We start from the raw sequence: 71,611 nt of genomic DNA on the forward strand, positions 1-71,611 counted from the left end.
CGTACCGTGCCTTCGATGCTAAAGTTACCACTTCGAAATACATAAGGGAGCGACTTCCTGACCTTATAATTCGAATGAAAATGTTTGTACCCCATAAATTTTCTCACCAGTTTGGGGGCGCACTCGAACCTCTCTGGAGATAACACTTCAAAAATGAAATTAAGTATAATTTTCATCTTTGATGACATCTTCGAGAATTTACACCTGTTCAAAAGCATAATCAATATATTAACAGACTGTAATGGCATACTAGATACCGTTTATTTGAATAAACGGTATCGGACACGACCTGATCTGAGACTTAACAGAATCCTCAACGGGAAGCGCTTGGCAGGTACGCATTATAAATGACAAGTTGTTAATAAACACGAATAGAATTTACCCAGCAACGCAATACCGTTACGGCACGGACTACACCAATAAACTTTCTTAAGCAGCGGAGAGGGCAAGACCGGGTCCCATTAGCTTGCTCGTCCAGCATCTGCGAAGATCGGGCTGACAACATACGGCCGGTGAGACTAAATGTGATGCCCTTCTAACGCATTAACTTTGAGTAATGTTAGATTGCTTTGAAAATTTCTGTAGTTTTCAAGATAAACGTTATTATTAACTGGAATGAAAGCAATGGAGGAAATGCTCTTCGTCTCTTATCTAAATCCATGAACACGAACACGCACAAGTCATGAATACTCCTATTAGCATAAGTATTTTCTCTGTAACGACTTTAGGGCTTTAAACAGATGAGAGATTCTGAGGCTAGGTTTCTATTTATTTATAGTTGCATTGATCGACCTTTTGCATTTTCCTTTCCTACTATAAGTTCTTTTTGAAAACAATTCATGTTAACTGAAATGTATTATGAACTAAAATATGGCATGGATGGGTCTTCAGTCGAAAAAAATGCACTTATGATGTAGGGCAAGCTTTAATACAGCAGTATATTACGAAATGAAAAAAATGATGCCACGGCGGTAATTCAAAAGTATAATAAACAGCTAAAAGTAAATGTTGAAGTAGTCATTAATAGCACATGCATGTATACGCTTGTTTCTTGAATGACTGTGTATATCCGTACAGAATAAAAACGCACACAGAGTATGCACAAACCGTGATGACAGAGGCAAACAGAGAGCAAACTAGGAGAAACGACGAAGCTTAACGTCATTATGTACTAGAATGATTCTGCCAACGAAAGCCATTGATGTTATACAGATAAATTTGCAGTGACCCACCCATTCGCAAATTGAACACTTCTTACAAATGATTCTAATATCTTCTAAACGTACACGCCTATATATTTTGTAGTACTTCTATTACTACTATACCTGCGTCATACTTGTTGATACTTTTAGGGACTGCTTTTCAGACAGACCGACATAAGCGGCCCGCAGACATGCGACTACACTTACACATATTCGTTCGTATGCAGACGAACATATACGCAAGGCTAGAGAGCTTTTTCTAGTTAAATTAAAGAACGGCGAAGGTTGGTATACATTCTGATCCTCTAGCTGAGTGCTTGCCAGTTCGGTTCTCACAACTTTCACCAGCGGCAAAAAGCCGTTTTTCAAAAACAGCCACAAGAGCCCCCATTAAGAAAGAGCCCTGCAAAGAGGGGTAGCATTGTCAACAGTATTTAGGAGGCAACAGTGCCAACAGGGCAATTCAGTTGCACAAGTTGGGCAGAGTTAGACCGGCTGCGAAAGTGGGAAGTGACGGAGTGTAAGCTGAACGCTGGACAAATCAGGTAGCGCTGTAGCAGCCACGCTAAGGCAAACAAGCTAAAAAAGGCAAACGCAGCTTTACGTAAATGTGGAACCTTCCTAAGCGCCTTTAGTGGGACTGGTCAGGGAAAAGAAGAAAAAGGGGACAGTGCTTTGAAATTAAGGCTGGGGTGGAGGGACTCGGAACTAAAAGGGAACAGAGGAGCAAGAGGAAAAAAAATAAGAAGGCAGCGATCCACGTGGCACCATAGTAACGCAGATAAACAGACAGGCACAGTCTGATTCTCAGACCGAACTCTTATACAGCTGGGTGGAAAAGAATACAGAGACCCTATCCCCTATCAATTCCACTTGGCCCTTGCGTGTAAGAAAGATCTGTATGTCCTTTAGATTGCGCGTCTTCATTTTCTTCCGTCTTTACGACTTGTTCCCATGAGCGGTCGCACGGTGCCACGGCCGTTCGTTGGAGCTTCTACTGTTGATTCTGGTACCGGTAGCGAAGCTGAGGTCGCCGCTAGACGGAAAGGTAAGGCCTCCAACTTCCCTAGTGTTCTGGAGACGCAAAAGTCCTTATATCTGAATTTGAGGTTTGCGTGTGTTTCCCCTCAGAAGCAGCCCTTTACGGCACAGTTATGAAAGAATGCAAGAGCGGCCTTGATGGCCATCATTAACAAGAGACTATGAATGAACAAAAAAATGGAAAGCCACGAAAACCGACACAGGAACGTTTTAGCAGAGAATTCTGACAGAGTCCAAGAACAGCCAGGCCGCCTAGGAACGACGGACAAGATAAGTGCATCTCCATTTAGAAAGACGAGGACTTCGTTTCCTTATTTCGCTCGTGTTGACTTCGCATCACATCCATAAAGACACATAGGCGTACAAACGGGCACTTTTGTAACCAAGCGCCCATGGCTCTCATGTTGAATAAGTCACAGGCGAAGTCTGTCGATCGGTTAGCGAAAGTGATAGTAGAATTTGAGACAGGCTTCAGAGTACAGGCGTCAGGAGAAGATCATGAAAAGATACTTAAAGAGGGTGTCACTAGTGCGGTTATATTCGTATTCAACTAGAAAGAAGACAGGTCAGCTAAGCGACAAAGGTAATCGGAGGTTATTAAAAGGCACAAAAGGCCATTCATACGCTGGATGAGTGATCAGCGATGCATATGACTTTAGAGATACAGGCTTTAAGGTATCTGAGGTGCCCCAATTGAGCCTTCTCGAATCGATAATCCAATATTCGAGTTTGAAATTCTCAACTATATTCATCAGCAAATTATAGTACAATCGGTTGCCTTATGGGAACTGAAAAACAGCCCCTCGTGACATAAGCTAATTGCGACCTTTGCTTATCCATTAGTGACGTCTGCACCCTTTGAAGAAAGATCAGAAGGTTTTGCAATTAAAATTCATATAGTTTATCAAAGTTAAGTTATTATTAAGTTAAATATTAAGTTGTTATTAGGTATTATTATTATTATTATTAAGGTTAAGTATTTGGTACTAAATAGCATTATTATGCGAACGTGAGATAACGAGCAGTTCGCAAAGCTAAACGCTGTTGAGGTACAATGTTCGCCATCAACAGATGAGATAATTTCGTTCATTCCCTTTACACCTAAGTATAGTCAGGTCGTTTTTCAATTTTATTGAACTCGAGGAACATAAGTTTGGTTTTGTTGCTATAGGCCAATTCCTACAGCGTCTATCCCATAAAATGGACCAAAGTTCCCAAAAAGCACCATAATCACATCGCTTCGCTGCGTTGTGCTACCATGTTTTAAATCTTCGATGTGCCGATTTAATGAAGAAGACGCTAATGGGCGGCACCACCAATAGCAATGAGAGCGTCAACCGACCATAATGGTTGTGTATAGGGCGTATGACGCGTTGGTGGCCCACGCCGTGATACACGATTGTATGCTTAAATAAAATAAATAAGCGGTGAAAACTCTTTGAAAAATAACTAATGGTTTTGCATTGTGCCCTTAGACAATCCCTACAATCATAATTGCAATGAATCCATGTATCTATTCATTGCACAGAGTTAACTGTACATACAGAATTATTTCACTAAAAGGGTGAACTCTTTTGTCATGTTTTTTTTTTGTAATAAAAAAAATTCTAAGAACTATTTCCACACCTCCGATACTTACATCTAGACTTTAATTGTTATCGCTTTAATTATGAAGTAATCCATAAAATCTAACTGTAACAGATTGTCCACGCCAAGTAAAGTTAGTTTTTTCAATGTCAAAAAAGAGTCTTCTGTTGTGCCGAAGGCGTAGTGATCGCTTATCCAAACAAGCTAACTTATCAATAGTAAAGTAAACGTAGTCTGAGAAAGCTAAGCTAAATTTGTAAGTTCACGCACTAGCCCTGCCTTTATTTAAGTTTCAAATACAAACAGCAAAAACTTCACACGGGGTCATTATACGTATACCATTGTTCATTATATTAACGAATAAAACAGTGATTTTTGTGCCTAAAATGTGGAAGGAACCACTATAAAAATTATGTTAATTTGCCAGTGTCATAGCTAAGACTCACTAGAGTAATTCGTTTTTGTAGGAAATTACCGATACTCAAGGTATAGATGTTATAATGCAGATAACGTCGTTAATATATCTGTGCTTGAAGTTCTATTTCCCGTTTTGTATCATTTACTATATCGCGACTCCCAAACTTTGCTTCAAACCAAGGTTCATACATAAGCTGTTTTGAAGACGCAAATTACTATCCATGCGATAGAATATAATTATTATTTATAGCGTGTGTATAGCTTCCGTGACTTCCGCGGCGTGTATGTCATGCAGACGCTCCCGGGTGTGACGGAGTGTGCTAAAAGATAGCAGCGCAGAGCCTAAATATAACGACGACACCTTATTACAAGCTCCTTTAAAGCAAGTTAACGCTTATCTTCACGGCAAATTTACCCTCTATGGAGCAGTCATCGCTCCGAGACAGTTAAAAAAAAAGTCGATTCCCAAGCGCAGTCACGCAAACGGGGTTACTATTTTCACGATACCCGTTAATTTAGACACGCATGATTAAGAAAGTCACGATGAATCTATTCACACCTGGATTTTACGCGAAATCACTGCTTCTGTAATTACATTATAGCCCCCTATATGCGCAAAGTTTTGATGCTTAGACTTTACATAAACGAGCGGATATTATTGTATGCATATTTGTCTTTCTTGGGTAAATTTCTTAGACGAGGCATCTATACAGATGTTCGTACACAACGAGCTCCTAGCTGTTATTAGAAAATAGTCGTTAGTTTCAAAATCATATTTGGATCCGTATATCCTTTTATGTTGATCCGCATCTATTTAGAAAAATAAGGCTATAATTCATTTTGCATTATCCAGACAGCCTTGCTGTGACGAATTGAAATCTGCATAGAGACCCTGTGTTTTCACCAAAAATAGACTAATTATCGAAATAATCATGAATCTTGAAGAAAGTATTTGTCGGCTATCAGATCGTAGGGGTTAGGGTCCGACAGGACGAAATTTGCTTTAGTTTCGTGCTGGTTCAATACAGAACCAACGAACCCCGCCAGGTCATCGCCAATCAGTGCAGAGAGCACTGATGGCCTGAAAGTGGTTTCAGGCTTCTTGCCTTTGTCCCTCCGCGTTTACCCTGTCGCGACCAAAGCCCAAATTCCTTTTAGCCCTCACCCCTCCAGTTGATTATACGGCTACGCTTATAACCCCTCTCCATCGAAAAGCCTGACTTCCCCTCGACAAGCGGCCACCTCTGCTGCGGCGGTCTAGGTCTTGTCGTTAGCGCTAATGAAGCGTACTATCATCAGAGCATTACAATGTGCTGCTGCTGCTGCTGCGACAGGCGCTGGAAAAAACCTACACTGCTCTGGCCAAATCCTCTCAGTGCCATCCTGTCGTCCTGTGCCGTACCCTAACGGCCTGCCAACTCGCGCCAATGATCGGACCTGTGCGATAGAGCAGGAGAGTCTCTTTTTCTCTTGGTAGTACAAAGCGCACCGCGCTTCAAATAGTGCGCCTAACTATTTTCGTTTGAAAGAGACCGCATAATGGTCGATAATAAAGCACCTCCGTAAAGCAGTTCACATTGTAACGTGACGCGATAACGCAAAGAATTTAAGTTCTATCGTTTGCCGCTGCGTTCGATAACACGGAGCGACTGACGAATAGCAACGCAGAACAAATTGAAAGAGGCAAGCGTTTCTTCCGCTTCAATGCATCATGAGGCCACGCCATGAAACAAGTACACACGTGGAGAATATAGTACACATTGTATATTGGTTGGGGGCATGCATGCTAACGAGACTAGATCGAGAGCAAGTTCCGGTTTCGCTTTAGGGTAAACAACACGTGCGGGGGTTGCGTCGATCTAGTCAAAATCAAGAGGAGCAAGCACCGGCTGGGGCCCAACTGCTTTAATTTCTACTGGCGCCTGAAATGGAAGAGGTCTGTTCATAGCAAAGTGCGTATAGTCAATATAGTGCAATGTCAGATATAACTTTACCTGTCAGGATTATCGAAACGCAAAAGGATACTTTGCTTAAATACGGATAATAAACACGGATACTTTGGATAAATGAATGAAAATATGATAGATAATTATTATACACTCGGCACGGACTATGCGACGGTGGCATTTTATATTACGCTTTGAGCTCAGGCAGAATTGTGGGCCTTAAGACAGCGATGGCAAAAGACTTTTTCAAATTGTTTATATAATTTACATTTTTTTATTGATATACTTTGGTCTATGCTATGTTTATTACGTAAACATTTTATAATAATACATAGAGTTATAGGAGTCATTTTTGTTGCGGTTGATACATCGTTTTTGTTAATACAGCCATATTCGTATTAATATTATTCATAATGGCGACATTTTTACTGCTAAGAAGCTAAATTGAGTGTCTTTTATTTGCTGCTAGACATTTTTTGATATACTGATCCAACCTACATTTACCTAATAATTCTGATACCAATACTTGTTGAGCGAGTCATCATATATCTTGCCACTCAACTAGAAATCTGTCGACCATTCACACACACGGTCAGCTGACGTCTTGAAGGGGTGCGATTTTATAACTTTACGGTATCACTCTGCTCACGATAGTTAAGGTCCCACGGTAAGGGGATTGCATAGTGACGTTCATATCACGGTTGACCTATCAAAGCTGTGCCTTGTTTTGAAAGCAAGCATCTTCCAGTTTATGGTTGCACTTCATTGTGGTGAGTCTATGTTTGTTAATAATAAAACAGAATTGCTTCAGACCTCAATATTTGATGCATTTTCATACAACACAAACATTGTACTATGGCAGTAATTGCAAAAAAATAATAATTCGAATACTCAGAATACGGAGCACGAGTAATAAGTAATGGTAACACTTATTTAACCACTGCATCCCGTAAAAAATATTTAAGCATAGGGGAACATTAGTTGTGCACCCTCTGTGGTTCGCTTCATCAAGCTTCGACGTGTATTAGAAATCGAGTGTTTTTCTTGTTTATACAGGCGTCTCGATCAATTTTCGCGTGTATAGTCTGATATCTCTTTATACAACCCTGGGCCACACCCCACGTTTATTTTGGCATACCTATACGGAGAAAAGCCAAAGCATATACGTGTATCAATCTGTTCTTCGCACGACGTAGGGTCTCACAAGACACTGCCGGTTCTGTGCAACGTTTAGTACTTCTAGCGAAAGTAGTATTATTTGAATCCGCTTGATTTGACCCGCCTGCTGATCCACTCTCATTTTATCATTCCCCTGTCTTGTCCTATAACGAAAAAAAACAGCATTAGCGGCCACTACTGCTTCCGCCACAACAAACGCTACCGAGACGGTTCGGAAGGCCATGTCGCCGTGCGGCCGCGATATGGTAACTGGACACGCTACCAGGCACGCTAGTCTATCTTTTGGCTCACCCCTTTTTCTACTTCGCTGTCATCATCGCCGTGATCTTCGCCATCACGACGCCGCCGCTGCTGTTGTGCCCGTGGTCATCTGTACAGGCTTGGTCGTCCACATAGTGGCAGCAATGGAAAGTGCAGGGTTGACTTCTGTTTTTCGTTGGCTTTACTCCAACTTTTTTACTTGTCTAAGAAGGCTGGCAGATTGGAATTAGCATCTGCGTTCTGTTCTCCCACTTACGAGTAGTGACCATCTTCCCACTCGAAGACTGCACTCCACTAAAGCGCCTTCTTTTTACATCGATAGACAGACGCAGGCTAGCCAACTCAACGAAGTTGGCGGCTGTGGTCTTCCTGGTCAGTCGCCTGCCTTCTAGCCATGCTCAAGCCGATGAAGCTCTTTTCAACTCTGGCCTCACTTTGCGCAGAACAGTCTTAGTCGTCGCATTAGACCTGTCGGGTATCATCTATAGGAGAACTCGCGAGTGATAAGAGTGAAAAAAGGCGGACACTCACATACAACACGCATAACACTGGCCTCACACGGACAGACTTTCATGAATTACCTAACTAACTTCAACAGAGAAAACGCGGAAGGGTATCGAAGGGTGCAATGCAAGTGAACGGGGGTAAATTGTAAGGTCGCATCGTCCTTTATTAAGCCTTAACCTGGCACGGGCAGATGGCTGGAGGTTCATATAAAGACTATAGTAGGTTGCATGCGGCCTGTTAGCCCATTGAATGAATTCATGCAATCCATTAGAACAAAGAAAATCATCATTTATTAAGTCACTGGCCCTAGTTAACGTATAACTTCTTTGATGCCGTCAACAGCACCAGTGTACCTACTTAATCATTCTGATCGCCTTATAGCTTAAGGAAGAGTCGCTTCCGAGATAACCTTCAAATACGTATCATTTGTATATTATCACCGATAGTGGCGGTAGTAGGTGCAACAGGGGAAGCTATAGCGAGGGGCACGCGAATTGCATGATTATGCAGACGAGTCGTTTTAGCAGTGAGGACGGCTCAATGAAAAAATCATGTTTAATAACCAAAAAAACAATAAATATTGGATATTGCAGGTGGAACTATTCACTGAAGTGTGTATGTACAGAAGTGAGGTCTGTGTTTCAAGCTTTTAGGATTTTCAAATGTAAGTTTTTTTTTTTCTAATATTAGACTAATTCATAGTGGATTACAATACAACGATGTGCCCTTTCAAACACGCTTCTTCATAAAAAAAGAATTGGAGCTTTCAAGAAGCTCATAGAGACAGCTTCATCATTGTTACTCTTTATATATATGCCAGCTTAAGCATCAGCTTTTTCTCCGGTTTTAGTCGGCGTTGGCTTCGCTCTCATCGAGGCGGATCGTCTGCACCTGACCCTTTGCCTCATATTTTTTGAGCCTTCTCACGTTCCAGGGCAGCGGAAGAGTACCTGAACATAACGTGTTACGTGCCAAGGGAAACGCGTCAAGTGCAACCGCCCAAAAAAAGACGTAAATAACCTACTACAGAAAATGCTAGTGATATCTTTCTTCAGCAAATAAAAGTACGAAACTAATAGGATCGTACTAAACAAAAAAGAAGGAGTACCTAACCGTGCCATCGATCTGTCAAGTGCATTACGCAATGACAACGTAGTGCTGGTAGCTATACAACAGCACACAGTCTACAATATACGGAAGGATTATATATCTCCTATATTTAAAAAATCTACCAAAGGATATTACAACAGTTCATTTTAATTTGTTTATTCATAGAACATAAAAGCACCATTATATATAGGCCGCTTATATAGTCCGGCGCATAGATACATACATACGTATATATATGCCCTCATTCATTTGGGTCGAGTTGTCAACACATCGTATTGGGTATTTGATCTTGCAATATGACAACTTTGCATCTGTTTTACTTTACAACTCTGTTTTCTCGTCAGTGCTTTAAATTTTGTGCTTCTACACAATGTGAAGGCTGTTTTTGAAATTATTTTGATGTTATAAGAATTTCATTTATCATTGTTTTTTCAATTAAATTACTAATTCGATGCTGATTTAACGAACTTAGTGGGCACAATGTAACGAATATAGTGTTGTCCTGGCTGGAACTGCGGGCTTGAGTAACCCATCTTTCGAACGCCATAAATCCACGTTCAACCCCACGACATCTACACAGCGTGGTCTGTGTGGCAAAATTCGCGTCTAATTAAAGCCATTATTATTAATTATATAATGACTTTAATTAGATAATTAATAAAATAGTGTACGAAAGACAGGAAAATGTACAGCTTCGAAATATTTCGTTTCGCGACATCGGCACCGATGCTGATGACCACACATCTTGTTGTCAGACGATGTTTCTATGCATTTCACGACAGAGTCGCTCAGGCAGTTAACATCGACAAGATATTAACTAGAACTACAGCTGTGAAGCCTTATAATCGCTTTGTCTTTCCTTCCTAATGTACGAGTCATAGTCTGTTACCGTTGCAGCCGCTGCAGACGCAACACCCTCCCGGATACACCCATTCATACTTTCATCGTAGTTCTCTTCGTCTGCTTCATTCGGAAACTGACTTCTACACGCCAACTTGCAAGTGTAAGGGCGTCCAGCTTGAATACAGAATGCCTGCTCACAATAATGCATCTTTGTCTGGATGAACGTGACCGTGTGTGTATGATCATTGTTCAGTCTGCCTAACGGCCACACTGCGTCTGGCTGTGTCCATGGGTGGAAGTAGCTGGGTCTGTTCAATATATGTCGTTCTCAGCTGGTGACATTGTCTTCTACTTCCTCTTCTCAAGATCACAATGTACGTCACAATACAATAAGATGGTCTAATCTTTACTAGCGAGCAAGAACCCAGAAAGCAAAAGATCCAGTTCACCCGAAGTTCGCTGTGGGTTTCATCTTTCCTGGCGGGGACCTTATGGAATCAAGAAGATTACACTATACCCCCAAACCACCGCCGCCGCTACAGCCATTACCGCCGTTCCTATTTCCAGACTTCATCCTTAAGCCGCGTTCTGCGTCTCCGTGCAGGGCTAACGTCATGCGACCGGTGGCCGGTCAACAATATGAGCTAGCTATGTGTCAGTACGCTGGATGTTTCAAAACAAAAGTAGCGGAATCAGAGTCGACGATATCAACCAGAAAGGCGAATTTGCGTTAACCGTTAGCAAAAGGTGGCGCGGCCACTTAGCTAACAAAGACCCCCGCGACACCCGACCCGCAATGGACCATGATGGCTCGCTTGACTTCGCATGCTACTAACTTCGCTTGTTGGTTTTCCGCCTGATGTCGGACAGTTCCAGTCGACGGCTGCCTAACTGGTTTGCTGTCGTGATGGCGAAGGCACAACGTGGCTCGACCAGATGACGCCCTCTGCTTGTCTTTCGGCAACAATAGTAGAAAAAGCAGCACTACTCTACCAGCTGGACCATTGCCACAGAAGCAGCAGCAGCAGCAAAGTTTCAACGACCATTCTCAACTACTATTCGTTTCCCTTCGTTTTGTTCCTACATTTGTCCTAATGGTTACATCCAACATCGACTCTAAAAGGCAACAGACAAGGCACCAGCTAACGACGCTTTCGACGCGAATAGTAGAGGGTCAGTTGGCAAAAGAATAGCCGTTTTACTACGACTATCGCTAAACCGTCGTCGTCCCCGTTTGCCATGGCCTTCTCCATATAGATACATATATTCCTTCGATGTCAACTGGCAGTCGAAGAGAATCTGAGATCTTCTGATACCGTTCGTCTCTACGAATACGCTCCCTGTCCTCTAACCCTTAAAAGTTTATCGTATTATTAGTCTTTCGTCTCAATAGCTAAGAACACGATTTTCTGTCGGAATATTATGTTAAAGTGGTCTCTGCCTAACCTTAGACACTATCCATTAGTAAACTCAGAAGGAGCAGAATGAGAGATCTATCTGTCTATTTGATAAAAAGTTCTGAATAGTAAAGATACTGTAGCAAGGGCAGGCTGCGGAAAATTTTATTTGACTGTCAACCAAGAATATTTTGTTAAAATGCTGGCTTAAACTCTAATAAATTTGTGCCTATTCGACAATTTGCTTATTTGTACTCTGGACAATAGCTAGAACGCAATCCTGATTTTCACGTGTTTTTCCACTTTGCATAACACGATATTAGTAATAATACCATGGAAAAAACATTAAAACCAATCTAAACATATTTGGCGACTTCTTTATAATTAGTCACCATTTTTATTGCAGCAACAACCAATATATGGAAATAATTACATATCTTCCTAGAATCATAAGGTAAGTTCACGTACATATCTGCCTGTCAAGTGTTCGAGCAAAACCTCTTTTCTGGGTCTCTCACTTAAAAACTAATGTACAAGTATACTTACTTACTCTTCGAAGAACATTCAAATATACAAAGTGCTCAATAGATACAAAAACATACTTAATTTTCGTTTCCTGAAAATTCAAACCTCAATAACGAACTACACGCCTGCTTGCTTTTGATGAAATATCGCATGATAACAGTTCTATGGCGCTATTCTCGCTATGTGTCCTTATCCCTATGTCAAAACACTCGCGCGTTCTCGAGTGGAGTGCATTACAGCCATGTACTGTCGAGTATCACCGGGTGCTTCTCTAGCTGCTACTGGTCCTTCCATTCATTTGATCCGTCGCAATCACATCTAAAACAGGATTCTGGAACGGATGTTGCGATGGTGGTGACAAACGATGCCAATGCCGACGGTGGCATCGTAAATGGGCAACGTTTAAGATTTCGAAAAATGAAGAAGGCAAACGAAGTAATATAAAAGGGAGAGAAAAAGCCGAAGGGCCCTTTTCATGTGAGTGACAAGTTCTCAAATTGCAGCCTTTGAAAAACCCCAACTACAAAGCAAGTGGTGAAACACCCGATAAAACCAGGTACAACAACTGTCCTGCAACTGGCGATTTCCTGGCGGCGCGGCCTACGCTACGAGCAGCAATAACGGCAGCCAGGAGGATTGCCTATCTTTTCGATTAAGATATCGTCTTTTCGGGCTTAGCTTGAGGGCGTCCTTCAACTCGTCTTGTCGTTTGTCAGAGCTGCAATAGCAGCAGCTGGTAAAGCTGTTCCAAGAATAAGTGTCTGGTCGTGACACCGATGCCTCAGTTTGGTCAGCTACGGCAGTCACAAAATGGCTTGGGCGCCGCTACAGGATGGCCTAGATGGTCCATCCGTCTGTCCGTTTCACCACCTCGCCCTGCTCCGATCGCACGCTCAGTACTCTAGTTGGCTCGTGCGTTCTCTGTTTCTTCCATGTGACGCCGTTAGAAGGCTGCACAGAAGACCCAACAATGCACACGGTTGCACGCGCATACGTACCGAGACTCATACATCGACAGTTTGTCATTACTATATCAGCAAAATATAAGCCGGATGAATGAGACATATAGAAGGCTAAGCTGCGGGCCACCAAGTGTCAGACCAGTTGAAGACATTTTCTGCTTCAAATGTGCATGAAGAGGAAGTAGAGGCGAAACGCCATAAATATTCAGATGTAAAGTAGGTAATGGACCGTTAAGAAGATTGATTATACAAGTTATTATTCATTAAAACTTTTGTAATTGCCCAAATTGGCATGGCACTAAGCAGCCTCGTAGCATATATTTACACCTCATTAAATCGTACCTGTGTAAACAAACTCCAATACGCAATAACAAGCAGATGATGACGTCACAGTTATGCTTGTCTAACGAGTATGGCAATATTATATATATATATATATATATATATATATTAAGAATAATAAACATGCAATACTTTTTTGGTTGTATTGCGTCGGATACTTCAGACCGTTCCCGAAAACTCCTGTGAGTGCAATCGTCTCCTTTCTTTGAAATTATCAAAGCTGACAACGGAAAAACGTGTACATAACTAAAAAGGTTAGCAAAAGTGCGGCGGTAATGAAAAAGTGTTCACAGGTAAATAATTCACGTATCTATGGTATCTCTATGCATACCAGGGCACGATGTTAAAAATAATACGTTTTTGATTTTTTAACAATGATAAACGGATTGTGACTAGTAATACCAGGTTAATATTGAAACCCAAATCGTCATTAGATGAAGTCAATGAATTTGAAACGAAATAGATCCTAGTTTTAATAACACTCATTCGGCCTGAACTCTGCGGGGTATGGCAGTGCTACGATACAATATGAAGGAGTCAAAAGACCGATCTTCTATGCAAAATATGTTTAGAGACATGAGTGGCGAAAAATGTTTGTGATAAGGTTAAACTGGACATGCTGGCAAAATATAATAGATTTCCCTTAACTTTATATAACTTTTTTTTTATATAAACTTTTTATAAAACGCCAAAATATCTTCTGCGGCATTACTTATATGACTCAATACTAAGAGGCCTGTAAATGACATGATCCCACGTTTGCTGCTTTGGTATAATCGAGCGAAGCAGCTTCCTCATAGAACCGAAGCATTACAAACCTACTTCACCGTGTTTCACACGCAATGAACATACTCCAGTCACAGAGGAGCCTACTCAAAAGTACCTCACTTAAGTTATCAATCTTTAGTAATCCGGACGGTATAAGCTGCTACGTCAACAGACCAAAGAAATAATGCATTCATGCGAGCCATGAAAAGAATACATGTAAAATAATAGACCTGCAATTCTCTGGGCGACGATTCCTAGGCTATTATAAAAAAAAAAAACAGTTCTCACAGATGCTGCCATAATCGCTCTCCTCTGAAGCCGACCCTTGATATTGTCCAACGCTTGACTTTTGAGCGCGTTAATAACCTTCGTTCTTTACACTACTAGTCCTTACACATACTAGTCGTAGCTAAAAATTCTGTATTTTGCAAACGAATTTGTCATGATATTTATTTCATTGGGTCTAGCAGACGCCTTGCCTTAGTGTCCCACAACGCCGTTCAAAGTAATATAGCTGATAAATACAGTATAATTCTTGGAATGTGTGCTAAGGTCATTCATAGGGGATAAGACGTCTAAGAGGTATGTTCCGAATCTCTTGGAACATAATATAAATGATAAATACGGTTTAGCTGTTGGAATGTACACTGGGATCCTTCATCACAAATAAAGCATTCAGAGGCGTCTGATTCATGTCATTAGTCTTTCAAACAAACCATGTCCATGACGTACACAATACGCGTCGTATCCTATCCGTTGACTTGTTGTGATTTTTGGCACATGAATATTAGAGGTCAATCGTAATCTTCAAGTGATTTTAGAAGGTTTATCAATTTAAATTTTTTTAGACCGTTAACATTTAGGGAAATACATATTATTTACTTATTGGAAAAATTGCTGTGCATCTGTGATGTCAGATGTGCTTGAAGTACTATGATTTTTGAACATTTTAACATTGGGATTGATTTTTTTTATGAAGAAGGAGAGAAATAAACGAAACTTCTTCTCAGGACTACTTTTTTTTTTAATCAGTGGCTTGCGAGCTGCTTTGGGATCTTTTGCGTTTTGTCCATTGCTTGGCTAGAATTATCTGTAAATGTATTCACCTCGCGATAGTTTTTTTTTGCGATAGATAGATAGATAGAACCTTTTCATGCCTAATAAGAAAAGCTGTACCAATGCATTTCTAAATTATCTGAAGTCATATTTCTTTAAAGGTGCAATAAATACTTGTTATAATCTCGTTCAGCCATGAACATTGAGTAATAACAAAATATTAATTTTATGAAAACTATATGTAGCTGTTATTTATTTATTTATTCTATGTAACTATGCTTTATAAATTTGTATAACGTAAATCACAGTAGTTATTAAAATGAGATGATCGCTTAATGGTGCTTTCGTGGGTTCAAAAGATGCTCAAAGTATTGCGTCCACATATCAGTCTTCGTCAATCTTTTGTTAAGCTTAGCTTAAAAAATAAGCTAGCGAAAGAGAAAAAGATAGCGGGAGGTTGGTTCGTGTACGTAGATCGAATAAAATGAGAGCGCAAAGTTTATTCCAATTTAGGTCATAGCTGTAGTGTTGTACTTGAAACGTGAAAAACAAAAACAAGATTCTCGGCATATAATACTTCTTGTTTTTTATTGAAAAACGAACGTCGGAAGGTAATCAATGACGGCCGATAAAGTAGCCAAGTATTCGAGTTTTAGGATTGTTATCAAACAGCTCAGGAGCGTGCGTTTCACTTTATAAAAAATCTTCCAAGTTCTACGCCATATTACGTAACCATTTCATCGATATTCTAACGGCGCTTACAAATACAAAGCCACAATTTTCGTTGAAGAGGCAGGGGACTCACGTACTGAAAAAAATTAGGTGGATTCATCTGTATGCTAGAAATAAGCCAAGTCTCGGAGTTTAGGCGCCTGCTAACCTACCCATTGCAACCTAGATCGACGTAGTAAAAAAAAGCAAATCGGCGTGTTCTGTCTACAACCGCTACCTAATATATAAGATAAATATATCTCACAGAAATGGTTCAAAAAGTTTATAGTTAGCATGCGTCAAGCAGCTTGACAGTGAGGGTTCTCACCTGACGCATACTTGTGTTCTGACGTAAATTACTTGCGCCTAACGAGACTGTCGATGCGATGACGGCTGTGAAGAATAAAATGAACAACCTTAGAACACGACGGACTTAAACTAGAACTACTATATGTATCACAGGCACTATTGGTTATCGCGTGGGTACTGGCACTAAGAGGTGTGTGTGGTCTTTATAAAAAGTATTTCTGGCCAAATATTTGATGCAAGAAGCTGCTATATGCCCTTCGTGCCTGTGAGACGCGCGGACAAATGATGTTTAAATTTCCCCGGGCACAACATGTTGCCTTTAGTGACTATATATGTCGATTTAATCGGATTTTATTATGAAATAACTTTAAAGAGGTTATGCATCTTTAAGGCAATTCAAATTTTAACCTGAGTTTAGCTGGCAGATCTTTTGTTAGCTGAAGTCATATTGTGAATTCTTGGTGCTACTCATTTCACATACACCTGTATCACCTCGGAGCAGCCAAATCAGTTTGTAGCTATGGGTGTGATGTGACCTTCTTGATATTCTAAGACTTGACGGTAAAAAGGTATCATTTAGAATAACCTGGTCATACTCGATGATGATGTAGAGGGAAGAGCGGTAACAAATGAAGTTCACTCGCGCAACAACTTAAGCCGGTTGTTTCATTCAAAACCTATTAACGGTCTCCGTTCACGTATGTAGCAGCGACATTCGGCGATGATACGCTGATAACCTCGTAATGCATAGTACGAGAAGATTCCATTTCAAGCGCTTGTAACTCTGTACAGCTGTGTCGTAGATGTCGGCCTTCAAATGAACAAAGCCAAAACAGAAACCATGAAGGGAGAAAGGCTCAAAAAAGATATCAGTGTTGACTAGGTGGCGTTCAGTTAAAACGGTCAATAGAATCACGTACTTAGATTTGAGAGTGATCAGGACCGAATAATTCTTTTCATACCTTATAGAGGAAAGGCGTCAAAGGTTGCGATCAACAAATGATTTCATTTCGAGATCGCGTCAACTGCCGCTTATGAAATTTATATAATTTTCTAAAATTTGAGATCATACAGTACTAGGCGCAATTACACTAGCATTTCTAAAATTCGTGCTAAGCACGCACGTATCGACTTAGAGTATCCAGAGTATACAGACTCGGTAGACACTGCAGCGTTCATCGAAAAATTTCATAAGATGATTTGTTTTCTATTCATAAAAGATAACCGAAGCTATTTAGTATCTTACGTAACCGACACAATTCGTACAGAAGATCAACTGATCGTTACGCCATTATAAGTGCTTAGTTTACCATAATATATGTTTTATACCAGTTGATCTTTATAGTACTGGACCTAAACAAACAAACGGTATTTACTGATATAATTCTTATGAACTAATAGACAACAAGGTATACTTTACTGGCACTTTTGATTCTATACATGTTGATACAGCGTTTGATACCGTATCGGTACAACCCGAGCAGTTTTTCCGTGAATTCTGAAGTATCTAGTATTCGCTTCCATTTTCTAAGCCGTAGCGGGTGAGAAGCGCAGGAAGAGTGGGAGTTGTGTTGCAGTTCGGGAGGCCTTTTACGATAATAAAATTGACGCGGTCTATCGGCATCATACGCGTCAAGTATCGTTTCCTCAAGGCTTACGGTTTTTTAAAGAAGCGTTGCACTTCCGTGCAACCAAACTGCTTCTTAACTTTCTTTCTCTCATGTGATCAGGCTACTTATGAGATTAAAAATATAGTAATCACTTTTGTGATCTGCGAGGCAGTCCATGGCGCGTTGCTTATGAGTTTACTAATGAAAATGTGCAATTCTCGTAGCGCATATTTAAACGAAACAAGTCGATTGTGGGTTCGCTTAGTACTATTCGCTTCATCTATGAGCGTGTTGCGCCCAAACAGTGTCCTTTGTAATGAACCAAGCGTATAATTCGTGTCCATCATATAGCATTTATTTAATAAAGGTTGCCTATGATTTCTACGGTAACGGCTAATAGAACGAAGCGTTGCTCTTGCGCAGCGATTGTTGAGCGGTTTTATGCGCCCCATACATATATATTCATCATCAAAGTATTGCTGTCGAAAATTCTGACGAAACCATCTTGCATACTGGGTCTTCGTGCATGGGCAGTTGCCATTTTGCAAAAATACTTATAGTGATAGAAGCATAGGTTCAATTACATCGAATTCAGCCTGCGTCGCACCCCATGATTTCTCCAGTTGGGGTGCGTGGACCGGTAATTTTGTTGTAGTGATCAGTTGATTCGTGACAGAAAATGTTTATTGCCGGATACAGTGTGGGATGGATGTTTTGTAGCGTGCATGTTTACGGAAAGCAAAGCGCATATGCCACGTAGTCTACTGGTTGACCCGTAAATACTAGAGGTTAAAGTTCTTGGTAGGGTTAGCCTAGTGCCAAGGGGTTGACTATGCCTTTGTTACATAAAATTACCAGTCAATATAAACTATAACAATGAATGCTCGAACGAGCCAGTAGATGGCAAGAACCTTGCGTATGGAGGCATGTGTTGCTGATCTATGTTAGGGTAATACGACTTAGAGTAACTTACGCTATAGCATGAACTAGCAGATAATTCAAATTCTAGGTTTTGAAAGCAGTTTCGATTTTGCTTACCAGAAGCGAACGTCAGCGCTAAGGACCGCACTAGTGAACGTATGGTCGTCCATTTATTGCGCACATACAATACATTGAAAACACTTAGGTACAATGCTTCTCTAATGGATTAACTATTTTTTACGAATTATCATGTATAGTGGCCTCGTATGTATGGTATCAACGAAGTAGTTTGAAAAGGCCATTTTTTTTGAGGATAAAGAAACAAAACACAAACAATGAATCACTTATACTAGATGTGGACCCACCCGAGATAGTCTAAATGTAAAAGGTATACCTTTTGCTGTCTTAAAAGGATTGTAACAGTGATTTCGGAAAACCAGCTCTTAATTAAGAAGAATGTCTTTCATTACAACAATCAATAACAGTGGCTATAATAGCTTTTATGAAGTGTTTGTATTTTTTTAAATCAGATTTAGATTCTTCTACGTGGCAGTTTTCATTCATGTACAGCTGTTGAACAAATATTTGAATAAGTTTAAGTGGAGCTTTATTCTATGGCCAATAGTAATAATAATGATGGCATTCGATCTCTTCAACGCATCGTCATATATATCCGCTCTTAAAACTTTGAGAGCATCAAATCTCAAATAAGTTTTTTCATTAAAATAGCGCAAAAAAGGAAATTCTTAATTTACGAAGAGACTTACTTTCTCGCAGAAATTTAAATAAATAGCTTTCGAGTGCAAGGATATTGACTAACTGTAACCATTGATATGCTTTCAACTTAAGAAATATTTAGAGTCAATCAAACTTGAAATTTGGATGTCTAATAAACGTTTCAAGTTTTATATCGAGTACTACTGCCATTAGGCATTGGTTCAGACGTCTAGCCCCCAGCGTAAGACGAAGTATGTCTCCACTAGATTTCGAACCTGAAGCACTGGTGAAGTAATAATAAGCTGTCAGATCGATCTGCTAATATGTAAAACAATAGTGACAAAACGTTGTTGTGTTGCTTAGTTTCAAAATATTCGATTCCAAAATTTTCGGAGAAAGTAATATAATCCATAACGAAAAAATAATCGTACCGCGTGTCACTTGGAAAAAGGGTAATTTTGACCTCCACACTAAGTTTTGGCTCAATGCTAACTACTCGCAGTGAAAACTGACAACAATTTTAGATCACAACATCGTAAACAATATATCGATTTTTCTGTTAACAATGTATCGTAAACAATAAGAGCATCCACTTTGGGCCTAGCCCCCTCCCCCCCCCCCGCCGTTTTTTCAAACAAGCCATCAATTACATGCTTCGATGGGTTTTACGTTAAAAATCTGCGTTACCCATTATCGCATAAGACGGCTTTAATTCGATGAAACAGCTAAAGCAGTGTTTCTCAGGTTTTGGAAAACTGCGCTAATTTTTTTGCCATCGTATTTCCTTGAGAGGAGCTGTCCACATAATTTATCTGATTTGAATAACTAAAAAGCCATTATCTTTCCTCGCCATGATACTACTTAAAACTTGTCGTATAGTGTATTTTAGACTTACATAGAATATCTTAGTACAATGTTTAGTTTAACCGCTAACCGGGTAAGAAGCCCAGTTGGCAACGCCACACATGTTCGAACCACGACGCATACGAAAGTAGCCGTTCTCGCCCCACGAGGTGCCCCATGAGTTCTTGAGGATCCAGTAGTCCACGCCACGCTCGGTACCGTAGCCAACAAGGAGGACAGCGTGGGTCGGTCTGGTTCCGCAATCAGGCACGTCGAGGATGCCCTGTCGGTAGTAGGCGTGTTGCTTGGTAACCGCGTTGTAGGCAACTGGGATGGTTCCGATGAATGTGACGGCATCGAGAAGAGCCTTCTCGTCACCAGCAGGTATACGGGCATATCGTGCGACTCTGCCGATTTTAAGCGTACTTTCGTCCCTGCACTTGCCTACATGAGCAGCATATGGGTACTCTGTGCTGGCGAGATATCCACCATGATCTTGAAGCCACTTGAACGCAGTGTGCATCCAGCCACCTTGGCACCCTCTATTACCGTACTGACGGGTACAGTCGACTATGTGCTGAACCGAAACATTGGGAAGGATACCATACCTACGCCAGTGAGCAGTTTCAAGGGCGCCGCCCTAAAATACGAAAGTAGCATTATTTAATAATATACTCTATGTGATCGTAACTATGTCAATGTAGGGAATGCACTTGGATTGATGTAGTAGATAGATAAATGCGTCAGGTTCTGTATAGTAAGACTAACCGACGAGAAAGCGTAACAAGATGCGCAATGTTGCTGATTCTTGACAGGTCCAACAGCGTTTTGATCCCTCCAGTCAAGCCTTGTGGGATACGGGTAATCCTCGGATGTCACGTGCAGCGAAGCGTTGGCATGATGCTCCTCGATGTCAGAAGGCATTGCCAGACCCATACGAGTAGCCTGGATCTCCTCAAGGGTAAAGTCGGACAGTGCGTTGTGTCCCATTTGGAAGCTTTCGAGACCCTGGTGGAATCGTAAATTATGCTCCTCAATGGTACGAGTATTTTCCAAAAATACAACTTTCTTAACATTGTCTACATGAGAGGCATACTCTTTACCGTGCTGGGCTTTATACGAGGACCATTTGGCATGGAGGGCAGCTTGAAGCAAGGATGGAGAGACGTTCGGGACGGTAGAGCTGCCACAAACGCTAACAGCAACCATAAAAGCACCAACCGCATCGAATACGTTCATATTCGTCAATGTTGAATGTACCTGACCAATAATATTTTGGCTTGCAGATTCACTGAGTGTTTAAATAGCATGATCGAGCGATATGGTGACGTCTACAACCAGCTGACAATGCGGTCATCGAAAGCCTCTTAGTAATGCACAATACACTTTTACACAAGATAAAATAACTCCGATCGGTCGTCTAAAACTCGAAAACATTTAACGTTATCAATCATTGCTCGCACAATACGAAGACGAACCCTGCGTGGACCTGGCATTGCACATGTGTTCAATTCCATAGAGCCCGTGTGTGTGTAGGACAAGCCAATTGACCGTATATCGAATATAAAGAAATTTATACTACCGTATGTAATAGTTTAACTGTAATTTATTTTACCTGTTGAAGGCGCTGAGTGTTATTATCATATGTATTCCTATACGCGGCTATCATGTCTAGGAAATATCATTTTTATGTTGCAGAAATAACGATCAGTTCTAAGCTATCTTTCGTGCTTTGCCGATGTATCAACCACATACAGCCATGCATAAAGTAGTATTAAAATGAGAAACTGTCTATATGTATTGTTGTATATAGAACTCGACGGCATATGGCCGAATGTCACAGCGCGGCGTACGGTCTGGCTTTATCTAAACGTACCGTAAAACCTAACAGGTTAAAAATCACGGCACATGTGGTGTTTTCTAACTAAATTTATTGGAATGGAACGAAGGTTACTGACGATTAGTCGTAAAAGAAAAAAATCAATAAAATGTTTCATTGGCTCGAGAATAATTATGGCTAGCGTTCAGTAAAAAGGCGTCCACCTCAGTATTTTTAAACAAAGTAAAGTTTGTTCTCATTATGAAAAATTAGACATAAACGACGTCTAGCGCATTCAGTGAGAATTAGGTTGAGAGTATTAAATTATATGTTTCCACCAATTAATAAGCTTCGTTTTCTGGCTCGTGCTTTTTCTCGATTTTATCTGCTTAAAAAACCTTTGCATTCAAATGTCCGTTTAGCATAGACAATTTAAATTAAGTCATATAGCAAAGGAGAATTAAAGCTGTTTTTGTTTACTGTTATTATACTACCACTTGAGTTATTTTAAAATTATAATTATAAAGTTACTTTATAGGCTGCATGATTGTTTCAAAACATGAGTTCATGATCTATGCTATTTTAAACGTACTTGCACAAGAAAACGTTTATCGCCATTGCTGATTTCTTTGGGGTTATACATAACATACACATAGTTAATAGAAAATTTTATTGTATACCTTTTCCGTAGTTCGTCTTCTGTGATGTTCCACACCGTTTCTTATTACCGATCGCGGACTCGAATTAAAAGAGAACTTACTCTCAAATAATGAAGTAATAGTTTTTACAGTTTTTCCTTACAAAATAATAATAATAACCAATTCTTGATGATATAAGCAACAATATTTTATTTGTGCATTTAATGCGTTTCCACTAAAATTGGTTAACTTTTCGAACTACTCTGCAAATACTACATCAGGTAAGTAGCAAGCTGCCATATGCCTTACAGTTTGTAGGACAATAAACGGAATCACAAAGACTTAAATCACTTGGTTATCTTGTCATCTAAGCCATTAAATTCAATTGAATGTTGATCACTCATAAAACGGAAGGCCACGTTCATACAACACCCTCAACAAAACGTGGAATACAGTGCGTTACTTGCACCCAGTTCCGATATAGAAATAATATAAGTACTCGGTATCTTTGACTTACTCTTAAGAGTTCAACTCTTAAGAGTAAGTCTCTCTTAAGAGTTGAGAAGAATCGCAATGCAGGATTTTACCAGGTAGGTTTGGAAGATCAAAAGAGATTGTAGAAAACAGGAAATACTGGCCAGGCATATCCGAATTATATAGCGCAATAAATATAAGATTAGATGAGTTATTTTATATTGTTTTCATATAACTTTATTTACGATCAAATTGATTACTAGATCACATCTAAAAATGCTCGTGCCTGAATTAAGAAAAATTTAAACCCTGCAGAGACACTTTGGAGCAACAGAGAGAAACGAGTCCTCCGTCCCTGTGATGGCTTCGTGGGAAACGTATGTGCATGCTAATATTAGGGACACGTTGTGGTCTAGGTTCGAAGCCGAGCACACACACACACACACACACACACACACACACACACACACACACACACACACACACACACACACCACCCGTTTCGTGCTGGAAGCAAGCCAGCCAGCCAGCCAGCTGTCTGACAGAACGTCTAACAGCAATACCGGACGTAGATAAGCATCAACGGTCGTGCATTGCGTTATTCAAGTTCAATGCGTACTCTCATATAGCTATTTGATGCAAACATGAGAACATTCAATAAATGTTTCCCTTCATTTCGAAGCCCCTAAATCTGAAAGGCCCAGTTTCCTCTTCGTCTTTCGCAAGCTTGAAAAAATACAGGTCCTCATGCCACCATCTGCCACACGTATACAAACTACAGCTGTTATGACTCTATGTAGTTATTGTGAGCTATGCGGTGTCTGTGAAAAACAAAACTGTTTTATTTCTGCTGTCGCTCCACGTATCTGCGGCTAGCTTAAAACGTCATAAAGTCAACAATAGCTGTTTTTTTTTTTACTTTTTATCCCACCTGTGCTATAGACCTGGTTCTACGTTGCTACAATATTTTCCTACAATATTCCTGCGAATGTCATTCAACAAAGAGATATTCCATCCGTTTTATTTAGGATAAAAATATGGAGTAGGCCAATACAGGGCCGCCGTTGTTTGGAGGCATGGCATGATGAATTCGCTAAAATGCTTACAAAAGGTGATCGAGATAAGTGAACAATGCGCTATTTGGTGCATGTTCCGTTGGGAAAGTTTCGCAGAAATGCCAAACATGTTTATGTTGTCGGAAAAAAAAACGTATATTTTTACTACAAGTTTTTCGTTCAACAAACAAATCAAAAGTTTGTTGACACGGGTCAAGAAACTTGCTTAGGGTAATTTTTGACTGATGGAACGGCGCAAATGTCCGACCTGATTAAAGGTAGTTAAGCTAAGTTGCAAGAATGTTTGCCATTCATATTGATGTATGAAATTGTCCATCATATAACAAAGAATCCTTTTATATCACTGTGATAAGCTAAACTGCGATAGTTCTGCCGGTGGTAAGAAATATCGCGAGAATCTAGTGCAAAGATCTTCGAAACCACTTTCATGGGTCCATTTGCACACGAACTTGACGAAAAGCGAAATACTTTCCTACTCGAAGATACGATAGCAAAGACCTTCGTGATGCTTTAAGACACGATTCGGTGCAAGGTAGCCGTACTATGAAGTTTTACTTTCTACATTATCTCACATAGACAATCAAGTGAAGGTAAGACTAAAGGCTATTCAACTGTAAATGAAAACTGTTAAGTAATCATGTTCCAATGTTGAGCTCGTTTGTTTACTGGCAGCCAAATATTCGGGTGATCTTGTGAACGGTTGATTAAAGCTATGGTTAAGCTCATCTCTATTGCGACAAACAACAGAAACAACAGAATGATGAGGTTTGGTGTTTCATCGCCCTTATTGCGTTAGAGTCATTGAGTAAATTTTTTTAACGGTACAGGGGCAACGTGTATGCTTACTGACGGTCGAGGAGATATGAGGCGGTCCGGATTGAAGACTTGGCCTAGATAGGACTTGATTCCTGCTGGGGGTCAGTGGTCTCAAGAATTATATTACAGTACGGGACGTAGAGCTTGAGATACTTAAACCCTTTGACTGGATCAAAAAAAAAAACTCCACTGATTTTATAGCTAATTTCATCCCTATATCACCTATTCGGTATATTTTCGTATATCAGACACATTTAATGATTCACTAATGTTATTATTTTACCTTCAAAGTATCCAAACAGCTTATTGTAATTGTTTGGTTATACATCTTAGCATATTTGGTGCTTCCAAAAAACCTGGACCATTTTGAAAACAAATTTGCAAGGTATCCGTAGATAATTTAATGAACATCGTGCCAAAATGCTTCTAATATAGCTCGTGTAGACCAAATTTTGCTACGGGAAAAAAATGTACGTGATATGAAGCTAAAAAATACGTTCAAAAATTTATTTTCAGTTAGACACTACATCTTTGTAGACACCCATCGCGTTGAAACGCGATTAAGGCTACTACATCGTAACGATTATTTTGCCGTCTGATCTAATTACTGGGAAGCAAGCAGGCAGCTTAGATAAATTGATAATTTAAAAAATACTAAGATGATTGACACATTTATTTTAAAAACGCAAAGTTAGAAAACGTAACTAGGTTTCGAGCTTTGCAAAAGGACATGCTGACCACCCAACTTTAAAAAGCAACGTCTAGTTACCAAACGGCGGTGATAGTCAATCTGGAATAGTCACCACGTGCTGGCATTTCTCTGAATATTGCTTCTGAATACTTTGAACTAAAATGAGGATCAAATCTATCACGAATATTCACAGATATTGAAAGGAACACCGCTAGTTAAGTAAGAAAGCAGAGATTCATATCGATTTCATGTGTTCATTATAGGGGCGTTAAAGTCTTCAATTGAACGGTAGCCTAACTGTATAGTAGGTGCGGAGCTTCGGAAAATATATTGGATGACTGCGGTGAAAGGGACCTGAATGCGATCGTTCGCGAGCTATGTCGAGTAACTTAGGCGGTCACCATGATCTCCTATTAGATTCGAACAGATTTAAAACAGTTTGAAGGTTTCCCTTGCCAAGTTACTGCCTTAGTTGTTTGATAGATTTTCGGTTCCGGAGGCATTTAGACACTAGCACAGGTGTAGGCAACAAGGTGTACGCGCTTGACTCTTTTTCGGCAATAATCATCGCGTGAATATCCAGATTCGAATTATGGACTTGTACCAAACCAGCTCTAAACTGGCCTCACTACTGCCTCAGCGGTCAGTGAGACTAGCACTTCGGTGCAGCATTCATTACCAACGGTAAGCGATGAAATCCCTATTTAGTGAGCAAGAAGGTTTCTAAATTCGCGAAGGCTATCAATAGGGTTACAGACGACTACATCAAATGTTCACCAATATTCACTCGAAGAGCTCATTACAGCATTTAAACATTCCAATGTAAGGTAAGTCTGCACATTCCCCGGCAGATGTAACAAGTAAGTAAGGCGCAAATGATAAACCCTCGTTGAAAAGATTCTATAACGACGAGTGCTCCGTACAATAAGCCGTCGACCCTGCTATCGTTATTCGCACCATCGGCAAGTCTCGAAAGTAATTTATATGATAGGTATCAGCCTAATTTGTTTCAGCTTAAACAGGGCCAAGCAGTCCCTAATATACCTAAATAATCTGCCTGCGATGCAGAAAAATCTTTTTTTAGTGACATTGTCCCATAGAAACGTAACAGATTTCTTTCTGTTTCGAATTCTAAACGACAGATATGTACAGACCAACTTGCTCTAGTCTAGCACATTTACCATGTAGGAAAAAAATTAAGTTAATTTGGCGATCATTATTCTATATCTGGTACAAGTGTGATATGGCTTGCTACTATTTAGTAGCCACACAATAGCCATATTAGGCAATGAAGTGCCGGGCTTAATACTGCTGTTTTGGGGTGCGCATGTGCCCGTGATAACAATATATACAATGGCAACGTGTTTTTTAGCCAAATTTAGAGACATGTGAAATAGATGAAGTTCAAAGTGAACGTACACACACTTCGCCTGACACAGTACGGAACGTTAAACTTGAAACCTTGGTTTAGGATGCGCATGCATATCTCGTAGCTTATTTTTGATATTATGCGACAAACCAGGCTGTTCTATAGTAATTTTCAGCGAGCAAGATATTTTATGTTGGGCGCAACGCCGTCGTTATTTCCCAACGTTTCTCAAGTACCAGCTTCTTTCAGTTCATTGTACATTTCGGATGCTTCCAGCTTTGTTTTGACAGTTGGACCTTTGACACATCAACATCGCATTACTTACTGTCGTTACTAAAAAACCTTTTGGATCTATTGAATAGGATGTATGCACGGTTTTGGGCGCGAATAAAATCAACTGTCGACACAAGCATCAGCTATATCGACTACAGATATCATAAAACGAAAACTATAAACCCTCCATAAATTTATTCTACCAGGACACCTGTATACCGCAGAAAAACATTCTGATAGGAGATTGCACAGATATGGGTCTGTGTCAGTTGTGCTTTATATTATTCTAACGGAAAAGCAACATTTATTAGGCAAGTTTTTCACAATACTTTTATAGCAAAAAAAGTTCAGCTATCTAGAAAAAATATCATGGACTGTTTAGTTAGAAATGATCTGCTTAAATACTGAGACAAAGCAAACATTTATAAAGACCAGTATAGCCTTCTGATATATAAACTTAACAAGCCATTCTACTTACCTAAATCATGGCGTGTTTTTCTCTCTTTCAAAAGTATACTAAACGCCCGCGATGACACATAAGGTGAGCCGTTGCTTCGTTAACGTTTATACGAGCTTGCTGAAGTAGACATTCATTACGTTCTTTCAGTAGGTCTAGGCTAATGGACACAACGGCCTTTGCCGACAGCGTGCGTCACAATTGCATGCTAATTATTTCAGTGCACTAAATTGAGGCGAATCGCTCAAACAATTTTACATTTATTACAAACTCACTATTTTTCAATAGGTCTTCACAGCACTTCGAGTAAAAAGTTATTGAAAATCTGAGGTAAGGCCAAGCGGCGTAAGCAAAACTTGGAAGCTATCCGATTATCGTCCTTCACTTAGCTCGGTGTATGGACAGCATTGCCGGTCTAACAAGAATAACCCGGATTTTTTTATTATAAATAAATACATAAGTATAAATTTATACTCATGGTAAACATGTGGGATGCTCGAGAGGCATGCCAAGTTTAGTAAGTAGTTCCTATTAGTAAGAGCGGACGAATCTTCAACAGCGTAGCGACAGGTTTATCTACGCTATTTTATCTAAAGCTAGGTGCTTTAACGTAGATTGCTGAAACTCGAGTTATCATGGAGATTTCTTTGAAAGAAGTGCGATTCTATACTTCGATCGCTGTAAATAATAATTAATATTAAATTAGACATGACGAATTTGATTGAATTTACAAACAATGATTGATCGAAACATTTAGCGGGCGATAAGGACCTACCACTACTTGTACAACCGATTTTTTTAAAGCCATAAACACAGTTGGTGTGTAACTCTCTCCAGATGAACTTGTCAATAAACGTTAAACCGTTCCCAACACCGGCATTTTTTGATGCGAGTAAAAACGATTACCACAAGCATATCATTTGAACCAGACAAAACCACGGCTTTCCGTGCGTTTATTACGAGTTTTTATACACGAAAATGTGACACAGCACGTCCTGTCAAGAGGTACGTCAAGTTAAAACGTGTTTCTTCGATCTGTCCAAACACCGCGAGAAATTTTCTCGCAATTCGATTGCGATACCGTAGAATTATTTATATATTTTAGACCATACAATGGCGTGCTCTCTGCAGTGGGCATTTGCATAGCGAGTTCGTTTCCGCTCAAGGTGAGCCATATTTAGCGGGCCCGTATTGTCTGCACAAGTTCTGCTTTTCGAAGTTTTTCCCATGTCTCATATTTTTTCGTTGAAAGGGAGAAAACTTACTCGCGTCCTATATTCCTCTCACGCGGCTGTATAATTTTCGCATGTTGCAAAAACCCTGGTCCATGTTCGAAGGCGCGCTGTACAATGAGGCAGGCAAAAAGTAAACATGAACACCAATACATAAAGCAATATATTTGATAATAAACACTCAGGAGACCACGAAATGATACACGGTTTACGCATTTTTTCCAACGGTCACATCGAAAGTGGTTACGAGCTTCAGGGTACCGGATGATTCCAAGAAGAGAAAAGTGATCGTGAGTGGCCAGTGCATTGACTTCTGCGTTACCGCTTATCGCGAAGTGGGGCTCGCACCTACCGACGAAACTGAAATGGATTTGTCCGTCGAATTTGTCCGCGTCCGTTGGACGTTGCAAAGCCGATGCGAAAAGTAATGAGCCGAATATTGGTAGGGCCGTTGGGAAGTCAGAAGGGTCCATAGCGTAGCACGCCAATCAGCAAATAGCTTGCAAGAACTAAATGGTGACGGTATATGGGTTTTATGCTAAAGGTTATCGATGGTTTATCATTCATAATGACTTGTCTGGCACTAGTAGATCTTGATAGTTTCATAGCGCCTTTTAGTATATCGTATTTAGTTCACGGCTAAAACATCATACAGCATATAGTTCGCAGACCATTTAGTAGGCGTCTCAGACTATTAATTATTGATCAGTATATTGTATAATACATATAAGTTTAATAGGTACATTCTAATCCAGCTTGAATAAACAATATCGCAATGCCATTTAAGCACAGTGGTTACTCGTGCATATAAACACAGTCACGAACCATTAGAAAGCTGTAACCCATTAAACAATGTACACATTTTTTTTTTTGTATATAAGCGAGTAACCCCCTGTGCTCAAGTAGCCTTCCGATCTTGTTTATTCGGACTATGTTTTTATTTTTAGGCTCTGCAATATGCCAATTCTATTACTCTTCAACTCAAATGCTTGGGAAATACGGAAGTGAATCGAGAATGAGTAGGCCCGTACCAGTTCTCCTGCGACGTATCGGTGACGGTTACTGCTGAAGCAGCTGCAGTTACCCTTTCATCTCCTTTGCCACAAATAACTAGTCATTATTCAATAAAAACAAATAGCAACATTGATATAAAAATAATCTTTTTTTCTAAATAACGATGTTAATATACGATTTTGTATGTGGTGATCTGCAGAAGCGAATGCTAGCACCTGCAGTGCAACGGTTCATTGGGTTATTGATATCGGGAGATCCGAACTTTCGCGCATGTAAGCTCTTTCACACCTGTCTACACCTCGTGATGCTCTACAAAGTCTTCCAAGTGACTGTATGAACTTCAAGAGCTTCATCCTTTACAGAACCATTCATCTAAGTACAAGTTAACTCTTTATATAGCTACAGCAATATCTATGTAGATTGTAGTAGTCCATCGATAACTATATACAGCCTGGAGAGGTACGTGTTTCTGGTTTCTTCTTTGTTTTACACTCAAGTATTATCATGTAGTCGATATATGTTATCATTAGCCTGGCATATTCTCAAAGCATTCCTATTACGAATCAAATTAACTCTCTTATGTAGAAAAGCGTTATAATTTTGGAAAATTGAAAAATATACAGTGTTCTAATTGGATGTATATTTGTATGCATCTATATTCTTTTGACGTCCAATTCAGACAAGACAGATCGTGGACGAAGTATCGTTTTATCAATGGGCGGAAGTCTCGCCATTACATCACTATCAAACCACATGTCTTGCATTCGGTGCATTGTTTTGTTTTAGCACTCACTGTTTGGCAATCGTAGGCCTTCCAGGATTCAAGTTGGACCTCCTCTATCACGAATGTTGGTTTGCGGTCATTTTTGCCAAGGTGAATATTTTAAACAGGCTATTAATTGAATCAAATGAAATGCTATGTTTAATCAACTACCAGTTAAGTATCGAACAGCTCTGTGTTTGTACATTGAATTGTAGAATGACTTTCACGTTAATTTGGCTGCCTCTCCCTTCTAGGTTGTGTACTACACATGCGCAATAGTTTACGATGCTGTCAACGCCACCTGGGAGCTGCTCCTTCTCAGCTGGGCTCTCCTGTTGCTGACGCCCGAGGCGTTTGCCCATTTCCTTTCATTGGTCTATCTTAACTCAAAGATATTAGAATTACATTTTTAACTAATAATTTCATTAAATAATAACCTGCAATGGACTAGATCCGAGTCGTTCCGGTCTTTTTCACGACAGTTTTCATAGTACCTCATATCGACTTATTACGACTAGATTGATTTTTCAGGTGACGATTAAACATCACAAAGTCGTGGAAAGTGGTGTCGATTTGTACCGTGGAACGATTTTTTTTTGCTTAATTCAGTATATTTAGACTAGTATACAATTGTACAGCAGCGAAAAAGTCAATTATTCTATAAATAAAAATCTCACAAATGATCTCTGAAAAAAATTCTCGGTCTTACTCAGTCCCAATGAAAGTGCTTCCGGGTATCGGGGTTTCTACTCTAGAAGGCTAAAGGGAAGCGAACTGCTCAGAACCCCTGCCTTTACAGGATTAGAACATAACTACCGTATCGTAGCATATCGACGCGATATGATTAGCTATGCAAAGAAGATCGGTTTGCGGAAAATAAAAGCCTGCTTTCAGAACCGCTTGAGTTTTATTTCACGAAAAGTGAGAGGCACTTGTCTATGGAAATAATATGAATTAACACATTATGAGCATGGGTATGAACGGGAGGCTGATGGCAAATTGAATGTTTCGCGAGTCGCGTATTGGAAACACCTGTAAAATCGTCGTCTCAGGTACCTAACTAAGCGAATCTGCAATGGCTGACAAAAATTTATGTCCGAGGATTGTAGATATCATACCTGGAACGTTGATGAAACTTCAGTGGTAATATCCTTAAGCAGTCGAAAATAATAAACATATCCAAGTTGGCCGTGAAATCGAGCGATAGAAGGAATCATCAGCCTAATAGCCAGAGAAAGAAAACTATTCTCACCACCTGAATCTCTAACGCGCTTGAAATGTATATTGTAAATGTGAGGTAGTTTTTTTCTTTCCCAAATAAATTTCTCAGCGCAACCATTATCGATCGCACACCGTCTTTTCTTGGTTTGATCAAACGTTACGTGGGGTGGCCACTGCGTATGATACGCAGTAACAGCTATACGTACTTAGCGCGATATTTAGTCGCCATTCAGCGCCTTATTTTAATAATATTAACATTGTCTCAAGCAATCAAAGAAATTGAGCCATGTTTTTTTCGAAATCTTTGTCTCGACCTTGTTACATACCGAATTTAGTCATTAAACAGTAGATTTAAAAATAGTATATCTATGGGCGGGATGCAATCGTTACCCATCGATTCGACTTCTGCCGTTGCACTCTGACGTCAAAGAAAACCACGCTTCGATATGACCATAGCAACACAGCTTATAATTGTTACTGGCTCACTTCGAACTGGCCGAGTTTTGTCAGCTTATGTCAAATCCCAGAATGGATGCGGGGTTCTAGATATGGTATAGGTTTTTTGAGACTGGAGCTGCTATTGATGAATGAACTCAATGACGAAAGTAGATAAATTTCCACTTGATCGATTAAGTCTGTTATAGATCAGGTAGGAAAAATAAACTTAGGTCGATGGTCTAAAAAATTAGCCACTAAAACAAACGAAACGAAACGTGTCCTTTATCCTGTGGTTGCTTTACTTGGACTTATAATTCCTACCTTCGACTGTCTGAAATAATCGGCCGGAACAGCTCCAGGCCAAATGAAACAACGAAGCGTTATCAAATTAGGCCGACATCTAATACTGTCCCCTGTCGAAGTTTTAGCTATAGACTACGGCTAACTGTATTGAACCTCTCGCTAAGCGTGTAGTACATTTAAAAGGAAGAATTATCCCGTTAAGTTAAAAATGAACATCATATCTCTCATAAAGAAGGTAATTTTCTCAAAAAGCCATAATATTGTGTCTATCAAGACAAAAGTATTCCAGGTTCAGCTTTCAAAAGGTAATTCTGAATAATTAGGCTATAATTTTCAATAGCACAGACACTTCGTATGCGCATCACCACATATGAAGTGTGTATTAAGGAAGTGAACTTTGCATTTGCTATCATTAAGTTACTTTGTGGCTATGTGTTTAAGTGAACAAACTGGAAAATGAACAAAGATGAAGATCAGGGCTCTAATTCGAACGTATATGTCAAACTACATTGTTACTGCCTTAATGTAGTGTCTTTCGATGTACAGTTAAGATTTCATAATTACAACAACTAATGGAAATTATCTTATCTACTATTAGTCAATCCTCATCTAGCGAATGACACCTTATTATAAAGGGTCCCTAGAACGGGTCCTAAGATAGTACACACACACTGGAAGGTAACAACTATTTTGCAAAAATGAAAGCCTTAAACACGTTAAAGGCTTGCCGTTTACGTTACGGTAGAAAGCAACTCGAATAGACGCGTAAAAAGTGCACGTGAATCAACGCTGCTTGAAGTCCGATTCACCACGATCGAATACTCAAAAACAGTTGAAAAGAATTGCGAAGTCGCTGTTATCCATTGAACTCTATGGTTACGAGCCTAGTTATATTACTCTACGGACCAGCTTAGTTTTTTTTTCTTTTTTTTTTTTATTAAGGAATAGTAAATCATAATAGGATATCAACTCAAGTATGCAAAGAACTTGTTTGGAATAGTAATAGACCTCTTTATAGGTAACAGTTGTTCTACGACGCGCTAATGTTAACGATTAGGAAGAGTTGACTTCTTTGACTCCCTTTATAGTTCTTTTTTTTTGCAAAGCAGTTATACAAAAAAAAAACATTTTTCAATTTTTCCGTTAGCTCTCTGGTTTCGCCTTTAAGCTCAAGTACTCTTTTTTTTTTTTGAAAAACGTACTTTTCAGTAAACATTTACGTTGTTATAGGCATTGAAAGATAGAGAAACGTTTGCATTCGAACGATTCTCGTTAATTTCAACGGGTGAAGATATGTTCGTCGCGAAATTTGAAGCTTTAAATTAATGATATGAATTACCGAAGTCGATGTATTAACCAATCAGTTATAGGGAATAGACCCAATCCAAAACTGATTATATATTAAAATACACCTAAAAAATTAACTACCTTATTTACAAAAATAGAGGATGGTATTATATAACTATTTTGACCTAATGCTACAAAACAACATGCCCCAACGATTCAATGACAAAAAGAATTGCGTATAAAAAATAATAATTACACGGAAGTTCCTTTTGGTCCAAATGGTAGTGATCTGTTCGGGTTGGCATTGCTTATTTATTAAGAAGCAATGTTAGGACGCAGCCTTTAATATTGATTATATTCATAAAGCATAGAATATGCAGCAGTTCTGAACGAAGAACGATGTACCTCTTAATATCTGAGACGATTTCGTTAGGAAAATTGGGAGCTGGTGCCACAGTTCAGTCTATATACAAGGTACACGTTATATGAAAATTATTTTCTGAAAAAATGCGTTACTAACATGGTTGTGTTCGCGTCATTATTATAGAGATTACGAAGTATCTTTGACGAAATTATGTTTATTTATCAACAATAATAATTTTGTGACGATATATATTTCTCTTCTCATTTCTAGCCCTTTATTATTTTTCTTGTCCAATAAATATTTGTATTTATTTTCTTTTAATATGTGCCGCCGCAAAATGACATAACTTTATGTTATTGGTGATAAGTTTATAACTGTCACAAAGTTAAAAAGTTATATAATTCGCTAGTTAACCATATTCACTCTCCCCTATACAGATTCCTTTCGCATACACTAACATTTAGTCCAATAGATCTAAAAGTGGCTGTTTTGGCAACTCGGCCGGGTGTGGACCCATTGTAGTTGTGGGGTGCGCAATATTAGAACCATTGGTCTGTGTAGGAGCTATCGACATTCCACTCTGGAGGACCGAGAAAAGGTCTAGCTTATGCTGATTATCCAGGCCAACTTCGCTGCCGAGAGCAGTGAGGTCTCCGAGTGTGGAGCTCATGCCGGCATTAGCACCAAGTTCGACCCGTCCGAGCTCGGCGAACTCCTGATTAAGTGACGCTAGCGTATCAATAATCTGGTCACCTGATGTAGGTGGATTGAACGACTGGACACTATGTGAGTTGCATGATGGTGTCCGTGATTGCCCATCACTGGTTTCAATGGACAATGAAGCGTCTCGTGGTATATCGACGTCGTTATCATCGGCTAATTTCTCATCAACACTTTCGCTGCCTTCTTCTCCATCCTGTAACACGAATGAACGAGATAAGTAGGGTTTCCCCCTAATTTGCTTCAACTGCTTTTCGCTGGATGACGAAAAAAAACTTGCGACTGCCTCTGATTTTACCGATTTTTTTGAAAAAACTTTTACATTGTAACTTCCTTTTGGCCTACGCGTTTTGGATTTCTCAATGAAATCTGTTATCAAGCGACCTGCACAATAACACAGTTCAAGCATACTCCACATCGCGTAGACACACCACTTTCTGTTCACCTAATATAGATTTATATTCGTTTTTTTGTTGCTTCACTATGATATTCAATATCGAGCTGAAGGTTTTCTCTGAGTGCAGTTGCACTTGAGCTATGAGCTTCACTATTACGTTCCCAACAGCAACCAGCCAAATATATTCCAATAATAGATTATAGATGTCATATGTGATTACTCGCAGAGCATTTTGGGAAGCTTTGGTCCATATGACAATTTTGCACGATACGCATAAATTCATCTACTTTCTCAACTGTGCAGAAGAGAAAAGAAATTAATAGGTAAATGGGTATAATATCTGAAACAACATGAAGAGCTGAGTATGTACCGTCCGTGGCTAAGAAATAAAGTGTATTTGTTTCGAAAAGGATATCTTCGCTTGATTAGTGCACAACATAGCGTGCGTCTGAGTACTGTGCGTCATAGAGAGGCATGAATAGTATGTATTTCTTCGTTTCTAGTTTGGTTTTCCCGTGGGTTTATAATATCGCATTCGAAAATCTGACCGCTCTTAATTGCTGACTTATTTTCAGACATGAATTCAAGTTCACTTTAACGTCATCTTTGGAACATGTTGACAATAACTAGAAAGCTAATTGAAGCTTGAACGTAGAGGTCTTCCCATGTTTGGGAGCTAGACAAACTTGTCTTGCTGAAGTCAGTAACTTTTCAACTACAGAATAAACTACAAACAAAAGCTACGGAAATGAAGTGGGTTTACCTGATAGGGACTGGGTTGGCTGGAGTCCTGATAGTGGAAGGTGCTCTTACTAAGATCAACCTCTATGGGAAATATCGTCGTGCCGTTCAGAGCGTCACAGCAATCTGTGTGATACTGGGCTAATGCAGACACTAATCTTTGTAGCTGGAAGACAATATCTTGCACGTGTTTTTGGTCGAGAAGTTCCAACTTTACAAGAACGTCAGCTCGCAATTTGGCAAACTGAACTCTTGCCTCTTGTCGACACCGCAAGATTAACCGGTATTCATAATTACCCGTCTCCACACGATAAAGCGGTTCCTGCAGTGCCTGCGATCCGACGAAGATTTTTTTCAAAATAATTTTTATATTTATTTATTTCTCTTCATATATATTTAAAGGTTACATTATATATTTATATGAAAATAAAAATAATTTTTAACAAGACTAACTTCAGTAAGCTGGCCTGCACACGCCAGCGTGAATAGACGATGGACGTATGTCGTGAGAATAATATTGGCAACGTTGGTGTATGGAAGGCGTCCTCTGTAGATAGCTGTTAGTTGAACTAGGTATTTTTTGATTTATAGAAGTATTTTAGCACTTAATATTAGTCGGTTCGTTTTAAAAATTTAATTTAATCTTTATTTAAGATTAAATTTGCTTTCTCTAATAGAATATTTTAGTTTCATAAAACTATATATTGTAACAATTACCTGATATGCGTACTCCTCATCGTCCATCTCTTTAACTTTAAGGCAGTACGATAAATACTCGAATTTAGCATCGGCGTACTTTTTCACCGTAAGTTTGGTGTCTGGTACAGCTTTATGCAAATACGTGTGTAGATCAGAAAGCATTGGTCGTACCGTTTTCAACAACCTTATTCCGTGCTTTTCAATGGAGCGATGCGCCTCGCCAAACTCGGTAAATGCTTCTGACGCACGCGGTTGGGGCTCTCGAACACCAATTTCTGCGAACACATCGCCGAACTGCTTGTACACATGACAGAGTTCAAAAAACGCTTTTAACGTTCGATGTGTATGTTCCATTAGACCTCGATAAATACATTCGTTACGGGAAAGCTCATCCATTTTCTTCACTAGGCTATCTGCAAGTGATCGAAATATATACAACGCTTACTTAATGCCTAGTAGTATTTTTAATTAGTAGCTATTGAGCGTACAATTCAATCCGTGAACAAATAATAAATGTATAGCGTTCATACGTTCTAGTATTCGTACTAAAACGGTATTATCAGAAGGTAGAATACCGTTACAGAGGATCGCCCTGCTTAAGCCGAGAGCATCCGCTGTGGATGAATTCATATTATCAACAATCCGATGTTTGACTTTCTTCAGGACAATATCAAGCGTTTTCCCTTGCTTTGGATCAGCGTGCAGTTTATTGTAGTTGATTGTGACCTCTGACTTTACCGACTGGATCATCTTGGCGACCTCCACCTACCGGTAAAATTCATTGTCGTTAGTGAAACAACGAATTGTTAATCAACGTGTTCGGTTTTGCTGCCTGATCAGGTACGCTTCCCTTGACAGGTAACTAGACCACTGAAGCTGCCGTCAGTTGATTTTCTCAAATCAATTACAATGCTCCTATTCATTCAGCAGTGTTCTCTCTGTCCAGACCAGACGGTTGGCCTGTGTGTGAACGCAAAGGCCCAAGTAGAGCGATGTATCTAAGATAGATAGTTACCTTCGTCTTGCTTTTCGTACTCTTCCCCGATACAGCAACGATTTCATCGCCACTTTGCAAAGTGCCTTCCTTGGCAGCAGGCGTATTATCAAATACTTGCACAACATAGATACAGGGGCAAAGAGGAGCTCCGCCTCCAATTGAGATCCCGATGAGATTGTTGTCATCTTTTTTCAACGTCACCGATCCTGACGTTACTGTCATCCCCCTGTAATAAGACGAGAAGCAGCCAAAGTAGAGCTAACCGAAATACTAATTTTCTGTCGTTGTAAAGTTAATTGCCAATAGTCCTAACTGTACATAGAAATACTTTATACATGTTTTTTCAATTTAAGCTTTTACACTTGTTTTAGTATAATACGCAATACGTTAACTTATTTAACCTGAGGCCCACTAAAAAGCCCGCTGGGCAGTATCGCATGTCTATAAAATTGCAACTACACAATCAACTGATCGCTATAAACCAAGCAAACACAAAGCCTACTACGTTTAGACGATGTGGAAACACCATCCACTCGAATAATCCACTAAGGCGTGCACTATGAAGTCCTTACGATAAAACCAATGTAAGTATGTTGCAATAATAATTACGGTACATCATATGAATAGTGGAACAAGAAGGCCCCAGCTTTTTTTCTGGTAGCAAAATGCCTGAAAACAACTTTATTACAGATGTTTCATAAATTCTCCCACTTTCAACGAAACAACAAATCTTTCCAACAACATTGAACATTTTATCGCCTTCATGTTGCCTTGAGTTAGGCCCATTTGGTTTCTTTCGACCGTTAATTGACCCACTGACGTGAACCGCAGCCTTCACTTACTTGAACGCATACTGCTGGTTTTGTATTTATGGGTCTTTGAAGAGAACTAGTCTTTGACTTTATGGAAAGTCAAAGACTAGTTCTCCTGGGCTTAACCGATATGTTCTTATGCTCTTCTATTGTTATCGCGATTGCGCCCTAGTTCATGACCTAGGCTTTTCCGCACGCAGACAAAATCTTTTATATGATTCACTAGACAATTTCTTCGCCCTTTGGGGTTTTCATGTGAGCCAAAAAACACTTTGTAATACTTGGCCTCGTGAAATACATTAGCCGTTGTTTTCATATTCAGCTATCTTATACAACTAAAACCAATATGCAGAAGCGTTTCACAAAAGCATCTAACATCAGCCTGCAATAGAATATAATGGCCATTAAATACCAAGTATTCCGGCGCAGACTTCGTAAATTTCGCATGGAATTTAAAATCTCGTAAACTCAAACATGTCCGGCACCGCCGCTCTAACGTAAGAGCTGCGTACCCACAAGTTACCCACAAAATTTCATCTAAAACCCATTATTTTTTATAAACTAAAAACACAATATTTTTTTAGATATTTAAGAGAAAAAATTAAAAAAGAAAAAAACAAAGCTAAATACCGAACTAGTCTATATGAAAATACATATTTCAGGCTACAGTAGTTCTAGCCTAGTGTCTAGATTAGCATGCGAAACAGCACGTTAATAGATCGTATGTCTAAAGAGAAGGAAAGTGCAGTTATTAATAGTGTATACATTGGGTCTTCAAACATAATCGTCCTCTGAGGTCCGCTATCGACGGGCGGCAGCAACTGGAATCGGTAGGTTGACGTAATCATCGTTCAGCTCCTTAACTTAACTCCTTATGAAGACGAGGGCTGCCCGCGAGATCATAGAATACCAAATATACAGGCATATTTCAAACACAGGAAACAAGCAAACAAATAATACAAAATCAAAGGTCAGCAATGATGAAAATAAATACAAAAACAGAACAATTCATATGAATATAAGCAAACATAATTCATACGAGAGAAAGGAGATACGAGAGAAGCATCATGAGGCAAACACACAATGTGAAACCAAGCAGTACATTGGCACTCAGGACAACACACGTAGTTGCAACCCTATTAACCCTACATGTACCATATACATGTCGAAAAACTCAAGAACTGCGTGTAGAAAGCAATATGAACGGCGTATGAAAACACTGCTTGGCTTTGTCGAGAACACAATCTATTTATGTAAACTTTTTAGTAGATATAGCCGTAAAATCTATCAGCAGGTTGATGTCTTGTGATCAGTACAGTGGCTTAACATATAAAATACTTGAAAACAAAAGTCATTCTTTGACGTTCGCCAAAAACAGAATATTCTCAGCAAAAGTAAGTGAGTAAATGGCAGTACGATAAACATTGTCTAGGCTAGAAACGGCGGCGCCAAAGATTCGTAAGGCTTCTCTTCGATTATAATCTACGTGTATTCAACGCAACGAAAAAAACATCTGCTAGTTCGTGCTACTATGTTACAAACTGAAAGGCGTCTATAATAGTTGCCAACGAACATGAAGCGAGATATGAGGTCGCTCGTCCTTAGAACACTTCAATCGACAGAAACGTCGCACTTAATCTGCTGATCGTAACTAAGCTTTCTTAGATTATAGTTGTTTGTCACAAATACTCAAAATAGTAAAGATACAAATAGAAATACTGCGAGAGATTCTGCAGCCATCTGCATATACTTCCCTCGTTGATTTTATGACATTGCTATGATTGCAATGACATTGCTAACATAATGTCGAGCTAATCTCCCTGACAACCCAGCAATCGGCAGGAGGTTTGTGTCGAAGTGAATTAACGCCGTATTTTTAGATAAAAGCGAATTAAGTGAAAGCTAATATTTAAAACACAATCACGAATACTGACAAATTTCTTATTTAGAGAAACGAAAAGATCTATTTCATACGGCCGCACACCATTGGATTTAATGCTGAAGGCCCATAGGCCACCATTTCCCGCATAAACACTGCCGTAATGATGGCCTATTTGCAGCAGATTAGCTTGAAAAAATCAGCAAGATTTGCGACGTGTAATAATAATAAAATGTTAAATAAATAAATAGAATCGAATAAATATAATGAACGCGCCTCAAAGATGGGTCAGTCATCTAAAGAGAGCGGTAACATAAACATTAGGTTTGCATAGCTGTGAGACCCCCCAGCTCTAACACAATCGTTGCTGGGGTGACTACATAAATGGATGCTTAAATGCAGCGTTTCCGCTACTCTTTCATATGAGATTAATTGCTTGCCGCTGATAGGTAACTAGAAGAGACTTTCATGGTAATTGATAATTAATATATTATAGATAATTAGCAAACTTAGGCCCACCATTGTAGCGTTGTGAGCATGTGTAAGCCACTAACTCTGGCAAGCATAATGAGAGCAAGCACGCGTTCTTCCTAATACTTGTTGGTAATGACCACTTACCAATCGGTACTGTGCCAAAATAGCAGTAGCATTCAAATCTTAAGATTAAGTATCTTAGAATTATCGATTTACCATAGCAGTTCCTTTAGCGTTACATAGAAGGAACCGGGCGAAGCGGTAAATATTGCATGAAATATATTGGCCTTCTCGCGTTAAAAGAATTCCATACTTGTGAAGTCATATATAATAATATAAAAACATAACACATCTTGTACAAGTTGCACGCTTCCATACCACAGTTTACTGACCTTATATACATATATAAGGTTAGTGAACTAGATTGGGTGCATGCACTCTATAAATACAAAACAAGGCTATAACAGACTCCCTAACTTTTCACATTCTCAAATGGCACTCCACTTCAGATGCAATTATTCGTTCACGGTTCGAGGTCATGGAAGGCCTGCGTGTAACTTTTCAGGAAAACAACAGCTGGAAAAAATTCTTGTTAGTCTAACTTTGCAAAGAAGCACTAATCCTTGAATGGTAGCACAAGCACATCTGATTTTTCTAGGTAGGGAAATTCAACGGTCCGGCAAGACTAAATGAAATTATATCGCATTTGCGCATGTATGTTATAACTCACTTAAAAAACTTGTAACTCACAGACAGTAACATAGACACACAGGATCCAGAAGGTGACTAGGTCAGACAAATGCGTCTCTGAATTTAGGCGCAATTTTCCAAGTTAGAGAAAAAGTTAGTTGGCTTGTAAATACACAAACACGAGGTAATACAGCTACGAGGGATACAAAACTAGAGGTGATAAAACGAAGTGCAAGATGAAGGCACTTACATTTTGTCCTCCTCGTAGAAACAGTTCTCATCGTAATCGAGCATCATTGTTCTTCAGAATTTAGAATAAGTCAAGACCGAATGTAAGATTTCCACCCGCTCGATGCTGGAACTTATTTTCACGGCCTGTCCGAACGAGGTCGGCCGCAAATTCTAAGCAAAAAAACAAAGTATAACATCATGATTCTGATTATATTATTACAATGAACGGTAATGGTTAGTTTTTATGGCATAGATTACGTAGGAAAGGCAAGTTCGCTATTCGAGTAGGAACGAATATGCCTTTGTGCTCATCCGTACAGTTTAAAAGTACTGAATAAAGAGATAATAAATATTATTTCGGCATCGAATTATATTTCACGACACGACAGTATCTCCCACGTATATACCATATGTAATATAATATGAACGATTAGATCTCCGTATCCACTAATTAGAGGGTAGCATATGACTCTAATGTATCATCAGATTCGTCCCTACAGGCAGCAAATTAGGTTGATCAGATAGCGCAACCCAAAAACGTTCTATCCGAGTTAACTCTTGCGAAAAACACAATCAACCGTTTCCTTCGAATATGAGGGAGTCACAATTAGAATGGGACCAAAAAAGCAAAATGCTGGTTACTGGTACGCTGCTTGATGGAAGTTCACAGCAAACACGTATTAACAACAAGCTATTTCCATAGCCCACTGTACACATATGTACGTATGCTATCGGCGAGCCTACCTATCCATAGACGGCTTTGGAACAAAAGGCGTGATCCAGCAGATGATAGAAAAAGGCTCTCCTCCTCTCGGCCTCCGACGAACATGAAGCATCCGTCGTAGCAGCATGCAACAGAGAGGCTGAGCAAAAACCTAGCAGAATTTGCTCCACTCCAGCCGCCAGGCTCCGCATGGAAGGCGAGAAGGGAACGAAAGGACGGGCCTGTTTAGGAAAACCCACACAGGTGCTATTTGTAAGCAGTTCGGCCACTGTCGACTCCTTTTCGTTGTAGAGAAATTGCAACGTTAGTTACAGGTACGTTTAGCTGTCTCACTACGAAAGCGATATTAGGCTGAAATTCGAGGCTGTATAATTTATGCTGTGATAATGGCGGTTCTAATATGCCGACGTTGTTTCGGGTTACGGGACGTTCTTTGCCGCGGAACTCGGGAAACTCAATTGGTAGCTTCTGCATTTCAAATATGATTGGATGGGATCAACAGCGATTGTTTTCACATTTGTAACGTCAACACGAACTGCGGAACCATTGAGAAGTTGACAATCACGAGTAATGGTAATTGCATTGTTAATGCATAGACAGACTGTATAAGGCCGTTTTACATAATGATGCCTAGTGGCCCAAATGTCAGAAAGCTAAATTAACCCTTTTGATTCGATCTTATTTTCTTCTTAGTATATCTTTTAACATCAATTACTAACATTCATCCTCCGAATTTAACTCCGTTCTCGATGCCCGTTTTTACAATAGTAACCGTCTAAGTAAGCAAATTCAGTCATTCGAAGCAGCTTACTCAGTTATACTATGACTTTCAACTGGTTACAAATAGCAACAACTATAAAAATACGCCTTCTAATATTGTTATGTGTTTATCAAAAACACAATTTTCAAGCTCCTCTAATTTAATAATAACTAATTTAAACTTCATTGGTTTTAAACCACCTATCATATGTGAGCTGATGTTTTAGTATATCTTCTGTTGACATCTTACACCAAAGCTTTTCAAATACGTAAAAGACATTTTTTTTGTACCAGATTTGTAGCTGCAAGTGGACTTCAAAACGGAACTTGACTATAGAAACGTGCCTGCAATTTAAATCTCCGGTCATATTCATGCTAACAAAAGGCAATTCTTTTCACATGCACGTTACCATTTTGTATAGAACCATAAAGCTAACTAATAATATCGTTTATTACTGGAAAACATTTAATTACATAGAGTACAAGAAAGTTCTTAAATTATAGCATCTCTGAACACGCCTTGGTCCAAAGGATCTGCCTTACCCCCGTCTCAGTTTTTGTGATGTTTGAGTTCCACATTTCGACTTGATACTACTTGTTGCGTATTGACTGTATTATAAACCTACCTATAAACTCGTCATGCAGGTTTAGGAGAGAGTTTGAGTGAAAAAATAGCTTATAAAAGCTTTATCCGTTTGCGAGCCGTCGAGCATACGATACAGTCTAAGACGACATTGTGATCAATCATATCCATTTCAAATTTCGAAGTATTTCGCAAAAAAAAAAAATCATCTCAACGTAATCAGCCGCATACGTACATCACGCATACATAACCGTGCATTCAATTTGCTAAAGAAATATATGGAATGGTATGCCAGACATTTCCGGCGATGCCTTGGTAGTTAACTAAGCCGCAGAAGAATGAAAGTATTCGTTCTGCACGTAAGTACGGTCGCGTTTGATAAGGTCTCAATTTGTGACTTTATATAATATATATATATGTTGTTTAAGTCTTTTATTAGGTTTACGATAGGTAAACTTAGCGTAACAAACTTTGAATTGAACTATTGTGGGCGTCAAAAATACCTTAACGCATTTATAGTGTTTCAACTTATAAAATCCACAAAAAAATGAAAACGAAAAATGATTATTAGTAGTAAATATATTAGGCTAAATCAGATGGGATCGCTGGAAATTTGACTTGATCCATTCCATTGCATCTTGCATAGGCCCCCAGTTAATGTAACTAGAAGGTTGTAAACTAATTCTTCCATTGAATCGTACCGATCTAGTCGATCCCATACGAGAGTTGGCGCAGGTTGGTATTATTATATAAAGAGAGTAGAGACGTTCGATTTCTAATATAATAACAATTTTGCTCGATGGGTTAAAATCAAGATGATTAAGAGTAAAGCACTTGATAAGTACGTTTCCCGATGGCAGGCAACAATCATAATCGTAGTATGAGTCCAATCAAGGGCACGTCCAGTCCATCACTTTTATTTCGAATTGGCTTTAATTATCAAGAAAGCAAAACAAAGTTCGGCTATAGATTAAAATAAATTACATTTTGCGATTTTTCTATATATATGTATATATCCATCCATATTATTCAGGACTCGTATCCGCGATTCACGTGAGGTGATGACGGTTAAAAAGATGTAAAGTTATTATTAGGCCAGTTAGAATGGCTTTGTATCACATGATCGAACGTGAGAGAATTACGCGCTGGTGCTGAACAAAAGTGATTTTCAATTATTGTATAGTGTCGTGCTATGTGGTATCGTTGCATTATTGGACGGAATAACTTACTGAAGTGTATAAAATGAAGAAAAATCGAACGGTAAACAAACTACACGTTGCGACGTAACATGCTGACCAACGTCGCGGACATGTAGCTCGCGGCGGGCAATAATCACTTTTTGCCCCGCGACGCAGCACTCTAACTGAGACAAACACAACGGCTAAAACGGTAGTTCTACCCTTTGCCAGGGCTAATAGACAAATGACACAAAATAATGGCAAAATGAGAAAAATTGCAATTATCATAGCTTTTCTTTCGTGTTTAGGATACAGACAAGGTCATGGTTACCTTGAACTGAACGATAATCCCAAACGTCTGGTCTCGCTAGTCGAAAGTCTGATCGCGAAATGACGTAATTATCAGAAAGAGCATATATGGCAATGATGTACCTAGCTGCGGACAGTATTGTCAGGGTAGGAAAAATAATAGTATCTTTTCAGTCAATCGTGACTGAGAAAAGGCTTAGTGCGAAGTACGGTATGTCCTGCAATATTTCTATTCTGCCTTACAATCAGCGCTTTCAATCAGTTAAGATGCAATAATGACATTATGCTGTCTCAAATAATTATAGGGCAAGTAAAGTACTACCTCATTATTTGACGTAGGTCTAAAACTCATGTTTTGCTAACTTTGGAGATAACTTTGCTAACATAACCGCAAATCAGATATGAATTAAATTATTAGTATGACGTAGCTTGGGTTTGTAATGTTTTTCAGGAACCTATTCAAATCCTAATCCTGTAAACAACAGTGTGCCCAACGGAAGCCATCACCTATCGAGTTCGAAGCGTCGGGAGGCTTCGCACGTCTACTATAGAAATGATTCCTTTAATAATTGAAGATCGTTCACAATGGTCTTACATAATGGATCTCATCCCATCATTTCGACTGTGGTTCCGCCTTTGCTTTCATTTGTGATCGATGTAACTTGTAAATGTAGTATTTTTTTTATTTTTTAGACTGTCATACTACGAACACCTTTTGATTTCGAAGTTGAAAAATTTACTTTGTATTGGTTAATTAAGTGGCAAATACGAAATTATGTCGATGCCGTGAGCAAGTGTGATTTGTACTATGAAGCCACAAATCGCTTAAAAGACATTCGGTAAATAGTGTGAGTTATTCTTTCCTAATACATAGTATAAATAATGTAGTTAATAGTTCTGCCTTTTTTAAATTTTAAAATAATTATATGCACTCTAGTGTATGTTACGATGCCTGAAAATTTCAATTTCAACACATTTTGTTACGAGTTAGAAGTCAGTGGACAGAGGCAACGTTCAATGGTAGTACTACACATGAAACAGGAATTATTTATTTGGGAAATGGCAGCAAATTAAGATATAAATATTCTGATCTGGCAAAAGCAGGCAGAGGGTTTCGTCTATATAAACAGATTAATAACTATATAGACATCGGCGCCATGTTTGATCCTGCAGATGCGCATGAAATGCCGGTGCTTCATGGACGAACCGTACCTATCACTGTTTGCTAACCAGGCTATTTTTATATCGGCTACAAGCATAATCTAAACCACTTGCTTCCTCGAAAAGTTTTAGGCTGATTCAGTCTCTCCTGTACAATAATCCCCGAATCAAATAACTGTATCCTATCATGGTTAGGCTATAGAAAAAAAATATCCAACTTATAGCAACAGACGAGCCAAACTATAGACTACTAAAACCGGTGAAGATCTTGCCACATCATTTATCCAAGAATTGAAATTTTTGCCTAAGCCGTATATTTATAGCGAAGCTATAATGAATTAGAGCATTAAAAAATTGCATTGAATAAAGGGATCGATAAACGAGCCACAATTTATGTATTACAGCGAGCGAGCTGAATAACCTTATAGTATACATAAGAAGCGATACACTTTGAATCTGCAATGTTCTCGCAGTTCAGAGTTCAACTGCATTGCATATGGTCTTCTATCAGTTGTGAGATGAAAGACCGTTTTTGACCTCATTATTTAATCGATACTGTATTGAACCATAGAACTACCTGTAGCCACTGGCTGATAAGCGAGCATTCGTGACGATGGCGTAAAGCCTCACTTTTCGCTATATCGATTGATAAAATGGATGTCCGTAGGCATCGTAAAAGCTAACGATACCTTCCGAGACCGAATCAACAACGATAAGGTGCACGCTCACTTCCAATAACATGACATCAACCAGTTCTTCTGTACAAGACACACCGTCTATGAAACGTTTATTCATAGCCCACTTTCAGTTGGGCTTAAGACAACGTGGACAGTGATCTCTGCGTACAAAAATAGCCCATGTTGCAGGGTAAATTAAAGTGGAAAGCTCACAAGCGTTAAGTCAAGAACTGTATGCTCTATCGTAGATTTAGACAAATTAGGTCATTCACTCCAAGCTAGGACGACGTAAGGGTATCGGCAGCTCTAGCCGTTTTACCCAATTGCAGGTACCGCAAAAGAACACACAGCCTAGTAAGTTGTACAAAAAAGAATCGTTTCGCTTAAATGAAACGCACCTGCACCATTTTTTTGGGCAACGAATGAATATTGCGTCTATAAAAATGTCCTGCCTGGAGTACGAAAAATTAAGACGCGACATTTTCGACTTGCGATACGTGTCCAAACGTTGCTATGATGAACGATAGCGCCTTTCTTTGCTAGAAGCCTATGTTGTTCCCAGCGTACCACAGCTACCTTTCTTTGCACCCGCGTCGAAAAGTTCTTTCTGCTTATGTATGTATCTATATGCGGAACGCACAGCAGGCTTGTGGCCTCCATAACTGATGCGGTGATAACGTATGGTACTGAGTGATGTTTCATTGAACTTATTAAGCAATTACCAAGTATTATTGGGAGGATATTTATAGAAGGATAATTCTTCCGGTGATCATTCTTCATTCATAAAATACGATAGTATCCTTTGTATTTCTCTAGTCAAAGTTAGGTGGGATCTGAAAGCTATATATGATATCCGATAGTAAAATATATAAAGAGGATAAAGAAGTTGTTTGCGTATTTGAAGACGTGTCAGTATAAAAATTAATTACGATTAAAATGAATACTCAAATTTTACCTGGGCAAAATCGCTTAGCCTAGACATTTCCAAAAAATATTCGCCTTATCGGTGTATACTTTGCGCGTTTTAAATTAGTAGTGCTCGACTGCGATAAACAGCTCTATGCTGTTTAAGTAGCTTTAAATAACGTCCAAAACTACTTAAGACATAAGTTTAACGCTGACTTGTGTAACTGCTGAACAGCTCTCACGGCTACCGTTCAAACTCGCTTAAGTCCAATGGGGGACGAACGTCAGTATATCTACAGCATCGAAGACGTACGCCCGTATCACAAGTTTATGCCTGCTATCATGGCTCTGAACGGCACGTATAGGAATACCAGACTCTTGATTGCTTCGGGCGCGTACCGATTGGGATTTACTGTTCACATGCTGAAGTGTTATGCCCAACAATTTGTGAAATGCGTCCACTGCTATTTTCGCTACCAACGAACTTTAAATAAAGTATAAAAAATAAGTTCTAGTTAAGGTTTTCTTTCATGAAATAAAGTAGCACGCAACGCTCACAATGGATGCTTACAACTCGCTAGCTTAAGAAAAGGAACAAAATTAAACAATTTAAAAGTTGTAACCAGCATGAAAGAGCCTAAAGGTAATGGAGTACTTTTCTTTATTGTACAATCAAAATCGCTAAGCTTGCTTTTCCAGAACGGTTTCTATCCGCTTTTTCAGAGCGTAGTGTGTGTGTGTGTGTGTTGTTAAAAATACACAATATGATCTGAAAGTATATACAGCCATTCGTGTGGGAAAAATTGATTCAAATTTGTAGCAGTTGTATAACAATATGACTCAACAACGTGACCGAGACAGCATGTCAACTTAATGGTATGTACCTCTGTAACAGCTTTTACAAAATAATTAAAAAAGTGTCGGAAACTGCTTGTTCGTCTATAGGGTAATTTATTGAATTTGAAATGTTTAACCTACATATATGTAAAGATTTTTTGAACTTGAAATATTAATGAAACGCACTACATATTTATGAAGTAGATATACACAAAGTGAATTCTGGGCTCGGTAGATGGCCCGAGTAAATTACTAGAAATTTTAAAGAATATTTTTAGTAACGCGATGCTCATAATATTTTCAAAAATCATCGGTTTTGCGAGTGCAAAAACTGTTGGAGAATGTCAAATACCGATTTATTTTGATGAAATTGTATTTAAATGTATTTTTCATAGAACTCCCCTATTAGTTGCTTATTGTATGGGAAGAGAAAAGTATTTGACGTAGCTGAAATATGACTATCTCGAATTGGTTACCGCTTTTATTGTAAACGGCCATATTTTATTCGCTTTGTGATCTTAAGCCATGTGCGGGCGATGCAATCCGATTATAACGAACGTTTTCAGTTTTTCAAGAGAAGCTGATTCGTGTATCCGCACAATGTGGTTGTAAATAAGTGGTGGGCACTATGGCCTGTAAAGCCTGCAAAGTTATGTTGTGTAGGTACGTAAGTTGTGATGTTGCTATCTTCGCAAGTTTGTGTCCCCTTCATTAAATCCATTGAAGTTCAAAACTGAAACGTATTTCGCGCTACAACGTTTCAACCTTGCCATGCCAACACAATACCATGAACAAATGCGTACATTTTATTTAAGATTTGTTGAAGCTGCGCATTTTTTTAAGGCGCTACTTGATTTATTGTGACACAAGCAAACGAGGTGTGGAATTTTAGTAACTCGATTTAACGCTGCGGTTGCTGTGTATGTTAAAAGACCGCCGAGTTTTATACGATTTAGATATTTGACTTAGGCTTATCGACACTATCTGAATATCTCGATAATATAATCTGTGCCGATATCTGTCTAGTGTCTTTATGTTTCGGGTTTTACGTCCAGTATCGCCGCTACGATATGAAGTTTGTCTATGTCCGGGTTTGAACCTAGATCACAACGTTAGATCACAAGATTAGCAATAACAATGTACAATACAAGGAAGCAAATACAAGCTATCATGGAAACTGTTCCCAATGCCTAACTTTACTATATAGCTCTATCTGACTTCGCTTTGGTAAACTTCAATAGCTGCACACTCTCTAGTAGTTATTGCCAAACTGAAATCGTTCAATTGTTTGTTTCAAGGTTGCGATTTCATACTTACCTAGGCCTAGCATTTAAAGAGCGATATATGCGTTTCTAAATGCTCACACTCAAAATTTATACAGGTGCCCAAATTGATGATGTGCGTCAGAAAAAACCGCGCTCGTTAACCATAGGAAAACGTGGTGAAATAATTGCTTATGTGCCTAACATGCTATAAGTCGTTTCCCCGTGTTGAGTACATCGCAGAGCATGAACAATCAAAGCACAATTATTCCTGTGGTATCTACTCAATGGTACCTGAGCCTCTAAGGACTATAGTCTAAGGAACTTTGTTGAAAGTTCTTTAGACTTTAATCTTTGGTCTCATGCCGAAACCGTCGTTTCTCATCGCCGAACCATAACATAAAGTTAGGAATCACGAGAAGCAATTGCGTTCCGCGCTCCAGGTTATCCCGGAAACAGCATATCAACTGATAATCCGAGTGTTACCAAATGGTCAGATGAACATAAGCAGAAATTGATGGCCAGCCAATGACCTCGTTCTGTGTCATCTAGTACAAAATGATTCAATATGTAAAAAAATTACGTATGCAAATATTGTTAAATTATTTAAACCAATATGATGCAAAAATTAATCTTATGGTGTAATAAAATAATACACGCTGGCGTTGTATTATATGAAAATCTGATTTTTTCATTGGCTCACTGTGTCAGTCGTGATAGGCTAGCACTCGGATAGCTTGAACGTCTTCCTACAATCCTCCGTGTTCTTCTAGCGTCGTCAATAGGAAAGGATTTGAAACTGTATTTCTTTCACGGAATCATTACGCACAATGGAGATTTCTTATATTACCTCGAGCAACAATATTATATATACGGTGATAAACTATTAATTAAGATAAAATATCTGCGAGAGATGTTTCGCCAGTGAACTGGGCGTTTGTTATTCTTGCAAACTGAAGCCTTAGCTACGATATAAAAGGTAGAACGCGAAGAACCGCAGGTTACATAAACCTAGACAGAAGTACACAACTTTAAGATGAAATCGGTATGTCTTAAGAGGGCACATCTTTGTGATCAAAGTGATATTGTGACAGGATAGATATTTTTGCCCCCTGTCACCAATACACAGCGCCATGCGCGTGAATTGTTGGATCGGTTTGAATGGGGCAGTAGTATGTTATTGACATCTCTCTGCTGCATAACAGATGAGGAGTTACCACGGAACAACTGGAAGTCATCTCACCGCAGAACGTACACGTTTTGTCCTGCTATCAACAGCTATCCATCTCTGTGATGCCGGACGGATGGAATATTAAATGGACATCTTTAAACTAGATTTCGGGTGGAGTCTTATGCACCTATGTTCACATGGTTGTTATCGGCTATTGACAGTCGAAAAGGTTCAAAGTTTATTTTAATAACATACAATTGGGTTAATAAACAGTATATTGTACCTAGTAATGCTGCTTGTTGGTTACCTATCGAACCCTTTATCTACACTGTTTTCAATTGAAATCAACTTCTATTAGATCTGTTAATACCGTAATAAAGTGAAAACACAAAGTGTTAACATTCGCATAAGGTATATCGAAGTAAAAAAAAACTAGAGTAACTACAGTCATTACCGATAGAGAAGATGTCCTATTTCGTCTGTCGTAATAGCTAATTTTTTTAAACCATCTACCTAACCCTATTTTTCCTCTCTTGAGATTGAACAGACCTATTATAGAACTAACGGACGAATAGGATCTACTTTTATGATACTATGTATAATTACTATGTACCTATATATATTATAGATACATATATATATATATTATATTATGGATATATAACTCAGTGTAGCAGCTCGAATCCCTAGCAAATTTAATAGATGTATAATCGAGCATCTATTGTATGAAGTAAAGCTGACGGAACTCTGGATGAGCCGAAAAGAATAACAATTATTAGCTGTGTTGACGTAGCCGTCATGTCGAAACGTAATTTTCTCGGAAATTGAGGCCGTCATACGTATGCGCGGAACTGCAAAATGCACTGGTTTACAGCGACGCAGATATTTTTCGATATTGGCGAGCTGAGTCCTTAAATAATCAACGAATGTTGTTATTTCGTCTTTCTGTGGAATCAACCCGTCCATTTGGTATTCGAGACAAATAGTAGCGGATCGGGCGAAGATGTCCGCCGGCTATTTTGATTGCTGAACGTTTCTTGTTTTGAATAGCCCAGTTTTTATTAGTATTACCGGATTGGCTGAGGCATCGTTAATATTGTCTGGCAGTCCGCATAAAGCACCAACTAACGAGTTATTTTAATTTTTTTAAATTAATTTAAATTAAATTAATTAATTAAATTTAAGCTAAAATGCTTGTTTCTTTTTAGTCTGCTGTGTTCATAATTAAGCTTCAAATGTCTTAAAACATTTCACACAACGCTTGACCAGACTACAATAATGTGTAAGTTTTATTAGGCTCGATATTATCAAGTTCTGGTGTTATGTACAGAGTATCTAATAATATGATTAAAGTGCGCTAAGCATACGCTTGCGAATAAAAATATTTCCTGCCCTAATCCGGAGTCGATGTATTGCCTGAATTGTCAGGTTTCTCGATGCAATAGCAATACTGTTGAATCCGCCCGGTGGCGCAAGCTGCCAGTTCACCGTAACGGTCGATTCGGGTTACCTGTAAAGCGAACTTTCTGCGTCATTTCTGTCGCGTTATAAGTTAGTGCAGGCGGAACTGAAGCGATTAAGTGGCATAACTAATTTGCCTCACAGAATAAGCGTAACTTTGACTAATATCTTCGTTGCTGATACTCTCATTTAATACGTTAAGGTAAGGTTGGTCGAGAAAAAGTTCCCCGGAGTACCGGCAATCTGCTATACTGAATCTTACTGCTAGAATCTGACTATGCTCGTCCACTGAAGCTGCAATACACAGGATGAAACAAGTCTCAACAATCTACAAACGACAGTTTTCAATTCCACTTTCAGCCTTTGCTCAAAAAATTACTACGAGGGAGCCTACAGGATAGCTGTGTTTATGTGGGTCACCCGTTGGATCCACGGATAGCAGGTTTATACCTGCCCTGATGTGAATTATTGTATGTGATGTTCCTTTGAGTCTGTAGTTGGCTTTCCGGTCTGTTGCATCAACGAGATATAGACCCACAATACTCGTGCCCTTTATGGACGAAGAGACGTCCTGGACGTGCTGTTGTTACAATGCTGAAGGCCGTCACCACTGCCCGTGTTTAATTGGTATGATTAAGGCGTAGCTTGGGGACAACTAAAAAAATTTCAAATTGGGGCAAAAAAGATGAGGCTGTCAACGATCAAGAGACTTGTTGCTTATGATTAAGCTCATCCATGGCGAAATGATTTCATACAGCATATGGGGTTCAAATATGAAGTTTCTACAGCGTCTCATGTGTTTTTGCAACTTTCGGAGCTATTCCTTTAGCATGGTAGCGAGAAAGTCAAAACTCAGGGACGAGTCGTGGCCAACTGAAGTAAACGACGCGCGACTAACGTCCACTTCAATATAGAAACGATTTAAATGAAGCACTTTCCCGAGATCGCTTTACAATGTTAAGTGAAAAATCAGTTCTGCTTTGAAAGAGAGGATATTGCAATATTCGATCATTAAGATTAGATAGTGAAGAAAATGGCCGTTTGCGTACCTCATTCAGAATCCATGAAGAACGGGTTATAGTTACTGTGATATCGAACTTTGCTTGGGGTTTAGCTATCATATTAACTTGAAACAGAAACTCCAAGTGGTTCGGCATAGAGCTGTAAGTTAGTCTAGTTACATTTAAAAGACTCCACGGCGAACAGACGTGCGTATCATTTGATACGGTGTCGACGGAGGCATTTTTTAACATACCGTTCAAAAAAATAATGCCCTTATTGCCAATGATATGTGCCAGCTTAGTATTGTTATATAATTCGCGTTTGCTGCACGGACAATATTCATTGGGAATCCAGGCTTGCCCACACGTTCGTGTGATTGGAACCGAGTCACGAATTAAGGATATTCCACTCTTCGAATGAGACTTAACATGATTCGATTGTAAATGCGAGATATTAATGGCATCACGCAGTACTTCGTAGAGGTCGTATGATGTTACAAGACGCCGTGAGTTTAGCTGTAGTTGAGTTAGCATATACGGGTATTGCTTAACAAGCGATGGTGGCAGCAGCACAAAGCCAAAGGGTAAACTGTCTTCCAGGCGTCCTTGCTCCGTTTCGCGGAACGAACCGTGCCGAAATCCGTGGTCCGCGAGGAAAATAATTACAGATCGATTCAGGATGCCCTCGTTTTCAATTTTTGTGAAAAAATCCGAGACTGGCTGGTCTAAAGGGACCCCTCCCTTTGCACCCCCGTGGCTTAATATGGAAAGCCAGGTAAATGCCCACATCGGACGTTGAGGTCCATGAAGCTTCAACATACTATAGGTATAATCCAAGTATAGATTACTTTTCAACTTCGGCCCTATGCAGTGATAGGAAAATCCCATATCTTTGGCTTTTTTATTGACCGAGTACATGAAAGGTTTTGGCCAATAGTCGACAGGCACTTCCTTGAATCCTTTGAAGTCAGGAAAGACGAATATACCATATTCGCCTTGCTCTTCGAGGAACATCGTTCGATATCCAGCATCAGCGGCGTCTTCCCAAATAAACCTTGTTATACCATCAACATACCTAGAAACACAAAATTATTTTTTTCTATATAATGCACGTACGCTGTTGCATTCAGTACATGAAAAGAATTTTAAGATCTGCAAAGAATGGGAAAACTGTTACACTTATCATCAGGAATGAATTTAGGTTTCAACTTTTCAACGTCCTGATCTCAGCGTTTCTGTCCTGACAACATAAAACCTGGTACATTTCTTCTTCAGGCTTGTTTGTGCGTTTTTAATGCATACAGCAATATTACCGATGAATTTATTAGATTAATGAATAATTTATTAGACAGTTATTAGATCATAGATACCTGGAATAGCCTGCGAGCTGCGGTTTCAGATCGGCTATGAAGTTACGGCCAGTTAACAGAGCGAATATGTTCGGCGCCGAATTCAAACCCACTTTTGAGTAGCCTTTCAGCTCCACAACGCTGTTGGGTCTAGAGTGAAGCCATTTCACCGTTTGGGGCATTGTTCTATATAACGAGAGACGAGACATTGCATCGATTCCAAGTACAATAACGTTGAACTGCGCTTTTCCCTTGCTTGACGAACTACGATTACGAGTAGGAAGTTGATACGAACATAGTTAATACTCGCTGGACCGTAATGCGACGATGTCATATTTAATAACAAAGAGGAAACGAAATATACCTCAGTACAATTCTTGTTCATGTTTTGATATAGAAAGATTTATGTATGTAAAATTATGGTATGCAGGCGTGCATCTGGCCTTCTATGTCTGAATTGGCTCTACAGTTACAACTAAATTACTGACTTGTACTATTTCATCACAGGAGGATACGAACTTGATTGACGTGGACCATTCTCGATTTCTTTGTACTTTAAGCGGCTTCACCTTTGGTATCATCACTGGCTGAGTGAACGTCTTGGTGGTCTTGTTGTTGAATGCTATTTTGCAGGAAATCCAAATGAATTCTGCCTGCACGCAGGCGATTGGCAACGAGAGATCTTCGGCTGATTTTAACTTGAAATAGCTGTCTATGATGTCGTGGTTGGTATCACGAAGGACTTCCTTGTAGGTACACTTTAGATGCTCCATTTGGACGCCGGGGTAGAATTGCTGAAGTGGGCTATCATATAGGACAACGCACGCGCTGTCCATGTCAGGAAAGATAACACTTTCAAACAGAAATGGAGGCCCACGGCAAGCTTCCGGTAAGGATAACTTGAAATGTATAAAAGTAAATATTATGTTTATAGTGATTAGCTTAAAGCTATACAACAGTTTTTTTTAGATGGACTAAATCAAGCTTTCACCATAGACGTGTGTAGTAAGTGCTATCACTGGACGTTAAGTCTACGTGGATGACCTGAATGAACTAATGGCCAAACAAGACTGTACAGATAGTTATAGCAATGAAAATTATACATATGATCATAGCACAGTATAATGTATACATACGTTAGTCATTTAGCGTAATTCATTGGCACCATGCGTGATGTCAATCATATATTTCATGTTATAGCTGCTGGAACCTCATCAACGCCTCGGCTACAACTATCCATTGGGCTTTGAGCGGCGATCTATTGCGAATCTACCCTTCACCGATTCAAACATCAAGTCTCTGTAGCTGTCACAAACATAACTCCCATGACGGTGTGACACAAAACAACTGAACAGATAAGTCTGCGAGCATCGAGGGTTTGCCTTTAACAAAAATCTGGCTCAAAGGGTAGAGCACGTGGAGAGTAAAATATATTATCAGTGGAATAAACGAAGTAATCGCACAGAGATAGAAAGAATCGGAACGTATAATACGTTTGTTTCGAAAACAACATTACGTGACATTGAGCTTGAATAGTTTGGACCAGCGAAAAGCATAAGCCGATCGAATAGGTTTGCCTGCCTGGCCTTACCGCAGACCCTCTTCTTGGTTAAAAAATTCGTCTTGCTGATAATATTAATAAGCATAAAGTACCTATGTAGTAGTTCATACGACGAGTGGGATTCCCACAGATATTTTTCGGTTCTTTATTTCACACGGGTTGTGTAGCATTCATCTTTCCTTCTATAATGCAGCACTGTTTTGACGCTTCTACGCTTGTGTGCCAAAAAAAACAACATGCAGGCCAGGAAACATTGCGTGCAACGTGCAAAACCAGGTAGCAGTCGAGATAGATTTTGGCATTTTTGTTCTATCTGTTTATAAATAACACAGTGCTAAATGTCGTTTAAGAGAGGCCCGTTTTAATTAACGTTTAAAGGTGTTCAAGTTCGAGCTCAACTAACTTGTGAGTCTCAATTTCGCAAGTTTAACTTGACACGGAAAATAAGATTTAAAGCATTGCACCGTATAGATACTTGGTTGTTTATATTATTCTAAAAAAAAAGTCTAAGAAACGCGAGAGAGAGAGAGACACGCGCGTTAAAATACATTATTGGTTTGTTATTAAGATGTTTCTCATACGCTTTCTATAGGGCTCTAAACACCAAATTTACCAATCAAATCTATTGAACGTAGATTATACAACAGAAGATTTCGCGACGGATTTAGAAAAAAACATCTCGGTTTGCAGTAAACATCTTTTCCTAAGAGTAAAAGAAGAAAACGCAAACGAACTTTATAAATGTGAAGTATCCAAAACCTTTTTCGTATAAATTACCGATTTTGATACTATCACCTATCTATCGGATCCCTTCTAGTTAGTAAAAATGAATCGCTCTTCGTGATTGATAATCTTGCTCGCACCTGATTTAAATGATGTTCGGCTTCCGCCGAATTATACGGGTAGTCGGGTATTTTACAGTTTGGCTGATCGATTAGGTAATCCAAGGTTGCTCTCCGAATTTCGCCGCGGTCGAATTTAGCGATCTTCTGACGCATTAGCTGATACATATGCCCATCTTTTACATAAGAAACTGTTTTCGCTATTGTGTAGATTGTGATAAAGACGGTAACCATTGTAAATATCCCCAGTGCAATGTAGAGGCATTGCTTCAAAACGTTCGTCATCGTACATTAGGCTGTTGTGTTTCTCACTGTTGGAAAAAAACGACAAAAAGTTTCCATACGAATACACCATACAGTCAATTATCGCTCTAGCCAACGCTTAGACCAAGTAGGAGATTGGTTGGTATCAGAAAACGGGATAGTTCCCGACAAAATTATGCAGACTCTTAATCCCTGTTGGAACCTTAAGCCGGTTTTAACCTTATAGCACTTTATTTTTACTTACATTTCCTAAGTAAGTTTGCTCTCTACGATATGAAACAAAATACGTTTTCATTTACCTGCCCATTATCTTCCCATCAGTTCCGTTGGAATAAAATTTATATTTTACAAAGCACAGTATTGGCAACTCCAGAGAGAAGTACCAAACGTTTATGTACCTGAACAAGCACTTGATGCTTGTAAGTCCTTATCGTTGTACTCCCTAGCCCAACAACAGTCACACTTCGATCAAAATCGTTCAACTCATGTTCAACATATTGTTAGGACTGTAGTAAGTGGAAGTGCCTATTGCTAACTATTTTCAAAGCAATCGCTTGCCTGAATTTAACTTAAAAGCTATCGTGTCCATCATTGCTGCTTTTACCGTTCAACTTACACTTGTGTAATTTCAAATGGTGACTTCTAGCACAAAACACTATTACTTCGTTTGATGCTTCACAGTTTCGTTGTCTATACGGCACGATTCGGTTTGTTTCCAAACACATAATTGTTGTCGGTCTTAAGGGCCAATTTATTTACATAATGGGCATCCCTTAGATATATATGCAAGTATATAGACATAGCATAACCCAGCTATGGTCGCATTCAAACAGGAACTTCTTAACAGAGATTGAACACATAAAACGCATAAAGCTTGTCAGGAGGAAAAAAGTTATATATTATTGAAGTGGCCTACCGACTTTTCATTTTTATAACAGGGACACTAGGACAAGCATAACTTAAAAATAAATTAATGCAGTATTTGTGCAAGAAGAAATATGGGAAACGAAATCATTGATTATTAGGAAGAAACAAAGAAGCTAGGTGATGCATTCGGAGATTTCTTAACTAAATTTATGAATTAGTTAATAATCGTAGCAAGAACTCGCTAATCAGTCAATAAGTAAATAATTTATTACGGTATATTAACGGTATATACTTATAGCCATAACAACTTAAAGAAAAATTTAAACTGTACAGTGATTCAGCAAGATTATACGCGGAGCTACAAGAACCAAGATACAAACTACCGCGATATATACATCTAAATAGATAAACCATTTACCATTATTAGCGTTATTTCAACCTACAGCATCTCTCTAAGTTCACGCAAATTTAATATGCTACTACAACACTATCACGGCAACATACAATTATATTTAGGTATAATTTGACGATGCCGGACGTAGCTCGGATGACCTTTACAAATGCCACTAGAATTGTCAGTGAAGTAAAGAGTCAATGACTCCTGTAGCCAGGAGTTATCTGTGCGCGGGCTCCCAGTGTCTTTCGCTCTATCTGAAAACTTTTAGACACAATATAAGCGCTAAAATTATGCCAAGATGATATCTTTCTCAACCTAAGGATTGCCAGCTTAAAGTAGTAGGTTCTGTGCATCCCTTCGAACAGCTGTCCACTGAGTTGCCGTGGCTGACAGGAGCAGTTAAATATATGGATAATAACGACACAGATATGCTAACCCCGATCGTTTTAAGTAGACAAGCCTTGTGATTATGGACTGGTCTCTGAGACATAAACCGTTCGGTAAACTACAAAAAAGTTGTTCTCTTTGAACTGTGTTCACAACTGACGGCCGGACAGGTCTCTGAGGAAACTATGTGAGGACTATTCTTTAGGACTTTGGGAACCAGAGTGTATAGGTCCTACATGTGGGTCCAGTGGCATATTTGTGTCAGTGCGATGGTGGTCAGTAGCTTAGCTGTCTTTCTGGGCAAAAAGATGTTGCCCCGCTAAGGCTTCAAGTTGATCGTCTAGGGGACGTGTCCTAGAAAAACCGGAACATATTCTGGGTTTTATCGCGCAAAAGGTCATTGCGAAAGTATATGTGACAGGCCACACACTTGACATTGAGGCCTTGTCCTAAGATTCTTTTCCAAGAACGTGCTTGTTAGAGCGATGAGGAACGAGAGTGGCGGATTCTCTGTAGTTTTCGTGCGAAAGCAATCTTCCGACTCGTGAAGTCCCAAATCACATATGTGCCCTAGGTAATGTATTGAACTCTCATCTCGCTGAGGAGCAGCTTAGGATGCCTAGAGATGGCCTGGTTAGACTGGACGTTGATATATATGTGAGATAGATATGTGGCTGCATGCTTTTGGTGGTCTAGGAGTTCGTCTTCCGGATGACAAATACACAACTGTTACGCATAGATCTGCCCTAGAAACGTTTTTGAAAAGTTCTCATGTGTCACAGTCAGTTTTTTCTCAGTTCTTCTCTTCCTGCAGCAGAGATCGGCACTCACTCACTCATTCTTCTCTAGCGTTGGCTGATACGCCGTGGGCCGCATAATAAAATACTTTGTAAGTCCCAGAGTTCTTTGAATCTGATCGCAGCCACTAGCTTTCCTCCTCAAACACCTACCACTTAAAATCATAATGCAAATTAGTTTGTTACTACCCATTTTTTAAAATTTTTTGTTGGAAAATGAGGTAAAAATGAAGAAGACACTCTTGACGTCAAATATGTTCATCTACAGTGGTCGATTTCTCAGCAGGCCAGAACTTAATTATACATACGTCAGATTTGAGTTTAACGAATGAGTGAGCGAATGTTTTAAAAGCTCATTGCCCTTTGTTACTAAGTATCTTTTGCTACTAAGTGCCTTTGTCACTAAGTGTCTTTTACTACTAAGAACCTTTTACTACTAAGAACCTTTTGCTACTAAGTGCCTTTTGTTATTAAGTGCCTTTTGTTATTAAGTGCCTTTTGTTACTAAGTGTCTTTTGCTACTAAATACCTTTTGTTACTAAGTAATATAGAAAGGAAGGTTAGTAAGTAACACAGTCAAGCAAATAGTTGCGGTCTCTTTTTGACCTTTTGGGTCCATTATCACCCCTTACTAACAAGCTTTATAACTGTGGTATTACGTTACGAAAATAATAACAATGTTAAAAACCCTCGACCTTTGTCCTCACCGGCTTCATCGTTGGTTGACAATCCTAATTCGCTGATGTGGCACGGAGTCCCATATATCGAGGTTGGTTCGGGTAACATTAGATAGCGTTTAATATATATAAACAGCAAGTAGTTTTGCACTTCATATTTATGTGACTATAACCTGCGGCGTCACATGCTACACCATTACCGAACCAAAATGCAAATATTGCCTGCATTTAGCATCGTTCCGTCACCCTGTTAAGAGGTAAACCTTTTACGTTATTTCAGTATGACGCTATTTTTCAGTCGCCGAGATTTAAAAAACAAACTAACATATAGAAGTCTACGATTTGCGGAACGACGAGAGCTTTTAGAATTTAGAATTATTTAAAAATGAGCATTATGCTTTACGGAAGAAACTGTTTCGATTGGAGATGCAATTTAAATAGAACTCATCGCACGGCGCTAACAAAATTAGTCTGATAGTTAACTATCTTAAAAAAATGTAGGACATTTACTAAAACTGAAGCAAGATGGTCAGCAAAGATTAGTTTTCAGGTCCAATGAAGGTCTTAAATTCTCTAAAACGACTAAAATAGCTCTATATCCGATTGGATATTTGGCTCATCTCACAATTAAATCAACAGATCCACAAAAACGAGCTAAATAAATACTCGAACGATTTTTTTACCAGACGTTTTAGAGATAACGTAACTTTATTATGCTTCTTGATTGTATTCCTATTATTTCTGTATAAGGTTTGGTTAGCTATCAAGCATAAATCCGAAGGGTGATTTTATGCAATCACCGCACGCGTGGGCGTTGTCCAGGTGCCCTCTCCATAAAATGGCAAGACTCTTCGATCCTTCCGCTAGTGTAAGTTGCCATCGCGGCGTAGGGATTGGTTCGGGTTGCCTATCGGAAGTTAATGATGGTTGTATAGCTTGCAATTTTTTGGGCATAGCAAGCTTCCATACTGTGAATTCCATGAGGTGACACACAAGTATCATAACTTTCGTATACAATTAACTTCTATGCTAATTCGCGTCATAGGATGAACACCTTTTTAGGTAAGAAAAGAAAGATTTTTTGATTGAGTGCAGATCAATTTGACTACTACGATTTTACTAAACAACAAGCCAGTTCGTTAAGTTTTAGTAACTCACCTATACAGAACTAAAAAAAAACCAACAGATGTATGCGTATTTCTGATTTTGTATGTAATGGCACGGCTAGAAACACACGGGTGACGTATGCTTTCCTGGCAAATTCGCAAGTAATAGGTACACATGGAACAAAACTCTGTGCGGATCGCGATACCCTCATATTATTGAAGATCACGATCATGAACATGATCATCATGTACGTGAATGCCCCGTGTAGAGATTCTGTGATGCCAGTTCTTGATTGTCTTTGGTTAAACTGTGCGTCCATTTATAATAAAAGCAAAACTTCCAGTCGTACCAAAATTGGTTACAGATAAAATACGTTGCATTCGCAAATTATCTTTTATCCAGTCATAAAACGCGTGTCAAGCTCATCACAAAAGCGATTCTTTAATCATAATTTTTGCATAATTTAACGAGTCTCGAACAGAGGAACGAAATGAGACGATTTTTGACGTTTCCGCAATTAATGGATGAGCTTTATCTACACGCTAGCAAACAGAGACCGTAGGCCAATGGTTATACTTTTCTGGTGGCCATATTTGATAGTTACATGCGCGCTTATGGATTATACTCAGAAATAAATGCTAGCTGTTGTAACTTGGCTTTGTTAATGCAGGATACGGCCGTTATTGACGAGCAAGAATCAAACTTACATCGGCGCGCCACACCGAACCACCATTAGACTTAGTTAGGGGCAGGTTTAGTGAGCTCAAATAAAGAGCGCTCGCGCACTGATCTGCAGAAATATGTTCGGGACATCTCAAATCAAAAGAATGATGGAACGAAAAAGATATGGTTTGACGTGTTAGAAACGACCAGGTGCATCGGAGACAACGATATACGGTCATGTTAGTCGAGGTAGGATAGCTTTGTGGAGGGATTCAGCGATCCAACTAAGCCGGTCTAGTCCAATCGACTTGGTGGTAGCCTCCACTCTTTCATGCCAGCCCGCAGCATTCTTAAATGAAGATTTGGGTTGATTCTAAAAAGAAAAACGCATAAAAAAGGAATCTTGTGTCACCGTCTCGCCTGAGCTCTCAGACTAAGCCCTTCTTAAATAGGTTTAACCTTAGTGGTGCCCGCTTGTATGAATTGTTCAATCTTTTTACAAAACGAAACGAATCTTGCAGTTAGTACAATGTACATCTTCGCCGTTTGAAATGCAGATCAAAAAGATTACGCGCCACTCTCTGGAACGGTTACTACATTATTGCAGTGTTTCTATTTTACCATTATGATTTCATTAACTACCAAATATATTTGGTATCTATGCTATGCTTTAGATATTCGACCAACTCCATACGCTTCTTCTTGTCAACTGCAAAAGAGTTTCTAGCAATGGAATATTAATTTTAAATTGCGGACCATTGCAAGGGACAGTAAAAGGTCGGTATTGATTAGGCATGCACTGAACTATACCATTTCCTTGTTCAGGACTGCTTCCCTGAGAAACAAGCACTGAGAAGAATCGCAGTGTTATAGGTTCTTTATTATACAGTAATTTTTAGGAGGTGTTTTGTTAAGCTTTTTCTCACGTGTAACAGGTGACCCGACATTATCCAATTATGTTCTCATTTACTCTATATTTCTATGGAAAAGACTGAAGAGTAAACTAGTCCTGTTTGCGATCTAGGCTAGACGCTTTAATTTTTTTGTCAATTAGTAGTTTGCCCCCAAGGTTTTCCGGCGATAAAAAAGGCTTTGAAAATGCAATTTGCCTCTCCAAGAACTAGCACAAGACATAATAGGCTCTTGACAGGCCGCGGGCCTTCAGACGTCAACAGTTGGATCTGCTTTGTACCGTTTAAGCACACTATGGTCCAGGGCCTGGCTGATGTGAAAATAACCTAAAATAGAATAGTATTTATAGTTAGGCGCGTCAAGTGCGCTAAACATAAATGTATTCTTATATAAATAAACTAACGGTGCGCTGAATCAATCGTGGTCTTATTGACGGTCCAGGGTCCCTGTGATTGCAAAAACCCAGAAATCCACGTAGACGGCAATAACATAGATTCAATTTGCCGCTGATAGTAAACGTGGGTACGAAAATAGTGAAATTAATACTGAACATTTTAGACAGGTTTATTTGTTTCCTGTCTAGCCGCAATTCGCCCTGCGATGCAAGCAAAATAAATTGTGTCAGCGACCCCTTCAGACGTCCGCAGCATTCGAAATCCGTTCAAACACACGAAATTTCAACGTTGACAGGCGGTCAATAATAGATGATTTACTTATTGAGTGGAGATTGGAAAAAGCGGTTATAATTACTGTTAATTTTCGTCTGTTATGTTATTCGCCGGCAGACGTGTATTCATTTGATTTTTTTTATGATGCTTCTTTATTTTTTTAGTTTAGCGTGATGGGATAGCTATGTCCACTTTTCCAAATGGTGGGTTTCTAACAAAAAATAGTTACATGTTATAAATAAATAAATTAAATGTAGTTTGTATGTAAAATAGCATTGTCCGAAATGGTTAATAACACTTGTTTTCCTGGGTTCAAAGCTAAGGTACGCAACGGGGGGAGCTGTTTCACTTGGATGAAAAATCATTTTAGTAAAGGAGTAAATATTATGATACAGAGCTAAGTATTTAAGATTTAATCAAACGAGTTGTTTTGAGAATCGTCGTGCCAACTCTGTGTGGCTACGCGGAGCTCATAACTAGGACAATCCAAATGCTTGAGACGGCGTTGTTTGTCATAAGGAACCATTTCTGTAACTTAAAGCAATGCAAACATTTGTCCTTCGTAGATAATGGCCGATCGATAAAGTATCATTGTAAATAATCTACATTTCATTATATCAAAGTGCAATGGGAATAGCGCAAACTCGAATTTGGATGACGTAGTAGATACCTGCAGCCTTGGCCATATGCCAAGGACATATATACATACACCATATAATGAGGAATAAACACTAGAAGTCAACCATATGGTTTTTGTTTACGTGCCGCGACTCAATTAAATCAACATGTTTCATTTGTTTTTTTTTGTTCACAGTTGTCAGTTTGGCTTAAGTGCATGGCTGCTCTACATCTGTACTCTACTCGCCGATAAAAGCAGTGCCTATCTTGCTCCCCGTGGCAGAAACGTTTCTCAAGCTATTTCCGACGCAACGCCATGAGATTATGACATAAATAATTCCAAAGGAGCGTTTAAGACACGGCGGTACTGTAGTAAATTAGCAAGCTTCCGGGTCTCAGAGACAGAGCGTGCGAGAACAGCCCAATGTTTAGGCTCGATTTCAACCAGGCTGGCTCATGTCACGCTACAGGTTTTCCGAAACAGGCACTCACTTTTATCGGCCTGTTATAGCTGGGCACGAGTTCACCTAATCGCAGGCAAACTAGCAGCTCTGTATTGAGAAATATTGTCAATAGTCTAAATAAATGAGTAGGACTTCCTAAAGCAGTCGGTGATACCTATGAGAATATATATATATATGCGACTTTCCGAATCTGACCCATCGGCCATTTATTTTAGGCGTTAATCTTATCTCGGACCAACCCCACAGAACGATGGATAGAATGTCATTCTAATAGGGTTTTACGGATATAATTGCCCAATGGACGAAGCAGCACATTTTGGTGCTGTCATTTCGGTTGACGTGCTGAGATGAATATTATCTTCACAGCAATACACCATGCGATTCTCTGATGAATATCGTCCAATAATTCCCTTTTGTCTTTTGAGCCCAACCCGCGTGCGGCCTTATAGTTATAATTATGCAACTAGTTCTAGCTATTGCCATTCCCAGTGCGTGTAAGACCAAGCAGCAGTAGCAGTATCCATGCGGGAGAGAAGCTTACCAGAGGACGCCTTTCCATCTCTTTGTCCCATCATATCATTCGCTACTTTTTAAGGTCACGACACAGTTGTCCAGCTTCAACTAAGGAACTATTACGAATAGATGTAATCGTTTCTTTTTGTGTGGGCGACATACCAGAACCGTTTTTATTTTTTCCTCTCGATTATTGAAACGACGCTACTAGACGCTAGAAAAACGTCTGAGGGATAAATGATGATGGTGAAGGCGCTTCCTTGATGTGTTTTGTATTCGTGCTAAAATGACGAAAGTTAAAAACGATACTAGTACACGGTAATTAAAAGTTTTCCTTTCTTTTAATGTAATCAGTTTGGTTCATAGGATTTGTAGTTTAATGATGGCATAACAGACACGAAGCGTTTAGGTATTATCTTTTGCTTTTGGTCTACGTATAACATTAACGTAAAAAAAAAAAAAAAAGAATACAAGGGAAAAACTGTACTTTGCCTTCTCCTCAATTCTGTAATATCAAATTATCTTCTGAAACATGGTTATCAGAATAACTTGTTTCATCGAACGTTTATCTAGAAAGAAACAGTCATTTACTTAATTCATTAGCTCGCTTAATACAGTAGAAATCGAATTTTCTCTTTAAGGCTATGCTTAAAACCCTCGTGAATGGTTAATTCTTGCTCCACACACATATATATTTACGAAAAGGTGGGTTTATATAGGCCACACTTTTTTCTCGCGAGAAAACGATGACTTCAAACTTGAATATTATCAAATCACCATTTTATTTCCATGTAGACTGGTTAAAAATGTATGACCAGTTGAGTTACTATTTTTTTTATTACTTTTTCTCAAATTGTTAGTTGTATAGGACAGCTAAATATTGTTTTGTATTTCATCGATTTTCTGCTGAACGATATGAACATATACAAATTTTTCTAATTCGAATTTTAATTTTCTTAATTTTTTAAATATAATTTAATAGATTACGCCGTCACATTGAGTTGTATTGCATGATCGCCCTGGAAGCTAAATGGGCCAGGGAAAGGTGGCGCTATGTGTAACACTGCTTCTCAAGCACTCGTGAAATCGGATGTCGTCGATACTGATTTTATAGATAAATTGAATGAACTTCAAGCCTGATTTCAGAGTAGAACTCTGTTTAAGGCGAATTTACCATAAAACATCGTAGTTTGTATTCGTAGCAAAACTGTATGACAACTATTATTACTAAACAAATGATAAACCTTAACCTGCCCAATTCGGCAATAAATAATTGCAAAAGATTGTCTTTTATAGCAAGAATTACACCTCTGTTTCTAAAGGAGAGCGTTTTCCTTGTAGCTTGACTGAAGTACTGATCTCTTCGTACGAAATCATCAGTAGCTCACCTAGGCTAACCTCTGTCCATGTGTAATAGACCACCACCTAGTAGAGCTATGTAGGTTAAGGACATAGGTGTCCTAAATTGATATTTTCTCGGAAATAAGTTGTAGTAAGCATATTTTGGCTATATAATAGTAAAGTCTTTAACAAATGAACCGATACAATTTTTCCTTTCTTGTAGGACAGATTGTTTCTGTGTTGGTACGTATAGCCCCATTTCCTCTTATATATATATACGCTCGAATTGAGGTTTTTTCTTAGACCATATCCATTATAAATGATTCAACGAAATGCCTTCTATGGGCTAGAAGTGTCGTCACTGAAGATAAAACTTGTTTAATATAACTATTCGCTGCAATTACAGTTAACAATGCGAAACTTAAATAATTTAGTAATCGTTCTCAAAATATATTTAATCAGCAAGTGGCTTTTCAGCACGAATCTTGCCTCAAGCAATGTTGGCACGTATAAACTTATTAAAGTTCCATCCAAATACACTTCATACAAACAAATTCTAGCGGAATTAGATTTTGGGCTGCGTTCCAAAAATCTTCAAAGCGGCCAAAAAGTCCAAAGGCGCGAAAAGTGTTAACCTTATCCGGCCATTGTTTTCTACTTCGAAAGTCCAGGTGTATCAAAAATGGCCGTCTGGGCCATTTTAATGAACTTTTGAGCCCTTGCAAAGGATCGTTCGGTTTGTTTCACGAAAATTTTCCTTATGCCTTTCAGAAGTCGCACGAAGACTGACAATGGTGCAAGCTTTCGATTTTGGGCAAAAAAAGCTTTTGGTTTTGGTAGCGGTTCGTCCAGTATGAAGATATTGAATGAAAGCCCCCAGTAACCGAAACGACGTAATGTCTTCCATCATGATGAGTTTGTTATTTGAAGTTGCTTTAGAAAGAACATGCCTTCTTCTAGTACTATAAATGCCCATTACGGCGGTCGTCGCAATTTCGATACCATATATATATATGTAAATATTGACCGTTTTAGAGTTAAAATTAAAGCAATTATCTTTTTATATTCTAAAACAATATTACTAAGCTAAATATGCTTTATTTCTGATTGATGGCTAACATCATAATCCCATCACTGTGGAAATAAATATTTTTAAATTGATATTCTCTCAGTTGCTACCGAGCACTTAAAGATATAGGTGATCTGGCATTATGATGGCAGATTACAATGCCCGTTCTATTCGCTACTTTCGGTGGATTGTCTTTTTTTTTTTTTAATAAAGTCATCCAACTAACAAAATCGTCAGCACTTTTTCGATAACTTAATGTAATTGAAGTTACCTAATTTTGGTCTCTTTATTTTGAGCATTTTCACAATCATGAGAAGAAAGTACAGCAACTAAGCATTCTCCTACAACGAATTCTCTATTAGTTCTCATAGGTCTGAAATAATGGAGAAGTTCTATAATAATCTCCATTAGCAGCAGTCGTTATTGACTTTAATTCTAATGTTGCATTTAAGCTGCTTAGTGACATGCCCTCTATTACGACTGTGTCCGACTAGAAGTTGTACTAATTGAAATGAATGAAAGTTTCAAGCGAAAACATATAAAAACAAGGCGATGTACGTACGAGATGGTTTCAGACAGTAAAAAAAAAGATGATCGAAATGAAGCATCTATTGGTCTGCAATCTACTTCTACGCAAGAGGGAAGGGCATTGATGATGAACATCATTAAAAACGAATTGTCGCTTCGATCGACCGTAGAGAAGGTCGATGTATCACCGTAGGGCTAATTATTCAGTCAACATGGTCTATCTGCATAAATAGAAACAGCTTTATAAGTGACAGGGTACATGAGTTGACGAGAAATATTGCGATCGTTTTATCGAAACAGAATCACCCCTCTCTAAAACTACCTGTGTGAAATAACGTAGAATATTTAGTATTGGAAATTGTTTGAGCAATTAAGTGAGGATGAGGAAGTTTGTAGTGTTGGCCACTGCTGCAGTGATGATTTTGTTGGGTCCGGCGCAAGCAGTCCGCCGAAAGTTGATCAAACAAGCACATTACGGTGACCAACATCCATTACAATTCCTCTTCCAACATCATCAAATAGTGGGGTAAGTTCATTGTTATGTTAGACCTTATGATATTTTACTGCATAACTGCGGTCTCACACATCCGACAGCTGGTATTATATTTTCTTTCCCCAGCACCACTTTCGATGGTAGATTTTTATTTCTATGAAAATCGCTTCATAATTGTGCAGTACTTTCAACCTTTTCCTCAGGAGATCTAAAGAGTAACCTGGGGCAATTTAGTAACTTGTCCTGTAGGTCTTCAATTTTTCGTATATATACATATATATATAATCAAGGTAAATATGCAAGGTACGTGCTTATCATTTTTGTCTATAGATAGACGTATTTTACCAGAATTCTCATGTTTTCTGATCATAAAGAACCGTTTTTGTTAAATCAAGTCTAATGTTCTCCATCTTTTTCCTTTACCAGCTTTTTAGTAAAATTACCTGCTAGATTTATTGTAATGGCGTACATTACGCATACATTACGGGTACGTAATATATGTAATGTATATCCTAATGAATATACTATCTTGCTGCCATAGGCCTAATATGTGCGCGGTCGAGTACGTACCAGAACTGAGTTGGACCTTCCATACAGATTCAGAACAGTGGCTTCGTCGGAATGTTTGCGGCTTCAAGACGTACGTATTTTACTGTGTCGTGCCATACTACTTACCTTTGAACGAAGTATCGCCCCTCATATACATACATATATATATATATATATACATAGACTGCTCTGAAATCACGTTACAAATTAATTAAGCAAATTGATGAGGAGCTGTACTGAAGTGTTACATGTGTACGGACATCTAGTTACTACAGAAACTATTGCATTTTGTCGCAAGGATAAAAGAAGTTATGACGTAAATTGCTAAAAGTGGAGTTTAATGGGTTTATTCGGGCCCAGCTTCAGTAGAGTTTGAAGAATAAAAATTTTTCTAGTGTCCGATGACCAGCAAGCCGTAGAATACAGCGCATCCTGTATTCAGGAGATTTTAAGAGTGAGAATGATGTAATTTGCATTATGTAGGAGAAAAACGGAATTAAGGTCCATATTGCATAACCCCGTACCAATCATGAAAATAACACAAACCGTTTGACAATAATTATTCTGTAGCAAACTAGCATGCCTCTACGTTTAGTCAAAATAGTAATTTACACAGACGCTAAACAACCATGGAATTACGTTGCGAATTATCAACTAGACATGTCTAGGTACGAACGCACAAGTAATCAACTAATGGATGGCTTTTTGTGCACGAATTTCAGACAAGTTCACTTTGAATGTTGTGAGGGGTACACGACCGTCTACAGATTGACGGGCTGCAGCGGTGTTCTCGCTTTGAGGGACATCTTGAAAACGGCTCGCTCAATGGGAGCAGGCCTTTTCGTTGAGTACGTACCAAAGCTAACAAAGTAATAGGAACCTTCAACTGAAACGTTAGAAAGACTAATGCGTGTATTGAGGGATGCCGTATATAGCAAGACAAAATCTTTGCATATGCTTCATACGCGAACACAATGCTATTAGCCTAAATACACATAAATATTATTATAGTATTATATATCATAATAGCTACCAGCTCGAGCGAGCGAGCAAGCTTCAGTGAGAAATAGAAATTAAAGGCAATACTTTTTGTTCACTACGATCAGAACTAATGTAATTGCACTAACTGTGTTTACGATCTTGCTTTTCTATGTAATTTTTTTTTATTATTTCATTTCCTTAGCTATTTTCTTCGGGCACCAACGGCTCGCGAGACACTCATGAAAGCGGCCGCTGACGGAGCTGTAACTCTGTTTGTTCCTTCGGACGAAGCCATTCGTACAATGAGTACTGAAACGCGTCTTGTTTTCGAAAGTAATCTTCACCGAAATCTGCTGTACCACGCTCTACCTGGCAGAGTACACATAAAGGACCTTCCAGAAGGAGA

The 71,611-nt window shown here is 39.0% G+C and overlaps 5 protein-coding genes and 2 long non-coding RNA genes across 17 annotated transcripts in view; 3 read left to right on the forward strand and 4 right to left on the reverse strand.

Annotated features, from left to right (window-relative positions):
* Window positions 1-18,845: 18,845 nt before the first annotated feature.
* On the reverse strand, window positions 18,846-21,670 carry LOC111251592 (digestive cysteine proteinase 2-like). Its single transcript, XM_022808279.2, has 2 exons — window positions 21,023-21,670; window positions 18,846-20,894 (listed from the first exon to the last, which is right to left on the reverse strand). The coding sequence occupies exons 1-2, from the start codon at window positions 21,491-21,493 to the stop codon at window positions 20,334-20,336; spliced, it is 1,032 nt and encodes a 343-aa protein (XP_022664014.2). The 5' UTR covers window positions 21,494-21,670; the 3' UTR covers window positions 18,846-20,333.
* Window positions 21,671-28,783: 7,113 nt separating this feature from the next.
* Window positions 28,784-31,135, reverse strand: LOC147755286 (uncharacterized). The gene is made up of 2 exons (XR_015329064.1): window positions 30,907-31,135; window positions 28,784-30,209 (listed from the first exon to the last, which is right to left on the reverse strand). It is a non-coding gene; the product is annotated as an uncharacterized LOC147755286 (long non-coding RNA).
* Window positions 30,208-31,289, forward strand: LOC111251437 (uncharacterized). Its single transcript, XM_022808003.2, has 3 exons — window positions 30,208-30,444; window positions 30,793-30,987; window positions 31,131-31,289. The coding sequence occupies exons 1-3, from the start codon at window positions 30,277-30,279 to the stop codon at window positions 31,287-31,289; spliced, it is 522 nt and encodes a 173-aa protein (XP_022663738.1). The 5' UTR covers window positions 30,208-30,276.
* Window positions 31,290-34,388: 3,099 nt separating this feature from the next.
* On the reverse strand, window positions 34,389-43,019 carry PICK1 (protein interacting with PRKCA 1). 5 transcript variants are annotated; one of them, XM_022808242.2, is made up of 7 exons: window positions 42,874-43,019; window positions 42,149-42,300; window positions 38,062-38,269; window positions 37,622-37,811; window positions 37,065-37,459; window positions 36,370-36,678; window positions 34,389-35,405 (listed from the first exon to the last, which is right to left on the reverse strand). In XM_022808242.2, the coding sequence occupies exons 2-7, from the start codon at window positions 42,193-42,195 to the stop codon at window positions 34,950-34,952; spliced, it is 1,605 nt and encodes a 534-aa protein (XP_022663977.1). In that variant the 5' UTR covers window positions 42,196-42,300; window positions 42,874-43,019; the 3' UTR covers window positions 34,389-34,949. The 5 variants fall into 5 exon arrangements, with proteins under 5 accessions (XP_022663977.1, XP_086846599.1, XP_086846598.1 ...); XM_086990473.1 differs by lacking the exon at window positions 42,874-43,019 and adding an exon at window positions 42,772-42,866; XM_086990472.1 differs by lacking the exon at window positions 42,874-43,019 and adding an exon at window positions 42,628-42,765.
* LOC111251568 (uncharacterized) lies at window positions 43,014-51,972 on the forward strand. Of its 4 annotated transcripts, XR_015328673.1 has the most exons (4): window positions 43,031-43,167; window positions 46,134-46,530; window positions 48,662-49,302; window positions 50,645-51,972. It is a non-coding gene; the product is annotated as an uncharacterized LOC111251568 (long non-coding RNA). The 4 variants fall into 4 exon arrangements; XR_015328672.1 differs by lacking the exon at window positions 50,645-51,972 and having other exon boundaries at window positions 43,014-43,167; window positions 46,134-46,521; window positions 48,662-48,940; XR_002673855.2 differs by lacking the exon at window positions 50,645-51,972 and having other exon boundaries at window positions 43,016-43,167; window positions 46,134-46,346; window positions 48,662-48,940.
* A 995-nt stretch (window positions 51,973-52,967) lies between these two features.
* LOC111251069 (uncharacterized) lies at window positions 52,968-58,915 on the reverse strand. Of its 4 annotated transcripts, XR_002673615.2 has the most exons (7): window positions 58,791-58,915; window positions 57,932-58,221; window positions 56,027-56,406; window positions 55,529-55,771; window positions 54,207-55,233; window positions 53,608-53,812; window positions 53,078-53,206 (listed from the first exon to the last, which is right to left on the reverse strand). XR_002673615.2 is itself a non-coding variant. In XM_022807315.2 (6 exons), exons 2-6 carry the CDS (start codon window positions 58,193-58,195, stop codon window positions 53,090-53,092), a joined length of 2,031 nt encoding a protein of 676 aa, XP_022663050.1. In that variant the 5' UTR covers window positions 58,196-58,221; window positions 58,791-58,915; the 3' UTR covers window positions 52,968-53,089. The 4 variants fall into 4 exon arrangements, 3 of the variants coding, with proteins under 3 accessions (XP_022663050.1, XP_022663051.1, XP_022663052.1); XM_022807315.2 differs by lacking the exon at window positions 53,608-53,812 and having other exon boundaries at window positions 52,968-53,206; XM_022807316.2 differs by lacking the exons at window positions 53,608-53,812; window positions 58,791-58,915 and adding an exon at window positions 58,573-58,755 and having other exon boundaries at window positions 52,968-53,206.
* A 10,475-nt stretch (window positions 58,916-69,390) lies between these two features.
* Window positions 69,391-71,611, forward strand: part of LOC111251902 (transforming growth factor-beta-induced protein ig-h3-like) — a 9,627-nt gene continuing 7,406 nt past the window's right edge. Inside the window, exons 1-4 of the mRNA XM_022809011.2 lie at window positions 69,391-69,708; window positions 70,217-70,315; window positions 70,947-71,072; window positions 71,408-71,611. The exon at window positions 71,408-71,611 is cut by the window's right edge and continues 12 nt beyond it. Of these exons, the coding sequence (XP_022664746.1) occupies window positions 69,563-69,708; window positions 70,217-70,315; window positions 70,947-71,072; window positions 71,408-71,611 (575 nt within the window). The 5' untranslated portion in view covers window positions 69,391-69,562. The remainder of the gene's footprint in view (window positions 69,709-70,216; window positions 70,316-70,946; window positions 71,073-71,407) is intronic.

This window comes from Varroa destructor, unplaced genomic scaffold, assembly GCF_002443255.2.
Source record: "Varroa destructor unplaced genomic scaffold, Vdes_3.0 BEIS01000005.1, whole genome shotgun sequence".
Lineage (NCBI taxonomy): Eukaryota > Metazoa > Arthropoda > Arachnida > Mesostigmata > Varroidae > Varroa > Varroa destructor.

Bases quoted from the DNA above. Each gene is read 5' to 3' on its own strand.
- LOC111251592 (XM_022808279.2), bottom strand. From the start codon at position 21,493: ATGAACGTATTCGATGCGGTTGGTGCTTTTATGGTTGCTGTTAGCGTT. The intron at 20,895-21,022 runs GTTAGTCTTACT...TTCGTATTTTAG, and splicing joins CTTGTTACGCTTTCTCGTCG to GGCGGCGCCCTTGAAACTGC.
- PICK1 (XM_086990471.1), bottom strand. From the start codon at position 39,703: ATGATTACGTCAACCTACCGATTCCAGTTGCTGCCGCCCGTCGATAGC. The intron at 37,812-38,061 runs GTAACTATCTAT...TTTTACCGGTAG, and splicing joins GTACGAAAAGCAAGACGAAG to GTGGAGGTCGCCAAGATGAT. The intron at 36,679-37,064 runs GTAATTGTTACA...GTCGGATCGCAG, and splicing joins ATGAGGAGTACGCATATCAG to GCACTGCAGGAACCGCTTTA.
- LOC111251069 (XM_022807315.2), bottom strand. From the start codon at position 58,195: ATGACGAACGTTTTGAAGCAATGCCTCTACATTGCACTGGGGATATTT. The intron at 56,407-57,931 runs GTGCGAGCAAGA...ATACATTTCAAG, and splicing joins CCGAACATCATTTAAATCAG to TTATCCTTACCGGAAGCTTG. The intron at 55,772-56,026 runs GTTCGTATCCTC...TCGTAATCGTAG, and splicing joins GAATGGTCCACGTCAATCAA to TTCGTCAAGCAAGGGAAAAG.
- LOC111251437 (XM_022808003.2), top strand. From the start codon at position 30,277: ATGTTAATATACGATTTTGTATGTGGTGATCTGCAGAAGCGAATGCTA. The intron at 30,445-30,792 runs GTATGAACTTCA...CGTCCAATTCAG, and splicing joins ACAAAGTCTTCCAAGTGACT to ACAAGACAGATCGTGGACGA. The intron at 30,988-31,130 runs GTGAATATTTTA...TCTCCCTTCTAG, and splicing joins TTGCGGTCATTTTTGCCAAG to GTTGTGTACTACACATGCGC.